This window comes from Moschus berezovskii, chromosome 2 (genome assembly GCF_049115385.1).
Source record: "Moschus berezovskii isolate FMDL1 chromosome 2, NW_MosBer_1.0, whole genome shotgun sequence".
NCBI lineage: Eukaryota > Metazoa > Chordata > Mammalia > Artiodactyla > Moschidae > Moschus > Moschus berezovskii.
In genome coordinates this window covers 138,611,553-138,672,500 of record NC_142461.1, presented here as the reverse complement: position 1 = coordinate 138,672,500, position 60,948 = coordinate 138,611,553, and the positions used below count along the sequence as shown (strand labels likewise).

Here is a 60,948-nt window from a genome sequence, read left to right as displayed (position 1 = left end):
ACATTAAAAAAGAGGGATGATCTCAAATCAATAACTTAACATCACACCTCAAAAAACTAGAAAAAGGAAGAACAAAAAACTAAACTCAAAGATAGTAGAGGGAAGGAAATAGTGAAAAAAAAATTAGTTCAGAGATAAACAAAATAGAAAATAGGAAAATGATGGAGAAATAAATAAAACCATAAGTCAGGTCTTTGAACAGAACAACAAAGGTGATAAAACTAGATTAAGAAGAAAAAAGAAGAATCAGATAAAAAACAAAAAATTCAAATATGTAAGAGTGAGACAATTAATAGAATTTTACAGAAATAGAAAGGATCATTAGAGAGTACCATGGACAATTGTATGCCAAAAATTGAATAACTTAGATGAAATGGACAAACTCCTAGAAAAACAATCTACCAAGACTGAATTATGAAGAAATAGAAAATCTGAAAGGACCTATTATTAGCAAGGAGATTGAAATGGTCATCAAAAACTTCTCAACAAAGAATATATTTTACCACAATTGAAAAAGAAAGTCACCAAAAACTCTCAGCAAAGAAAGCCCTGGACCAGATAACCTCACTGGCAGAATTCTACCAAATATTTAAAGAAGAATAAACACCAATCCTTCTCAAACTCTTTTAAAAATTGAAGAGGAGGGGACACGTCTAAACTCATTCTGAAGCCAGTGTAACAGAAAAGAGCAAAATCTGACTCCAAGATAGATCTGTTTCTTTTATTCTAACCTTTGCTTTTTTTTTTTTTTTTTGCTTCTGTTATAATCACTGAAAGGATGCTGTCTATAGCTCTAAGTGTGCACAATGGCCTGCCTGGGAAACCTGTCCTTTAGCCTGAATGTTAAATAACATACCTTTGTTCAGCTGCAAGAGAGAGATTCTACCCCTGCCTACCTGTGAACGGCTACAGAAGAGAGTTAACACATCCCCTCCCTGATGTTGGCCGAGCCAAGAGATATTTTCTAAGACTAATGGCCTTTTTTTTGGGCTCCAAAATCACTGCGTATGGTGACTGCTGCCTTGAAATTAAAAGACACTTGCTCCTTGGAAGAAAAGCTATGACCAACCTGGACAGTGTATTAAAAAGCAGAGACATTACTTTGCCAACAAAGACTCATATAGTCAAAGATGGTTTTTCAGTAGTCATGTATGGATGTGAGAGCTGGACCATAAAGAAGGCTGAGCACCAAAGAATTGATGCTTTTGAACTGTGGTGTTGGAGAAGAATCTTGAGAATCCCTTGGACTGCAAGGAGATCCAACCAGTCAATCCTAAAGGAAATCAATTCTGTATATTCATTGGAAGGACTTACACTGAAGTTGAAGCTCCAGTACTTTCGCCATCTGATGAGAACAGCCAACTCATTGGAAAAGACCCTGATGCTGGGAAAGATTGAAGGCAGGAGGAGAAGGGGATGACAGAGGATGAGACGGCTGGATGGCATTACTGACTCAATGGACATGAATTTGAGCAAGGTCTGGGAGGTGGTAAAGGACAGGGACCCTGGCATGCTGCAGTCCATGGGGTTGCAAAGAGTCAGACACGACTGAGTGACTGAACAGCAACAAATGGCCTTCTTACTTTACTTCTTCACCTCTCACTTTCTGTTCTGTAAAAGAAACCAGCATCCAGACTCTGAGAAGATGGTACTCTAGGACACTGAGAGTCACAGTCATGTCCAACTCTTTATGACCCCATAAGTGGAGTGGGTAGAATTTCCCTTTTTCAGGGGATCTTCCAACCCAGGGATCAAACCCAGATCTTCTGAACTGCAGGCATATTCCTTACCAGCTGAGCCACAAGGGAAGCCCAACAATATCGGAGTGGGTGGCCTATCCCTTCTCCAGGGGATTTTCCTGACCCAGGAATCGAACCAGGATCTCCTGCACTGCTGGAAGATTCTTTACCAGTTGAGCTATCAGGGAAGCCCTAGCTCACTGTCTTCTCAGACACCTGGCTTTCCAAATAAAGTTGGATTCCTTGCCTCAGCATCTCATCTTCCAATTACTGGCCTGTTGTATGAGCAGACAGAGCCTGGATTCAGTAATACCAGCAATTTCTTTTATACTATCACTGGACAAAGAAACTGTAAGAAAAGAGAACTACTGACCAGTATTCTTTATGTCTACTGATGCAAAAACCCTCCACAAAATGTGTTGGAGGAATTCATTGAGATGATATCACTCACTGCTGGGTGACCTATGAGCTGGACTCAGGTAATGAGGCGCCTCACCCGCTCCTATTCACTGGCCTCCCCCATCCTAGAAGCTGTCCCAAGGACACAAATTTCTAATAATAAAGTGTTGTTGAGGCCATCTGGATGGCATATTTCTGATGGAACTCAGTTAAGACTTCTATGTAAGTTTTTAAGATTCTGGTGGGTGAATATGGAGGTCTACTTGTGGCCATCCACGACAAGAATTGTATGCAAGTTCCCTTGCTTATTAAAGCTGCCGCCTACCAATTTAGAGTGTCTGCTCTTTCTTTAGTCTTTCCCTAGCTTCTGTATATGGGGCCCCATTTTAGATTTCACCCAAGAAACTCCTGAGGGTGTGAACCAACTACTGGTGAGCCAGCCAGCTGACCGAAGAAATAAGCTGTCAACTGAAAAATGCATGCGACTTACAAGTTGAGATTTAGGCTGATTTGGTGGGTATCATGTGGACTTCAAGTCCAGGAGACAGCATTTCAGGTGACCCTGAGAGAACTGTTTCTGAGGAGGCGGGGAGAGGAGCCAGGCTATGTAGAAGTTTGCAGCACGGGGCAGGTAATCTGAATCTTCAGAGATTACTATTAAGGAAAACCAGATCTCTCAAATTAAGGGATTTTGTACTCTTCTATGTTTGGGCAGGGCAGAAATAGAGCTGCAGAAGTAGAGAGCAAACATGTGGACACGGGGGGAGGGTGGGATGAACTGTAAGCTGAGGTTCCCAGTGGGAACCTGTTCCATAGCATAGGGAGCTCGGTTTGGTACTCTGTGGTGACCTAGAGAGTGGGGAGGGGATGGGGATGATGGGATGGAGGACCAAGAGGGAGGAGACACACTGGTATGTATACATATAGAGATTCACTTTGTTGTACTGCAGAAACTAACACAACATCGTAAAGCAACTATACTATACCTTCCCCAAAAGGTAAGTCCATTTTTATTTCCACTCAAATTTTTTTTTCTTTTTTTGGCCACACCACAGGGCATGAGTGATGAACCCTTGTCACCTGCAGTGGAAGGACTGAGTCTTAACCACTGGACTGCCAGGGAATCCCTAGACTCAGTCTTTTACTGAGCCTCTGCCCCTGGGCTGTGACCCTCACAAGTGCTTCTGAGCTTTTTTCCTCATTTAATGTGACACAGGATGGCTAGAGTGGGCTGAAGTTGGTTATTTCCCTTCCTCCAGGTTGGGCAGGCTCTGGTAAAAGTTTTCCTGAGGATACGATTTTGTTAAGGAGAACTGGGTGCTCTCATACATTTCAAAGTGGTTTCTATCCTCCTCCTCTTGCCAGAAGCACCTGGGGATTTTTCTCCAGTCTTGATCCTGAGCAGCTGGTAGGGCTGCTGGGGGTAAAACCCACAAGAGGGTGAGGACAAACAAGATTTTAAGTTTTCCTACCAGTTGCTGACTGTAGCAGCAACTTTTGAGCCTGGGTAGGTATGATTCTGTATTCAGTCTTCTCTACAGTTTTCAAGGCAGCAGTTTTCCCTGTGACCTCAATTTTCTCTTCAGTCTTGTCTGACTCTGTGCGACCCCATGGACTGCAGCCTACCAGGCTCCTCTGCCCATGGGATTTTCCAGGCAAGGGTACTGGAGTGGGTTGCCATTGCCTTCTCTGCATGATCTGAGAAGAGCTGCTAAACCATAGTTTATTCAGCTTTTTCCTTATTGTGAGGTCAGAAATGACATCCAAGCTCTTTTCATGCCACATCAGAGACCACTGTATCCTATTTTAACTTCTACACTGAAAAAATTAATATGGTTACAGAGATAATTTCTCCCCCACCCACCCAAAAATGTGACTGAATAAATAAGTATGGTAGTACACTCCTGGAGACAGGACCTCAGGCTGCACAAAACTTCTCCAGATTAACTGATTGAATCAAAGTAAAGGGATGGAACTGAAGAAGGCACTTACTGACTCATGTTTGTGGATTTGACTCTCCTCTCGATGGAAAGTGTGCACAGTTTGGGGGTGGATAGTGGGGTGGTGGAGTGGGGGCATGGCTGACAAACCTGGATTGCTCCCCTGAAAAACCAGTGAAAGGTTGTTGCTGAGCCATGAAATTCAAAGGCCTCTTGATGAAAGTGAAAGAGGAGAGTGAAAAGTTTGGCTTAAAGCTCAACATTCAGAAAACGAAGATCATGGCATCTGGTCCCATCACTTCATGGGAAATAGATGGGGAAACAGTGGAAACAGTGTCAGACTTTATTTTTTGGGCTCCAAAATCACTGCAGATGCTGATTGCAGCCAGGAAATTAAAAGACGCTTACTCTTTGGAAGGAAAGTTATGACCAACCTAGACATCATATTAAAAAGCAGAGACATTACTTTGCCAACCAAGGTCCATCTAGTCAAGGCTATGGTTTTTCCCGTGGTCATGTATGGATGTGAGAGTTGGACTGTGAAGAAAGCTGAGCACCGAAGAATTGATGCTTTTGAACTGTGGTGCTGGAGAAGACTCTTGAGAGTCCCTTGGACTGCAAGGAGGTCCAACCAGTCCATTCTAAAGGAGATCAGTCCTGGGTGTTCATTGGAAGGACTGATGCTAAAGCTGAAACTCCAATACTTTGGCCACCTCATGCGATGAGTTGACTCAATGGAAAAGAGTCTGATGCTGGGAGGGATTGGGGGTGGGAGGAAATAGGGACGACAGAGAATGAGATGGCTGGATGGCATCACTGACTCGATGGACATGAGTTTGAGTGAACTCCGGGAGTTGGTGATGGACAGGGAGGCCTGGCGTGCTGTGATTCATGGGGTTGCAAAGAGTCAGACACGACTGAGTGACTGAACTGAACTGAACTGAACTGTATTGAGCCATGAAAGACACAGGCAACTTGCCTCTGGAGGAGAGAAATTCAATGAGAGGCCAGAGATGAGGCGTGATTGCTCAGAGCTTTTGTGTAATAAAGTTTTATTAACGTATAAAAGAGATAGGGAAAGTTTCTGACACAGACATCAGAAGGCGGCAGAAAGAGTGCCCCCTGCTAGTCTTTAGCTGGATGTTCTATAGCTACCAGCAGGCTGCTAATTAGAGAAAGGAAATGTCTCAAAAGTTAGAAACTGGCACCAGGCCCCTCACCCACAACATGCATTCTGAGATAATAGTGGCAGAAGGTGAGTCATCCCAGGCCATAAAACAACTGACATGAATCTTGAAGAAAGGCAGATTTCCAAGTAAATATATAGTTTCATTAACATAGATTTAATTCATTGATTCCTAAAATGTTGATGTTCACTCTTGCCATCTCCTGTTTGACCACTTCCAATTCATGGACCTAACATTGCAGGTTCCTATGCAATATTGTTCTTTACAGCATTGGAGTTTACTTCTATCACCAGTCATATCCACAACTGGGTGTTGTTTTTGCTTTGGCTCCATCTCTTCATTCTTTCTGGAGTTATTTCTCCACTGATCTCCAGTAGCATATTGGACACCTACCAGCCTGGGAAGTTCATTTTCTCAGTGTCCTATCTTTTCACCTTTTCATACTGTTCATGGGGTTCTCAAGGCAAGAATACTCAAGTGGTTTGCCGTTCCCTACTCCAATGGATAACATTTTGTCAGAACTCTCCACCATGACCTATCTGTCTTGGGTGGCTCTACACGGCATGGCTTATGGTTTCATTGTTAGAAAAGACTGTGGTCCATGCGATCAGTTTGGCTAGTTTTCTGTGATTGTGGTTTTCATTCTGTTGGCCCTCTGATGGATAAGAATCTTATGGAAGCTTCCTGATGGGAGAGACTGACTGAGGGGGAAACTGGGTTTGTTCTGATGGGCAGGGCCATGCTCAATAAATCTTTAATCCAATTTTCTGTTGATGGGTGGGGCTATGTTGTTTGATCTGAGGCCAAACTATGGTGGAGGTAATGAATATAATAGCAACTTCCTTCCAAACGTCCCACACATACACTGCTGAGATGAGTGCCCCTGCCCCGGGGGCAGGCCACTGCTGACCCAAACCTCTGTAGGAGAAGCTCAGACACAGATCTGGCTCAGTTTCTGTGAAGTCTCTGGGTCTTGGTGCACACAAGGTTTGTTTGAGCCTCTGAGTGTCAAACAAACTAAGATGGACTGGAATGGGTGAATTTACCTCAGATGACCATTATATCTACTACTGTGGGCAAGAATCCCTTAGGAGAAATGGAATAGCCATCATAGTCAACAAAAGGGTCTGAAATGCAGTACATGGATGCAATCTCAAAAACAGCAGAATGATCTCTGTTTATTTCCAGGGCAAACCATTCAATATCACAGTAATCTAAGTCTATGCCCCGACCAGTAATGCTGAAGAAGCTGAAGTTGAGTGGTTCTATGAAGACATACACCCAAAAGAGATATCCTTTTCATTATAGGGGACTGGAATGCAAAAGTAGGAAGTCAAGAGATACCTGGAGTAACAGGCAAATTTGGCCTTGGAGTACAAAATGAAGCAGGGCAAAGGCTAACAGAGCTTTTCCAAGTCAACACACTGGTCATAGCAAACACCCTCTTCCAACAACACAAAAGAAGACTCTACACATGGACATCACAAGATGGTCAATACTGAAATCAGATTGATTATACTCTTTGCAGCCAAAGTTGGAGAATCTCTATACAGTCAGCAAAACAAGACCAGGAACTGACTGTGACTCAGATCATGAACTCTTTATTGCAAAATTCAGACTTAAATTGAAGAAAGTAGGGAAAACCACTAGACCATTCAGGTATGATCTAAAGCAAATCCCTTATGATCATACAGTGAAAGTGAAGTTGCTCAGTCGTGTCCATGTCCAACTCTTTGCGACCCCATGGACTGTAGCCTACCAGGCTCCTCTGTCCATGGAATATTCCAGGCAAGAGTACTGGAGTGGGTTGCCATTTCCTTCGCCAGGGGATCTTCCTGACCCAGAGATCGAACCCAGGACCCCCGCATTGTGGGCAGATGCTTTACCATCTGAGCCATCCATAACTAGGACGATTAGACAGTGGATGATTATACAAATAAATTCAAGGGATTAGAACCGATAGAGTGCATGAAGAACTATGGATGGAGGTTTGGGACATTGTACAGGAGGCAGTGATCAAGACGATCCTCAAGAAAAAGAGATGCAAAAAGGCAAAATGGTTGTCTGAGGCAGCCTCACAAATAGCTGAGAAAAGAAGAGAAGCAAAAGGGAAAGGAGAAAAGGAAAGTATACCCATTTGAATGCAGAGTTCCAAAGAATAGCACGGAGAGATATGAAAGCCTTCTTCAGTAATCAATGCAAACAGAGGAAAACAAAGGGAAAAACTAGAGATCTTGTCAAGAAAATTAGAGATGCCAAGGGAACATTTCATACAAAGATGGGCACAATTAAGGACAGAAATGGTATAGACTTAACAGAAGCAGAAGATATTAAGAAGAGCTGGCAAGAATACACAGAAGAATTATACAACAAAGATCTTAATGACCCAGATAACCATGATGGTGTGATTACTCACCTATGGCCAGACATCCTGGATTGTGAAGTCAAGTGGGCCTTAGGAAGCATTACCACGAACAAACCTAGTGGAGGTGATGGAATTCTAGCTGAGCTGTTTCAAATACCAAAAGATGATGCTGTGAAAGTGCTGCACTCAATATGCCCGCAAATTTGGAAAACTCAACAGTGGTCACAGCACTGGAAAAGGTCAGTTTTCATTCCAATCCCAAAGAAAGGCAATGCCAAAGAATATTCAAACTACTGCACAATTGTACTCATCTCACACGCTAGTAAAGTCATGGTCAAAATTCTCCAAGTCAGGCTTCAGCAATACGTGAACTGTGAACTTCCAGATGTTCAAGCTGGATTTAGAAAAGGAAGAGGAACCAGAGATCAAATTGGCAACATCCACTGGGTCATCAAAAAAGCATGAGAGTTCCAGAAAAACGTCTACTTCTGCTTTATTGACTACACCAAAGCCTTTGACTGTGTGGATCACAACAAACTATGGAAAATTCTTAAAGAGTTGGGAATACCAAACCACCTGACCTGCCTCCTGAGAAAACTGTATGCAGGTCAAGAAGCAACAGTTAGAACTGGACTTGGAACAACAGACTGGTTCCAAATAGGAAAAGGAGTACGTCACAGCTGTATATTGTCACTCTGCTTATTTAACTTATATGCAGAGTACATCATGTGAAACGCTGGGCTGGATGAAACACAAGCCGGAATCAAGTTTGCTAGGAGAAATATCAATAACTTCAGATATGCAGATGACACCACTCTTATGGCAGAAAGTGAAGAGGAACTAGAGAGACCCTTGATGAAAGTGAAAATGGAGAGTGAAAAAGTTGGCTTAAAACTCAACATTCAGAAAACTAAGATCATGGCATCTGGTCCCATCACTTCATGGCAAATAGATAGGGAAATAATGGAAACAGTGAGAGACTTTATTAGGGGGGCTCCAAAATCATTGGAGATGGTGACTGCAGCCATGAAATTAAAAGACACTTGCTCCTTGGAAGAAAAGTTATGACCAACCTAGATAGCGTATTAAAAAGCAGAGACATTATTTGCCAACTAGTCAAAGCTATGGTGTTTCCTTCCAGTAGTCAGGTATGGATGTGAGAGTTTGACTATAAAAAAAGCTCAACGCGGAAGAACTGATGCTTTTGAACTGTGGTGTTGGAGAAGACTCTTGAGAGTCCCTTGGACTGCAGGAGATCCAACCAATCCATCCTAAAGGAAATCAGTCCTGGGTGTTTGTTGGAAGGACCGATGCTGAAGCTGAAACACTTAATAGTTTTGCGACCTTGTTCGAAGAACTGACTCATTGGAAAAAACCCTGAGGCTGGGAAAGATTGAAGGCGGGAGGAGAAGGGGACGACAGAAGATGAGATGGTTGGATGGCATCACGGACTCATTGGACATGAATTTGAGTGAGCTCCGGGAGTTGGTGATGGACAGGGAAGCCTGGAGGGCTACAGCCATGGGGTTGCAAAGAGTCGGACTCGACTGAGCGATTGAACTGAACATAGATTAAAGAACAATGTATGAGTAAAAGATACTGGTTTGTTCAGCCCTTATCGGTTCTGAGTCTTAAGCTAACTACTTGAAGATAGTCTAGGGTAAGTATATACATAGTTCATTAACGTAGCTTAAGAAAAACATTTCCATAAGAAAAACACATTGGTTAGCTCAAGGTTTGAGAAAAGTTAAGTTCAGGTGGAACGAGGTTTCATTATGGCAACACTGAATTTTAAGAGCAGCCTGCTTTTAAATTTATATAGAAAATGGAAAAAAAATCTGATGTAGTTTGCTTCCTCCTGCTGCTTAAGAGAGAAAAAACGCCTGACACTTGCAGCCTATTTCCTCCCTTTGGAGAGTCCTAAAATCCCATGGACTTAGTAGCAGCAGCAGCAGCAGCCTTCCTGCCTGTTATCCTCTCACCAGGAACCCCAGCCACTGGATCACAGGAGGAACACAGAAGCCACAGGGCTAAGAACGTTAACTTTGTCAGGCCCGCACCCAGCCCATCGCCCTCCGCGGACAGGTCAGCAGCAGCTCACCCTTGGGCTTGCCGGCAGTCCCTTGGGCCAATCGGCAGCGGTGGGGCTCCACCTCTCCCTGCCGCACAGCCCTTCAGGGAGAAGCCGGAGAGCAGGGGCGCCCTGCGCAGCGGAGGTTTAATATTTAAAAATTAAATATGTAAATATTAATAATATTATTCATATCTGTAGCATATAAGGTATTTTATGTAACTCAGTGGTAGAGAACAACTAGCAAATAATGTGATGAAAATTGGCAATGATTAAAACATTTAAGAATGGGCCACGGAGTTTCCTGGGCCTCAATTTCGCTAGGATTAAATGGAAGGAAACAGTTAATTTGACTTAAAATGTACTAAAGGGAAAAAACTAAAACTTTGGCAAATAACTTTAAGTAAAAGCTTTCCTTTGTTCCCATACCGGGAGTCGAACCCGGGCCGCCTGGGTGAAAACCAGGAATCCTAACCGCTAGACCATATGGGAACCACTGAGTAAGTTTTCTTCTTATTCTTATATATATCAACCACGTCAGCCTGTCGTCAGCACAGCCACACACCTGCGCACTTTAGGCTTGGCGCGCGCTTGTAGCATTTCGGCGTGACTGCGGCTGCGCGAGCCCGGGTCTGCCTACGCAGTGTTAGTCGGCACATCCGGGCGTCTCACGAAGGGAGGGCCTCTTACTCCGGAAAGCGCCCCCTAGAACCCGAGCGAGGGTGGATGACCAGGCGCTGGTAACCCCCACGCACCCTGGGCGCCCCCGAAGCCCAGTTTCAAACAGTAAATGAAGGAGGGCTATTGCTTGACCTTCGGTGTCAACTGACGTCTAAAACAAAAGACTTCTCTCCCCGTGGCCACCCGCCTCCCCGCGCACCCGCCTCAGGACCAGGTTCCCAGAGAAAATCTTTTCCTAGAAAAGCAAAAACAGGGTGTTTATCCTTCGCTCATTTTGGCTTGAGAATCTCTGAAATGCAACCTTTCTGTTGGCGGAGGGATGCCCTTTTCTCCTCTAGTCTCATTGTTTCATTTTGAGTGCTTCAATTAAGCTTTTCACAAAGGTGGGGAGACCCCTCTCCAAAATTCCCCCAATCCAACCAGAAAATTTGCCCTACTGCGATTCAAGTATATATTTATTAAAGGCTCACGAATTAAAACACTGTGGTACCTGTGTCTTAACTTACATTAAGATCAAGAAAAAAATGGAAATGTCAAAATATGGTAGGGGTATACAACACTGGGCTTTATCGAAAGAAAACGGTGGCATTTCAAATCAGCGGTAAGGATGGTCCACTGTATGTGAACTCTGGTAGAAAAGAGGAAGCGGAGTGCAGGCCTCACCCCATACTTCACTTGAGTACAAAAGTTCTTGAGGAAAACACTGGAGAATTCCCTTATTATCCCATCAACTGCAATCCCAAAGCCAGAAATCATAAAACAGCTACCTGATAATTTCAACTGTTCTAAGAAACTTGATTTAAACACACAAGAGCTGAGAGAGTGTTCACCTTACTCAGTAAGCTATTCAACTGTTCTGTGCAGTTTAATGTAATGTGTTTTATAATAAAAAGTTAAAAAACACCACAAGTAAAGTTAAAACACAAAAACTGGGGGAAAAAAATACACCTCTTATTATGAACAAAAAACTAACATCCCCCATTGGCTCCTAGAAACTGCTAAAAATATCAACAAGCCCATAGAAAAATGAAGCCGGGACACAGAGTTTCTGGCCCCTCAACAAATTAAAAGACTCACTCTTGAAAGGCAAAAGCAGTTTTTTAAAAACCTGAATGGTCTCTTGTAAGAGTTCCCTTGGAAATCTAGGTCAGATCCTTTTTACTTTCTGGCTTAAAACCTGCTAAGCATTCCCCATCTACTCAGGTATGTGTGTTTTTCTATCAAAGCAGAATCATTCTGTCCTGATCTGTGTAGCTATGCATGTTTTTTTTCCCTCCATTAAAGTCAGTTTTAAGGATCTAGAGAAACTGAAGCACCTATTTCTTGTCCTTCCCTGCCACTCGCTGTATAGTATTTCATCCAGTAATGAAAAATCACACCTAATTGATGCGTGAAGTTGTTATTGTTCAATGATATGAACTAACCTAAGAGCTTTGTGACTGCTCCACATGGATGTGTCCTGGAACAATGTAAGTTTACAAGTGGTTTCACAGTAGTAACTTTGAACATTATGCAGTTTGCCTCTTCAGACTTCCCCACCTAACAAAGTTGGAAACATGCAGACCAGAGAAGTATTAAGGAGCAGGAGTTAGTTGGGGTGGTGGCCAATCTGTGAAGGAGGAAGGCCTGATAAGGGAGCCACATCGAAGAACAGCTGTTCCCACTGCCTTGCTTCTGTGGGGACAGGTCAGGGAGCCCTGGGTTCTAGCTGCTTGAGTTTCTCCTGGAGTTCCTGGAGCTGGCTTCGACCCCAGCTGATGCGGCTCTGAAGGCTGGCCATGTCTGCAGCCAGCTGCAGACCTAGAGGAGGAGAAAAGATTGTCACTATGGTATCTATGGTGCCCCTTGACTCTATGGTATCTATGGAGCCCCTTGGCTCTGGACACCCTCTGGCCTTCAAACTATTCCTAAAACATTCCAGGTACAGCTGGCATTGACTCCGTGAGAACCTCACTGGACTCATACTCTCAAGTCCTTCAGGCCATAGATAAAATGTCACCTCCTCCTCAGAGTTCCTTGACCGTCTTATAGCACCCACCAGGAACTAAAAATTCACAGATCATAACATAGTCTTGTGTCCTTGTATCATTCCTTCTTTTCTCCACTATCACAGGCCCTCACTACTCTTGCCCTCTCTCTTTCTACTTGTTTTCTCTGCCCCAAGAGTGGTCCACACTCGATCTACACCTAGGTTGCTTCCACTTGATACCTCTCCTGAATAGCTGCTGGGAAGTCCTCTGGGCCCTCCACACCACCAGTCCACTGGCCAGTCCTGTCTTCTGCCATACTGCCTGGTCACACTGATCACTCCCTCCAGGTCACATCTACCCTCCTGATGTTGCTTCTACCCCACTCCTTAGTCTTCTTGACGGGCCTCTTCCCTTCTTTTTCTCCTTACTTCCTGTTCACATTCCTGGGACCTTTGCTGACCTCATCCCATTTCAACTTTAATGCTGTGGCTGTGTCAGCAACTTGGGAATTTAAAACCAGTGTTATGCAGTGAGCTCTCAAATCTCTCTCTCTAGTCCAGGCCTCTTCCAAACGCCAGACCCATGTACCCAAGCATCCACTCAAGATCTCCACCACACCAGGAACATACCCCACACCACTCAGCTGCTGCTTTGTGGCCCTCCCACCTCACCTTTTCAGGCATTCTGACTACAGACTGGGTGCATCCTTCACTGCTCTCCTTCCCTTACTCGTGAATTGATATATCAGCCAATCCTATGGTTTCCACTCGAAAAAACATGCAGTCCCCCCTCTCCCCACTTATCCTGTCTTCCACTGTCCACACCACCTCCACTCTTGCTCACTGGCCTCCTCTCTGCCATACCAGATGCAACATCACCTCAGAGATCTGCTCTGGCTGGTCCCTGGCACCCAGAACACTGTTCCCCCAGATCACCAACAAAGGTCTTTCCTTCATCTCTTTAGAGGCCTTTCCAGGCTACCAAATATACAACAGCTCCCCTAGGCTATGCCATCCAGTGCACTCCCTCTACCTTATTTTTTCATAGCAAATTTCATTGTCTGGTATTTTATTTAGGGCCAACTTATTTGTTTGCATCGATGTTGTTTTTCTGCAGTCAATAAAGATCCCATGAAGGTGTTATACCTTTTGTTTCCTGCTGTATCCCCAGCACCTCCTATGAACCTGAACTCTGCGAACAGCCAATAAATGCTTTTTAAAAAAACTGTAGGTGTGCAGCAAGTCTGAAATGGAGAAAACCTGCAAAGCCTTTTGGAGACTAATTCCAAGCCTGGCATTAGCACTCCCTGGGGATAGAAGGTCCCTTTCAGGGTCACTCACCCTCCCGGAAGCTGGCTTGAGCTTGTCGCAGACTGTGAGGAACCAGGATTCCAAACCATTTCAAAGGGTTCTGGGGAGCTGGGGAGGAGTCTGGCTCTGGGGTCCTTGGGAGACCCTTGCGCCTGCGCAGAGCTGAAGAAAGAAAGGCTGGGGGTCTTGTTATTAATACCTGGCCGTCTTCTTAGTGACAATGTTAAACTCGACCTAAGCTCAAGATCCCAGAAAATACGAACTGTTGGAAAATCCGTTTTATGTTTCAGAAAACACCTTATTACAAAGAACCACCCTTCCCCTTGTGTCTGTCCATTCTTTTTTACTGACTGCCATAAAACCAGCAAAGGACCCCCCTTGTTTACCTGTGAAAAAGGTACACAGACTTTTGCCATTTTGCCTGAACCTGCTGAAAGGCCTGACACACCCTTCAACTCCCCATTGTCTCATGAATGATTAAGTGGGATTAGAAATTTGTCCCCCTGAAACGAGCTAGACACAGAAATAAACATCTTCTGTTCAGCTGAGACTTCCTCTGACTGCAAAACAATTCTAACGGTAAAGGACCTCCCCCATAACTTTCTATTCCCCCTATAAATCTAAGGCAAAAAACCCCGCTCTGCTGAGATATTCTGATCTTCAGAATTGGGGCGCGCTCTATCGCAACAGCCGAAATAAAATCATCTCCTCAGACGTCTCATGCATTTTGTCTTTTATCTGGGAAGGGACCCTACGGGAAGAAGAGGGGGAGCTCACCTGCCTCGCGAGACCCCACCTCTTCTGGAGTCTGGGCGCCGGCTCTCACCATCCAGAACTTCTGTCCCTCCTGAGCCTCGCTACAGAACGAGAAGGGAGATTGGACCTTTGGCGGCCCCGGCCCGGCCTCTGCCCGCCCACCCGCTGCAGCATGCAAGGCTCCTCACCTGGTGCAGACGCGGACCTGGGGCTCCATGTGGGAGGCATACTGCAGGGGCCCTACTGACTTGGCACCCATGGCATAGCGCGCTTTGGAGAGCGAGAGCCAGCCCTGGGATGAGAGAAGAGAGAGGTGAAACAAAGTAACTTCCGTGCGCGTGCCAGCCCGCCCTGCCGCCCTAAGCTCCCACCTCCTCCACCCGGGCGTTTAGCGCCTGCCGCTTCGCCTCCAGTTGCTCCAGGTCTCCGAGGAGCTGCAGGAGAAGAAGGTCCAGCTCTGCCCTCAGATCCGGAGAGGCCATCTGCTCGGCAGAGTCGAGAGCCGGTTCCTGACAGGTCGGCCAATCAGCGTCCGCCGTCTAGCAGGACAGCCAATAGGCGTGCGAGGCCCGCCTTCTCGGGGGGTTCCCAGTCGAGGGTGGGTTGGGGCTGGCTGCTTTGCGCTTTTCAGGATCAGCGCCCTCAGAGCTGCGACGCTGGAAGTGATGGCCTTCGTCAGGCAAGCATCCGAAGGGGACCGGCCACCCGGACAGTCGGCAAGAGCTGTGGGTATCTCTGAATCACTTCTGGAAGCGGCCGCGATTTAAACGTAGGGTTGTCGGAGTGGTGATGAAACGAGGCGTCCATTTTAAAGGAGGGGCGGCTTTAATTTCAGAATGGGCGGGTAGGCGATCATCTGGTCAATCGCTGTGCAGCTTTTACAGCTGCCGGAGCCTACAGTTATGATTATGTTAGGGGCTCCTCACCTTCAAATCGAACATTCGCCTCCGCGCGGCGAGGAGTGAAGCCTTCTTTAACTACGGGTCTAAGCCACGTGACAGCACCTTACCGCCCTATCCTGCCTATTGGTTGCTCTAGCGAGCACGCGCTTCAGTCTGGCCAATCGCGTTGCGACTCCCGCCCCTGTTCGCCATTTTAACTTCGGGCATCGTCGGAAGCAGAGGAGTCTACTGAGGTCTGTACCGACTTTTGGTTAAGGGCGGAAGCGAGGACGGCGGAAGCGAGGTCTGCGTTGCGCGAGCGGTATCCAAAGATTCTTCTCGACCCACGTGGAAGTTGCGCTCAGGATGGTAGGAGGGATGTTTTAAACTCCTGTTTTGGAGGTCGGGGGCTCGTGGAGGCTGGGGCTGTGGCCGGTGGGGTCGGGGCGTGTGTTTCTGGAGCCCGCTTTGCTTGGCGAAAACGGGTGGTCTGAACGGGCCCGCTGTCCCCCAGCTGCGCCGCGAGGCCCGGCTTCGCCGCGAGTACCTGTACCGCAAGGCCCGAGAGGAGGCTGAGCGAACGGCCCAGGAGAGGAAGGACAAGGTTCGGCGCGCGCTGGAAGGTGCGTGTGTCCCCCGCTCTCCGACCTTTTCTTGAGACCTTAGTTTTAAAACCCAACGGGAAACAGGCCCCGATGCTGTAAAACGCGTTTAATTAGCATTTACTAGTGTTAGTGCGGTGAGTAGCTTTCCACGTATTTACTAGTCATTTCCCGTAACTGTTTGATCTTCCACATGGTTTGCAAATGTTCCTTTCAAGATGGTATGAATTACTTTGTCATTTATGTTACAGTATCCAGATTTTACAGCTTATTAATTTTATTTACTGTGTCTTTGTTGTTTAGTCTCTAAGTTGCAGTGTCTAGGCCTTTCCAGATTTAAACATTTCATGTGGTCCTATACGTATTTCCCCTGCGTCGTTTCTGTTCTTGCTCCCTGTTTTCACTACGAGGTAATATCTGATTGTCTTTTACTGCTGTTACAAGTCCCTTGTATTTGAAAACTTAATTCGTGCAGAACTTAATTTTATTTGCGTTGTAAATTAGGAATTTAACTTTGCAATATTTTGCCCATTTTCCATTTGCCCTACTGTTAAAAGAGTCTGTCACGCATGCCTGATTGGAAGTGCTTTATTTATATGTATCTTGTTGGTTCTTGTGTTGGTGGAGCTCTGTTTCCTGATAGTACGTCACCCCAATATCTCTGTTTTAAATTCCCTTTGATTATCTTAGGTTTTAGACATGTAAAGTAGTATGTGTGTGTATATTTATGTCAAGCAAATGTAAAACAGAGCTTCTCAGCGCTAGTGGTGAAGGAATCTACCCTGCCGATGCAAGAGGTGTGGGTTCGAACCCAGAGTAGGAAACGGCAACCCACTCCAGTATCCGTGCCTGGAAAATTCCAGGGACAGAGGAACCTGGCGGACTGCAGCCCATGGAGCCCGAAGAGAGTCCGTTGTGACTGAGCTCCTGATGTAATGACCTGTCTGCTCATATTGAGAAGTGAAAATGATAAATATATTGAAGTTCAGAAATCTTTCACTCAACTTAGAGAACCGCAGTATTGAATATTGATTAAAAATAAGCTATTTCCTTCCTCTTCTTTTCTGCCTGTATCATGCTTGTTTGTAATATTAAATCATATTGATTGATTTTGGGTAGTATTAGGTTTTGTGTATTCTTTTGCCACCTTAGTTTTTGTTTGGCATCGTTACTAAGATCCATTGAGTGTAGGTGGGGCTCCTGAAGGTGAATATTCCACAGGGTCTTCATCCAATTCACTGTGGAGGGTGGACAGCTTATTTTTAGTTTGGGTCAGCCCTGCTGCTGTGAACACTGTCTTCAGTGTGCAAGAGTTTGTCCAGGGTATGTTAGAGAGAAGTGCTGGGTTCAAGGACATGCTCAAAAGTGGGCATGGCCACACAGCCCAGCCCTTCTGCCAAATCTAGCTTTAGTTCACAGAGGGAACTTCTGACCCAGAGCATCACAATTAATGATTTTAATGTCAGAAGGTTTGTGGGTTCCTGATTCACCTTCATATAGAATGAGTAATTTCCATTTATTTTTTTTTAACATTGTTAGTTTTTTTCTGACTACAAAGGGAATGCATACTTGTGGTTAGATATTTTAGAAACCTCTCAAGTCTTGACACTCAGGACCCATAGTAAATGAAATCACCTATAAACACTCTTAACAAGGTGGCATATAGCCAAAAATAAATCATTTCATTACCACCTCCACCTCTAATTACATATCAGCTCTCTGCTCAGAAAGGAGTAAAGGGGTGTTTTCCCATCAGTTTGTACAGTGTTGTAAAAACTGAAGGTTCTATGCGTGTCTCTCTCAACCTCTCTGTCTTCCCCCGCAGAGAACCGCCTGATTCCCACCGAGTTACGCAGGGAAGCTCTGGCCTTACAAGGGTCCCTGGAGTTTGACGATGCCGGCGGTGAAGGTGACCTTCCCTGACTCTATGGGCCAGCTTCTCGTCCTGCACTTGAGCCCACTAATTTCCGTGTCATTCTTGAGACACCTTGAAGAAAGGCTCTGAAGCTCTTGATCCTGAAACTGTCCTCCAGGCACCCTCATGGCTGTACACAGATGACACCTCAGGGGACCTCTCACTGAGTGCTCCCAATTCTGTTTACATGGCACAGTATTACCCCATTTTGTACTTTGTTTTGTCTGTTAACTGGCCCTCTCAGTAGGAGTGTAGGTTCTGCTGGGACAGAACAGTGTCATATTGTTCGTTTGTGTCCTCAGCTACCAGGACTTCATTGGTATCCAGATGTTTGATTCATTGCATTATTCAACAAATATGAAAGGAATAACAACATAAATATATGTTGTGAGGTAAAGGAGTCTGTTACTCTGCGCCTTACAGAATCTGGACTTGTGCTAACATGGTAGCTACTTGTTCCATGTGATTACCGGAGCTTAAATGAACTGAAATCAAATCAAATATAAAGATTCAGTTCCTGGATCACACTTGTGCTTGTCGCCAGTTTGGCCAGGGACCACCCTGTTGCCCGGAGCAGGTGCAGAGCGTTTCCATTCTTGAAGATATCATCAGACAGTGTTGTTTTAGGTGGATTTGGCCACCGCAAGGTAGCATTTCACTTCCCTCGGCAATATCGTGTTTCGTGCCTCATGCTCCTAACAGGTGTGACCAGCCACGTAGATGATGAGTATCGATGGGCAGGAGTTGAGGATCCCAAGATCATGATTACTACCTCCCGAGATCCCAGTTCCCGCCTTAAGATGTTTGCAAAGGTATGACGACAGGCATGAGTAGGAGGTGTTCAGACACTTGGAGCCCCATCCTAACCAGAGGGAGTTCACATGCAGGAGCTGAAGTTGGTGTTCCCTGGCGCCCAGCGCATGAACCGTGGCCGGCATGAGGTAGGAGCTCTGGTGCGAGCCTGCAAAGCCAATGGGGTCACTGACCTGTTGGTTGTCCACGAGCATCGAGGCACACCTGGTAAGGCTGGTGGGAGGGAGCTCGGTGCTGCGAGGGTGACTGGCTAAGAGCAGAGGGTCTCTGACAGCTTGTGTGGCCCTGCCAGTGGGGCTCATTGTCAGCCACCTGCCCTTTGGCCCAACTGCGTACTTCACACTGTGCAACGTAGTCATGAGGCATGACATCCCTGACCTGGGCACTGCATCAGAGGCCAAACCTCACCTCATCATGCATGGTTTCTCCTCCCGCCTGGGTAAGCGGGTGAGTCTGCGGCCCTGGGCTGGGGGCTGGGGGCTGGGGGCTGCCAGGCCAGGCATTTGAGGCTTTTCTTTCTGCTGCCCTAGGTCTCTGACATACTCCGCTACCTGTTCCCTGTGCCCAAAGATGACAGCCACCGGGTTATCACCTTCGCCAACCAGGACGACTACATCTCCTTTCGGTGGGTCTGTTGGCTGGGTTCAGGTGACGTCCTGATCTTTATGTCCCTGTACTGTTTGTTGTTTATCCTGCAGCTGCTCCCTGCCTCTCCTCAACCCTGCCCTGCCCCCTTTGCCTCAGGCACCATGTATACAAGAAGACCAACCACCGCAACGTGGAGTTGACTGAGGTTGGGCCGCGCTTTGAGCTGAAGTGTGAGTTTGGGGCTTTCTTCTGCATCTGGTGGTGGGCAGTGCCGGATATGTAGGTGACCATATCTCATCCCCCCAGTGTACATGATCCGCCTGGGCACGCTGGAACAGGAGGCCACTGCAGACGTAGAGTGGCGCTGGCACCCCTACACCAACACCGCACACAAGAGAGTCTTCCTGAGTGCGGAGTGAGCCCGCTCACCAGAGAAGATGTGGACTTGGCCCTGGGAGGTGGGAGAGGTCAGAAACCAATGGCCACAGCACGCTGCTTGCCTCTTGAGCGGTCAGGGCAGGTCTGTTGGGTTGGGTGTGAAAGGCGTGGGGGTCTCCTCAGGTGTGGACCTGGCAGCTCTGGTAGTGACATTGTGTGTAGGACCTCTTATCTAGGATGTCTGGTGTGTGAATTCACCACTTCTTGATGGGCACGGACTCAACTTGTTTCCTGTTTTAACAACTACAAACATTGCATCAGGAACACTGAACATAATGTTTGCATATTTATGCAAGTATATCAGATGAGTAAACTGCTGCAAGTGGAATTGTGTCTTGAAAATAATTATAGATGCTGCTGAATTGTCCTCCAAGAGGCTGTCTCTTCCAGTCACTTCAGTAGGTCTGAGTGTTTCCTGTGTCCTTGTCAGCTCTGGGGACTGTTAGACTTGGCCAAGCTCTAGGTGCAAAATTGTTCCTCAATTGAATGTATTTTTAAAATTATAACATGTTAGTGTTGGTTGCTCCGGAGAAGGCAATGGCAAGCCACTCCAGTACTCTTACCTAGAAAATCCCATGGACGGAGGAGCCTGGTAGGCTGCAGTCCATGGGGTCACTAAGAGTCAGGCACGACTGAGTGACTTCACTTTTCACTTTCACACATTGGAGAAGGAAATGGCAACCCACTCCAGTGTTCTTGCCTGGAGAATCCCAGGGATGGTTGAGCCTAGTGGGCTGCCATCTATGGGGTCGCACAGAGTCAGACATGACTGAAGCGACTTAGCAGCAGCAGCAGCAGTGTTGGTTGCTCAGTCGTGTCCGACTCTTTGTAACCCCGTGGACCGTACCCCACCTGGCTCCTCTCTCCATGGGATTCTCCAGGCAAGAATACTGGAGAGGATAGTCATGCCCTCCTCCAGGGGATCTTCCTGAGCCAAGGAATTGAACCTGGGTGTGCTGCATTGCAGGCGGATTCTTTAGCATCTAATCTCCCAGGGAAGCTCATAACAGATGTCATACATCTTCAAATATTCATTGGCTGTATGTGTGTTCTCTGTGATCTGTTAGCTTTTTATAGAAAGTTGTTTACCTCTACGTTGATAGATTGTTTTAAGTCTTTTAATTGTGGAGAATTCCAAAATAAGAGCAGAGAGGACTGTACAGTGAGTCCACGAAGCCCATCTCATTGATCAGTGTCCTGGTGGCTCAGCAGTAAAAAATCCGCCTGCCAATGCAGGAGACAAGGGGAGACGCGGGAGCCATGGGTTTGATCACTGAGCCAGGAACATCTCCTACAGAAGAAAATGGCAACCCACTCTCATATTCTTGCCTGGGAAATGTCTTGGACAGAGGAGCCTGGCTGGCTACAGTCCATGTGGTCGCAAAAGATTTAGCAACTAAACAACCCACTTTGTAGCTGCACTGTCTCCCTATATCTGCTCCACTTGTTTATTTGGAGGCAAATCCCAGATATTATATAATTTCATCCAAAAATATTTCCATATAGCTTTAAAAAATAAGCCTCAACAAAAATAATATAGCACTGTCACACTTAAAAAATGAATAGTTATTCCAGAATCTACTCTACATATCCAGTTAATGTTTAGTTTTCCCTGATATGGTATGTTCATTCGAACCAGGATGCAACTTAGGTGCATTTCATTGCAAATGGTTGACAGTTCTCTTGTCGTTTTTAAAACAGCGTTATTGAGATATAATGCACATCAGCACCATTCATTTATTTAGAGTGTACTGTTAAATATTTTTAAGTTATATTCACAGGGTTGTACAGTCATCACCACAATCTAATTTTAGGCCATTTTTGTCCTTTCTGAAAGAAACTCCTTACCCTTTAGCTGTCACTTCCCATTGCTGTCCAATCTTCTCCCAACTCTCAGCACCTTGTAACCACTAATGTACTTTTGGTCTCTATAGACTTGCCTGCTCTGGACATTCCATAGGAACTGTGATAGAGAAACATCTTGTATTCCATTACAAGTTACTCACTAAAGGGATGTTACCTCCAAGCTTAAATTATACAAAACGGCCCATCTCTGGGAACCTTGCTTCCAGGTCATGAGTGTTAGGCTGAAATACCTTTGTTTAGCTCCAGGAAACATCCTGACCAGGCCCAGCTGTTAATGGCTGCAGGGAGGAAGAAATTAACACATGGCCTCTGGAGGCGAGTGGGAACAAGAAGTGTTTGAGTTTCCTGCCTCCCCTGTTGGACAGGAGCCTGGATTCCGACTCGGGGGAGCTTCTGAATAAAGTCTCTACTCCTTGTCTCGGTGACCCACGTCGCGGACCTGCCTGCTGTGCCGCGAGGTCAGCATGAGCTACGCCCGGTGACGGAATGCACTCATAGTTTGCCGTTTTTTGCGACTGGCTTCTGTTGACTAAGGAATAGTCACAGCCTCAGGGTAAACAGTTATTTTGTATGGTGGGAACGTTTCGGAGTTCAAGCCCAGGAAACGGCGTCTCAGCTAGCCCTGAGGAACTGCTCTGAAGAGGCTGGACAGGGAGGCAGGCTGTATATAGAAGTTTGCAACAAAGAAGGCATGCAGTCCAAACATCAAAGATTGTTGTTCATTAATGAAAATCAGATGTCTCAAGGAATTTAGTGCTCTTCTGTGTATGGGAAGATGCAAGTTTCTGGGCTCACTGAATGCTTTCCTTTCATATGCTCTTTGCTATCTGGGACCAAATCCCGCAATCTTGCTTTCTGAGTGTTCACATCTTTAATTCCTCTTTCACCGTAAGGGGTGGCAGAAGACTGCTGGTTTTGCTCACATCCAGCAACGCCCCCACCCCAGGCTCCTTAGCAATCACTGTTGAGGGGTGGGGCAGCAGTATCTAGTGGATCACAGGCATTCTTGTCCCTTCTGGGAGCTCTCGTTCACATTTAAAGGCCTGAAGTCACTGACGGCGGTGACATTCTTGCCCACTGATATGGCAGGAAATATTTCACATTTCTCAGTATTGTTTTCAAAATTTATGTTGTAGTGTGTGTCACTAGTTCATTCCTCTTTGTTGCTAAGGAGTGTTCTGTTATATGTGTATGTCAGGCGAGAGTGGCAGTCAGGCAGAGAAAGGTACGTTATAGGGAGAGAGAAACCAGTGCTCTCCCTTTACAGCCAACCCTTCTTATACCCTATCGATGGGAAATTGTGCCTCGAAGGAAGGGGTCCTTAGTTCAGCTCGCAGCTGGGGTCTTGTGATCATGTATTTGGAGGGTTCTCACGGTCGGGTGGTCATGTTTCAGTTTTCAGTTCAGTCACTCACTCGTGTCTGACTCTGCGACCCCATGGACTGCAGCACGCCAGGCCTCCCTGTCCATCACCAACTCCCAGAGTTTACTCAAACTCACGTCCATTGAGTCCATGACGCCATCCAACCATCTCATCCTCTGTCGTCCCCTAAGCACCAGGGTCTTTTCAGAGAGTCACTTTGCATCAGGTGGGCAAAGTATTGGAGTTTCAGCTTCAGCATCAGTCCTTCCAATGAATATTCAGTGTTGATGTCCTTTACGATGGACTGGTTGGATCTCTTTGCAGTCCAAGGGACTCTTAAGAATCATCTCCGACACCACAGTTCAAAATCATCAATTCTTTGGTGCTCACCTTTCTTTATAGTCCAACTCTCACATCCATACCTGAATACTGGAAACACCATAGCTTTGACTAGATGGACCTTTGCTAGCAAAGTAATGTCTGCTTTTTAACGTGCTGTCTAGTTTGGTCATAACTTTTCTTCCAAGGAGCAAGCGTCTTATAATTTCATGGCTGCAGTCACCATCTGCAGTGATTTTGGAACCCCCAAAAATAAAGTCTGTCACTGTTTCCACTGGTTCTCCATCTATTTGGCATGAAGTGATTGGACCAGATGCCATGACCTTAGTTTTCTGAATGTTGAGCTTTAAGCCAACTTTTTCACTCTCCTCTTTCACTTTGATCAAGAGTCTTGTTAGTTCTTCTTCACTTCTGCCATAAGGGTGGTGTCATCTGCATATCTGAGGTTATTGATATTTCTCCTGGCAGTCTTGATTCCAGCTTGTGCTTCATCCAGCCCAGCATTTCTCATGATGTACTCTGCATGTAAGTTAAATAAGCAGGGTGACAATATACAGCCTTGACATACTCCTTTCCCGATTTGGAACCAGTCTATTGTTCCATGACCAGTTCTAACTGTTGCTTCCTGACCTGCATACAGATTTCTCAAGAGGCAGTTTAGGTGTCTGGTATTTCCATCTCTTTAAGGATTTTCCACAGTTTCTTGTGATCCACACAGTTAAAGGCTTGACATAGTCAATAAAGCAGAAATGTTTTTCTGGAACTCTCTTGCTCTTTTGATGATCCAGTGGATGTTGGCAATTTGATCGCTGGTTCCTCTTTTCTAAAACCAGCTTGAACATCTGGAAGTTCATGGTTCACATACTGGCTTGGAGAATTTTGAGCATTACTTTCCTAGCGTGTGAGATGAGTGCAGTTATGCGGTAGTTTGAGCATTCTTTGGCATTGCCTTTCTTTGGGATTGGAATGAAAACTGACCTTTTCCAGTCTTGTGGCCACTGCTGAGTTTTCCAAAATTGCGGGCATATTGAGTGCAGCACTTTCACAGCATCATCTTTTCAGATTTGAAATAGCTCAGCTGGAATTCCATCACCTCCACTAGCTTTGTTCATAGTGATGCTTCCTAAGGCCCACTTGACTTCACATTCCAGGATGTCTGGCTCTAGGTGAGTGATCACACCATCATGATTATATGGGTTGTGATGATCTTTTTTATATACTTCTTCTGTGTATTCTTTCCATCTCTGAACATATTTTGCTTCTGTTAGGTCTGTACCATTTCTGTCCTTTATTGTGCCCATCTTTGCATGAAATGTTCCCTTGGTATCTTTAATTTTCTTGAAGAGATCTCTAGTCTTTCCAGTTCTATTGTTTTCCTCTATTTCTTTGCACTGATCACTGCTGCTGCTGCTAAGTTGCTTCAGTCGTGTCCAACTCTTTGCAGCCCCGTAGACGGCAGCCCACCAGGCTCCCCTGACCCTGGGATTCTCCAGGCAAGAACACTGGAGTGGGCTGCCATTTCGTTCTCCAGTGCATGAAAGTGAAAAGTGAAAGTGAAGTTGCTCAGTTGTGTCCTACCCTTAGCGACGCTATGGACTGCAGCCTACCAGGCTCCTCCATCCATGGGATTTTCCAGGCAAGAGTACTGGAGTGGGGTGCCATTGCCTTCTCTGACACTGATCCCTGAGGAAGGCTTTTTTTATCTCTCCTTGCTGTTCTTTGAAACTCTGTTTTCAAATGGGTGTATCTCGCCTTTTCTCCTTTGCCTTTCGCTTCTTTTCATAGCTGTTTGTGAGGCCTCATCAGACATCCGTTTTTCTTTATTGCATTTCTGTTTCTTGGGATGGTTTTGATCCATGACTCCTGTATGATGTCCTAAACCTCCATAGTTCTTCAGGCACTCTATCAGATCTAATCCCTTGAATCTGTTTGTTACTTCCACTGTATAATCATAAGGGATTTGATTTAAATCATACTTGGGAATGGTCTAGTGGTTTTCCCTACTTTCTTCAATTTAAGTCTGAATTTGGCAATAAGGAGTTCATGATGTGAGCTACAGTCAGCTCCCAGTCTTGTTTTTGCTGACTGTTTAGAGCTTCTCCATCTTTGGCTGCAAAGAATATAATCAATCTGATTTTGGTATTGACCATCTGGTGATGTCCATGTGTAGAGTCTTCTCTTGTGTTGTTGGAAGAGGGTGTTTGCTATGACCAGTGCGGTCTCTTGACAAAACTCTATAACCTTTACCCTGCTTCATTCTGTCCTTCAAGGCCAAACTTGTCTGTTATTCTGAGTATCTCTTGACTTCCTACTTTTGCATTCCAGTCCCCTATAATGAAAAGGACATCTTTTTTGGGTGTTAGTTCTAGAAGATCTTGTGGGTCTTCATAGAACCGTTCAGCTTCTTCAGCATTACTTGTTCGGGCATAGACTTGAATTACTGTGAAATTGAATGGTTTGCCTTGGAAGTGAATAGAGATCATTCTGTCATTTTTTGAGACTGCATCCAAGTACTGCATTTTGGACTCTTGTTGACCGTGGTGGCTATTCCATTTCTTCTAAGGGATTCTTGCCCACAGTAGTAGATATAATGGTCATCTGAGTTCAGTTTACCCATTCCAGTCCATTTTATTTCGCTGATTCCTAAAATGTAGACATTCACTCTTGCCATCTCCTGTTTGACCACTTCCAATTTGCCTTGATTCATGGACCTAACATTCCAGATTCCTATGCAATATTCCTCTTTATAGCATCGAACCTTGCTTTCATTACTAATCCACAACTGGGTGTTGTTTTTGCTTTGGCTCCATCTGTTCATTCTTTCTGGAGTTATTTCTCCACTGATCTCCAGTATCCTATCTTTTTGCCTTTTCATGCTGTTCATGGGGTTCTCAAGGCAAGAATACTGAAGTGGTTTGCCATTTCCTTCAGTGAACCACGTTCTGTCAGACCTCTCCACCATGACCCTTCTGTCTTAGGTGGCCCTACACAGCATGGCTCATATTTTCATTGAGTTAGACAGGGCTGTGATTCATGTGATTAGATTGGTTAGTTTTGTGATTGTGGTTTTCAGTCTGAAGTGAAGTCGCTCAGTAGTGTCTGACTCTTTGTGACCCCATGGACTGTAGCCTACCAGGCTTCTCTGTCCATGGGATTCTCCAGGCAAGAATACTGGAGTGGGTTACCATTTCCTTTTCCAGGGGATTTTCCCAACCCAGGGATCGAACCAGGGTCTCCTGCATTGGAGGCAGACGCTCTAACCTCTGAGCCACAGGGAACCCAGGGATCGAACCCGGGTCTCCTGCATTGGAGGCAGACGGTCTAACCTCTGAGCCACAGGGAAGCCCATATTTCTTTGAACCCCTTTTTTTTCGGGGCGGCAAGAATACTAGAGTGGGTTGCAATTCCCTTCTCCAGGAGATCTTCCTGACCCAGGAATTGAACCTGGGTCTCCCGCACTGTAGGCAGATGCTTTACCTTCTGAGCCACTAGGGAAGTCGGTTTTTCAGTCTGTCTGCCTTCAAATGGAAAAGGATAAGAGGCTTATGCAAGCTTTCTCATGGGAGAGAGTAACTGAGGGGGAAACTGGGTCTTGTTCTGATGGGCGGGGCCATGCTCACTAAAACTTTAATCCAGTTTTCTGTCGATGGGTGGAGCTATGTTCCCTCCCTGTTATTTACCTGGGGCCAAACTATGGTGGAGATAATGATGACCTCCTTCAAAAGGCCCCAGGCATGTACTGCTACGCTCAGTGCCTCAAACCCTGCGGCAGGCCACCTCCGACCCACACCTCTGCCGGAGACTCCTGGATACTCAACGGGCAAGTCTGGGTCAGTCTCTTGTGGGGTCACTGCTTCTTGTTACTGGGTCCTGGTATGCACAAGGTTCTGTTTGTGTCCTCCAAGAATCTGTTTCCCAGGCCTTTGTAAGTTCTGGCAGCTCTGTGGTGGGGTTAATGGCGACCTCCTCCAAGAGGGCTTATGCCATACCCAAGTCAGCTGCACCCACAGCCCCTGCTCCTGTGGCAGTCCACTGCTGACCCGTACCTCCACAGGAGACAGTCAAACACAGACACACACCCCATATCCAAGATCAGAGAAGCCCCAGCAAGACAGTAGGCCCTGGAGCAGCGCCTGCGCGGCACTGGAGCAGCTGTGAGGAGATACCCCAAGTCCAAGGGCAGAGAAGCCCCAGCAAGATGGTAGGAGGGGCAAATTCATGTTTAGAATCAAACCCCGTACTCGCCAGAGATGCACAGCGCGCTCAAATCAACCTTGTGCACCAGGCCCAGAGACTCCACAGAGTCTGGCAGTCATGTAGTCTTGAGACACGGGCACCGGCAGGGAGAAACAGTCTGCCAGCAGGGCATTGTGGCCACCTTGACTTCATCTTGTTTGTCAGGTCACCACAATGGGCCACTTAACAATATGCCATGAGCCCCGTGTGGACCCTCACAGTGTACACCATATTTTCTTTATCCGTCAGTTTATGAAATTTGGTTTCTCACTTTGGGGCTGTTTTGAATAATGCTGCTGTGAGCACTTATGTTCTCGTAACTTTTTTCTTTATAATTTATTCAGTTAGGAAATTGATTTGTCTTGTATAGTTTCCAGAGTGTGGAATAAAAGCCCTCCCAAAGGCAGTTACCACCAGTCACTGGTGAAGGCAAACTGCCATTTATAACTGGAGTGAGTGGCATTTTTCTGTTTGCCAAATGGGCCAATAAGTAAGCCCACTCAACCAAAGGTTCTTAACAGAGTAGAGCAGTGGGAGAATTTTTTCAAATTTCTTCTTCCCTCTTGTGGCCTAGTTAAAAAAGGAAGTCAGAGAAGAACTTTTCAGTGGGGATTTCAGTAATCTCAGACTGTCTCCTCACAGGCTTTCTAGGTGAAGGTGATATCTCCTGCTGAAAACTTAGGATTTCCCCTTTGTAACAACAGCCTAGGCTGGGCTCTGCACAGTATTGTGAAAGCTTCCCTGAGCACCTTCCAGCACCCTATCCTCTTGGCTGTGTTGCTGGCCTCTGAGCTGGCAAGCAGGCGGCAGACTGGCATGTGGGTGCTGGAGTGCCCAGGGCCTGCAGGACAGTGTCAGTTGCTCCCACTGCTTGCCGCCTGGAGTGTGTGCAAGAGGGCCAGCAGCAGCAGTGAGCCCCACTGCAAGAACACAGCTTGCAGTTCTCTGGGAGAGTGGAGAGGGGTGAGCCGGGGCTGCTGGAGGAGGTCTTGGTGGTCTTTCCACCCCCTACACCCAGCGCCTGAGCTGAGTGGAGGGCATGCCAGGAGAATCTGGATGTTGAAGAGACATGGAGGCGTGGCCAGTGTCGGGATGGCGGTCCGCTTAACAAGAGGAGGACATAGAGTGGGGCGGGGAGGAGGGTGTGCAGGTGTGGGTGGATGTGCAGCCGGAAACCGTGAACCATGCTCGAAGCATGGCAGGAGGACTGAAGTCCCAGCCACTCTGTTCACAGGCCAGGTAGGCAGATAGATCCCCAAACAAGGAGACAGACACATAAAGCCCTGGTAAGACAGCTGCTGCTGCTGCTAAGTCACTCCAGTCGTGTCCGACTCTGTGTGACCCCATAGACGGAAGCCCACCAGGCTCCCCCGTCCCTGGGATTCTCCAGGCAAGAACACTGGAGTGGGTTGCCATTTCCTTCTCCAATGTGTGATAGTGAAGTCGCTCAGTCGTGTCCGACCCTCAGCAACCCCACAGACTGCAGCCTACCAGGCTCCTCCATCCATGGGATTTTCCAGGCAATAGTACTGGAGTGGCTTGCCATTGCCTTCTCCGTGGTAAGACAGACTTCCACATAAAATCCAAGGCAGAGACAGACTACACAGCAGGATAGCCAAACCGATGGACAGATTCTTAGGTGGGAAAATGACCAGCGAGGCATCCAGAGAGACCTGTGTTCAGACACACAGACACCTCTCCCCTCCCACCCTGCTTCCAGCCAACTGAAAGACAGAACCCCTCAAGAACAGACAAAGCACCACAACTGGGCAGAGAGACAGTCAGTGGAAAGACATCCTACTACCCATTCAACTATCCAGCCAGACCTTCAGCTTGACAGACTTAACTCTGCCAGTAAGACAGACCCCAGCCTATCAGAAAGGTGCTCAGGATAGACAGATGTCCCCTAAACCAGGGGGACAGACAGACACCCCATCCTGTTTGACAAACACACCCTCAGCCCCTAGTGGAACAGAGATCCCCCAGCTAGCCAGAATCCATTTGCTGCATTAGCTGCCCTGCCTTCCGGTCACCACTGTAGATACACAGGGCTCACTGACCCTCAGTGTTGCCTCTGGTCTCCAGGTCGCCAGTTTCCTGTGACTATTGACATCCAATGACATTCACTACTAGCAGGGTTCAGAAAGGCCTTTTGTGATCCGCAGTGGATGTTCCCCCTTTACTCTGGTGTCCACTGTCCCCACATGATTGCCATTAGTGTCCATGATTACTCGGGCTCAAGTGCCTCTGTGACTCATCCAGTGGACCTCCATATTTTCTCAAAGTTCACTGATGCTTCTTTATCTCACCACCCTGAGTCCAACAACTGAGTCCTGAGACCATCCATGATTTCTCAGTGATTACACTGAGATTCACTATCGAGCCCTGGTTGCTGCTGCTGCTAAGTCACTTCAGTCGTGTCCGACTCTGTGTGACCCCAGAGACAGAAGCCCACCAGGCTCCCCCTTCCCTGGGATTCTCCAGGCAAAACACTGGAGTGGGTTGCCCTGGTTAGGGGTCCTCAATGAAGTTCCCTGACTTTTTTGACCCCTCAATTACTTAGTAAACTAACTCCAAGTCCCAGTGGCTCCCTGGTTACTTTCAGTCTCTCACTGACCTCCCAGTAACTGCCCCTGACATGACAGTTTCCATGAACATCCAAGGAACTCTCACTGGCCTGCAATAAACTCACAACGTCCATCCTCGGTGGTCACTACTGACCTTTGAAGTTTCAAAGATGACAGTGAGTCCACAGTGACTCGATCCCTCAATAAGTGAAACATCCCTACTGACCTGCTTTTTGCCTTCTCAGTCACTTAAACCGGGATTGGCAACCTACAGCCTGCAGCCCACCAAAGAAAAAACTGTGACACATGAAAGTCCACCAATAAAGTTTGGAATATAGCCATGCACATCCCTTTACATATGGCCTATGGTTGCTTTCACCCTGCCTGTTGAAGCTGAGTGGCTGGAACAAGAACCAGAGACCCTAGTCCTTTAAGAAACAGTTTGCCTGTCTGCGACAACATTCTGATAACTCCCTAATGAATTAGGTTCACACTCCTTACCTCCAAAGTAAAGGAAGGGCTAGCCCATCTACACTGACCGGCCCTTGGCAGGGGCCCGTGGCTCCTCCCTACTCTCCAGCCTTCCCCTTGGTGGCCCTAGGGCAGCAGCTATCCTCAGGCCTTCTCCGCATTTTCTGAAGATGACAGTATGAGGATGAAAAAAATTCCTTAGAAGCGTTGAGAACATCTGGAGCCGAATCCCAAAACCTCAGTTGTGTTTCCTGGAAGTTTTATGGTTGAGATTCTCAAATTAGGATGATCCTGGCTCCCTCAGCTCCTCCCGGCCCGACCCAGAAAAAGAAGGAACCTCAAGAAATTCTGTCTTTCCCACAGCTCAGGTGCCCGGGTGTCGTTTCGCCCCGCGGCTACCTCTTCCAACCTCCCTTGGACTCCGCCCGAGCGCAGAGCGGGGTAAGGTCTCCACATAGGGTTTCCCGGTTAGGAATTTCAGCTCAATCCAGGCAGCCACCCTGGTTGGGATCCGGACACAGTCCAGTTCCCACAAGACCGTGCCCTGGAGGCTGGGCGAGGGCGTGCAGCTATTCGCCCTCCCAGGGCGTGGACCCCGCGCCCAAGCTAGAGGAGGTGTCCGTAGGACCACAGGGACTCAGCCAGCCCGCGCGGAGACAACAAAACGGAAACGCCGGCGCAGTTTTCTAGCCCCAAGCAGAGCCAGGGCAGCCTGGCGCCCTCAGTCCGGGAGCCTGTGGGCGGGGCTGGGGCGAGCTCTGAGTGTCATTGGCCGAGGGGCGCGCCCCGTCTGCCGCTGCGCGCTCCCATTGGCCGGCGAGATCCGAGGCGGGGCCTCGGCTGCTTTCAGCGGAGTCTGCCTCAGCCGAGAGCGCGGAGCGCAGCAGGTGGACTGCGCCTCACTCCCAGGCGGCGCCATGAGCCGCAGTTTGGATGCGGCGCGGAGCTTCGTGGAGCAGCTGGAGGCACTGGGCGGCAGGGATGGGGTGGTCTTCGCCGGCGAGTTCAGCGTGAGTGGGCGAGTGTGGACTGCCGAGCTCCTGCTCCTCGCCCTGGACAGTCCGGATCTCTGTTCTGTGCACCCTGCTGCACTTTGCTTCTCTCTCGGCGTCCAGGGTCGAGTTCTCACTTGGACATCTGTGTTTTTCTCTCCCCAGCGCCTCTCTGTCGCACTCTCTCCCTGCCTGTCTTCACCCTCTGCCTGCAGAGCCCCAGAGGGCGAAGTCCACGGCCGGCCCGGGCGGGGCCGCACACGCCCTCGGGTCCCTGCGCCCTCGCTGCGCTCCCGGGACCATCGGGTTGCTGAGCGGAGAAGGCGGGCGCTCACGCGATGCCCGGCCGCTGCAGGCGACCCGGTGGTCACTGTCACTACTGTGGTCCTGGGGAGGAAGGGGCTGGGAAAAGAGGAACCTAGAGGCCCCGCGTCGGTGAGGATATGGACGCCAGTTCTTACAGACGATGTGGCCTGAGGCGCTTTATCCGGTCTCTCTGGCCTCTGTTTCTCCTAGGGTGAAATGTGACGAAACTGACCTGAGGATTAAAATAGCCACTGTGGGTAAAGCGCGCTTAGCACATCTTGAGCGCTTACTTTATAGGCGCCTTTATCACTAGTTATAAATAATCCTAAACTTTACATTGGGGTAGTGCAAGCCATATGTAAGGAGTGCTAATGCAGCAGCGTCGTAGGTATCGCACTGTACAAATACTGAGATATTTTAAATATAATAACATAGAAACGTGTTAGAATCATACATGGTGACATCTCAAATTTAGAAATGTCTGATAAATACATGTAAGTAATAAATGACTATATAATCATTAAGTACAATAGAAATAGAGAACAGATTTATGAAATAATTGTATTAGTAAATATAAAATACATAGTGTATATGTATAAATATGGTCATAAACTATAGTTTACACATTGATTTCATAGAACAGTAGAATAAACATAAATATAAAATGAGCAGTTATTCAAGGTTCTAAGAAAGTATGTCTGTTCTACAAATATAAATATTATATATAAGAAATGTGTAATAAATACAGAATATATAATTTATTCAATATGAAAATGTGCATAATAAATGCAGACATATAATACCCAGGCAGTACATGTCCATCCAGGTCTGGGTCCAGTATGGGACAGTGAGCAGTGCTGAGGACCCCTATGCAGAAGCTAGGTGGTGAGCAGTGCCTGTCGCTGGAGGCCACCTTCCTGCAATCTCCTGCACTCACCGGAGTCTTCCAAGGCCTCTCTGGGCCTTGGTTTCCTCATCTACATAGTAGAAATATCCACAGTGGTATCCACTGCAGAAATGTGTCCATGAAGACTTAAATGACCTACCTGATGGGTGTAAGAACACTTAGAATGGTGGCTTGCACTCATGGTGGCTTGGTAGGTGTTATTTATTATTGTCATGATTATGAATACCTGATGATGATGGCAATACTATTCACTGACCATAATAATCTAACAGTATTAAAGCACCTAATAGTATCTACATAAGTAATGTTATACATTTAATTCATATACATTGTATATTATCCTCTTATGTATCATGTTTTGTTATATTAAGTACATAATATATTACAATTATTGTGCACCATAAGATGTAAATACACACTGAGGGTATGGGGACAGGTGAGGGTCTCAGTCCAACACTCAGTCACCCACTCCCTGGGTGTCACTTTCAGAAAGTCACTCACACATGTGGTGCCTCAGCTTTCTTACCTGCACAATGGGGAGTCAATAATACCCACTTCGGAGGGACTTGCAGATAGTTCAGTGCCCTTGCACAGGGCTTAGCGTAGAGAGGGCACGCTGAATGGCTACTGTTACTGAATCAATATAATTAGTAGGCTCTACACTATCTGGACGCTGGAGAAGGCAATGGCAAGCCACTCCAGTACTATTGCCTAGAAAATCCCATGGATGGAGGAGCCTGGTAGGCTGCAGTCCGTGGGGTCGCTAAGGGTCGGACACGACTGAGCGACTTCACTTTCACTTTTCACTTTCACACATTGGAGAAGGAAATGGCACCCCACTCCAGTGTTCTTGCCTGGAGAATCCCAGGGACGGGGGAGCCTGGTGGGCTGCCGTCTGTGGGGTCGCACAGAGTCGGACGCGGCTGGAGCGACTCAGCAGCAGCAGCAGCAGCAGCAGCGCACTTTCTGGCCGCAGCACCCACCTTTCATAGGCCACATGCCGCATGCCCCTGCGAGAACCTCAGTGTCCCAGGACTCTGATCTGGCTCCTCTCTCTCTCTCTTCCCACCCCCGGTCTTCTTGCGGCCCTCCCATCAGGACATCCTGGCCCGCTCAGCCGCCTGGAAGACGGAAAGCGTGTGCTCAACGGAGGCCGGCAGTCGACCCGAGAACGTGAGGAAGAACCGCTATAAGGATGTGCTGCCTTGTGAGTCGGGGGTGGGGGTGGGGCCTCCGGAGGAGTCGGTGCCCCCACCCCGTGGGATCCAGGTGCTAGCCAGGGTCCCTGTGTCCTACCGGGTTCCCAGAGCTCTCCCTCCCAGAGCCTTGCTGTGGCTGCATTTCCCCCCAGCATCCCACCAGTGCACCTCAATGGGATCCCCCAAGGTGTGCCATCCCCTGCTGGCTTTCATCTCGGAGGCCATCAGGACCCCTGTCACCCACAAAATCCATGTTTCTCACTTCTCCTGCTGGCAGACGATCAGACACGAGTGATCCTTTCGCTGCTCCAGGAAGAGGGACATGGCGACTACATCAATGGCAACTTCATCAGGGTCAGGCTGGGAGTCAGGAAAGGGGCAGAGGTGGTGGAGGTGACAGCGGAACCTCGATAGTGAACTTAGCCTTTACCAGGGCACAGACGGAAGCCAGGCCTACATCGCCACGCAAGGACCCCTGCCTCACACCTTGCTAGACTTCTGGCGCCTCATCTGGGAATTTAGGGTCAAGGTCAGCTTTGGGGGGAGGGGGAGGTGTGGCCAGTATTCTGGGTCCTCCCTTGGCCCTGATAACTGCACCCCCTAAACTGATTCTCCTCCCTTACCCCTATCTCTAGGTCATCCTGATGGCCTGTCAGGAGATGGAGAATGGACGGGTAGGTGTGCTCAGCCTATCGAGTGCATGTCCTTTGCAGGAGACAGGAGAAATCTCACTAGCTATCCCCTGATCCCATGACTCAAGGGACTGGTTCTTGGAGTGACCCCCACTGTAGCTCTGCCAAGCCCACTATTACTGGCTTTAATTTTATGATATTTTTCCTTTTATTCGTGGGGCTCATCCCTCCAATGTTGAGCTTCAAGCCAACTTTTTCACTCTCCTCTTTCACTTTCATCAAGAGGCTTTTTAGTTCCTCTTCACTTTCTGCCATAAGGGTGGAGTCATCTGCATATCTGAGGTTATTGATATTTCTCCCGGCAATCTTGATTCCAGCTTGTGCTTCTTCCAGCCCAGCGTTCCTCATGATGTACTCTGCATTTCAGTTAAATAACCAGGGTGACAATATACAGCCTTGACGTACTCCTTTTCCTATTTGGAACCAGTCTGTTGTTCCATGTCCAGTTCTAACTGTTGCTTCCTGACCTGCATACAGGTTTCTCAAGAGGCAGGTCAAGTGGTCTGGTATTCCCATCTCTTTCAGAATTTTCCACAGTTTATTGTGATCCACACAGTTAAAAGACCTGGCATAGTCAATAAAGCAGAAATAGATGTTTTTTATGTCTACTTGTCCTATTATTTGCTGAAAGAGGAGTGTTGAGATTTCTAACTGTAATTTTTCATTTATCTATTTTTTCTTTCAGTTCTGTCAGTTTTGGCTTAAGTTACTTTAAAACTATAATTGAGTGCTTATACAGTCAGGATTATGTCTCCTGATGAATCAAGCCTGTTTTCAATATGTAATGTCTCTTTTATGACCCTTTCTCTGAAGTGTACTTTGGTATTAATATAGCCATTTAAACTTCCTTATATTAGAGTGTGCGTGATTATCTTTCTTATTCATTTACTTTTTAAAATCTCCGTTCAATTTCATTTTATTTTTTGTCCATACCGCGAGGCTTGAGGGATCTTAGTTCTCCAACCAGGGATTGAACCCGTGCTCCCTGCAATGGAAGCATGGAGTCCTGACCCCTGGACCATCATGGAATTCCTCATTTTTATTTTTAAATTGTTTCTTATAGCTGTCATTTTGTGGATACTTACTTTTTAAATCCAATCTGACAATCTCTGCCTTTAATTGGCGTAGTATTTAATGTGTTGGGCTTCCCTGGTGGCTCAGACGGTTAAGAATCTGTCTGTAATGCAGGAGACCTGGGTTTGATCCCTGGGTGGGGAAGATTCCCTGGAAAAAGGGAATGGCTATATACTCTAGTATTCTTGCCTGGAGAATTCCATGGACAGAGGAGCCTGGGGGGCTACAGTCCATGGGGTTGCAAAGAGTTGGACATGACTGAGCGGCTAACAATGTGTTGCTCCCTGGTGGTTCAGCAGTAAAGAATATACCTGTGATGCAGGAGTTTGATCCCTGGGTTGGGAAGATCCCTGGAGAAGTTAATGGTAATTCTCTCCAGTATTCTTGCCTGGAAAATCTCATGGACAGAGGAGCCTGATGGGTTATAGTCTATGGGGTCTCAAGAGTTGGACAAGACTTAGTGACTAAACCACCACCACCTTTAATGTGTCAGTGATGTGTATAAATCTATGATTTTGCTATTTGTTTTCTATTTGTTCCATCTGTTTTTGTTCCTTTCTTCTTTTCTGTCTTTTTTACTGAGGATTTTTATGACTCCATTTCATAGTCATTATTACCTTATTAGTTTTACCTCTGTATTATGTGCTTGTGTGTTTAGTGAAATATGTACTTATCACTGTTCCGTTCCGTTCAGTTCCGTCGCTCAGTCGTGTCCGACTCTATGCGACCACGTGGACTGTAGCCTACCAGGCTTCTCCGTCCATGGGATTCTCCAGGCAAGAATACTGGAGTGGGTTACCGTTTCCTTCTCCAGGGGATCTGTACTTATCACAGTCTGTGTTCAAATACTATTATTATACCATTTCAGGTAAAATGTGAGAACTTTACAACAGCATATTTCAATTTTCTCTTTCTATGCTTCAGGCTATTGTTGCCACAGGTTTAGTTCTAAATTTAAAATATACTACACAACATACTGCTATTATTTTCATATAGATTAAAAAAATTTATTGAGATATAATTCATCCATCTAAAGTGTGCAATTCAGTTGTTTTTAGTATATTCCTGAGTTATACAACCATCACCACAATAAACTTTAGACTATTTTCATCACCCCATAAAGAAACCCTATATCCATTAGCAGTCATACTCCATTTCCTGCCAAACTCCATCCTAAGCAACTACTAATCTATCTGCTCTATTAGATTTGCCCACTCTGGACTTTCATATAACTGCAGTCATGACACATCTTTGAGTGGCTTCAAACACTAAGGTAGTGTCTTTAAGGTTCATACCTAGTGTAGCATGTGTTGACCGAGCCACCAGGGAAGCCCATGTCAATACTTCAGTCCTTCCTGTTGCTGGATCACATTCCGGTTTATATTTCCACGGCTCAGTCGGTAAAGGATTCGCTTGCAAAGTGGGAGACCTGACTTTGGTCCCTGGGTTGGGAAGCTCCCCTGGAGGAGGGCATGGCAACCCACTCCAGTATTCTTGCCTGGAGAATCTGCATGGACAGAAGAGTCTGCCAGGCTGCAGTCCATGGGGCTGCAAAGAGTTGGACATGACTGAGCGACTAAGCACACACAGCACAATCACTTTATGAAATCTGAGCTATTTCCACTTTTTGGTGATTATGAAAGTGGCTGCTATAAATGTTCATGTGCAAGCTTCTGTACAGAAGTATGTTTGCATTTCTCGTCATTACATACCTAGAAGTGGAATTGTTGGGTCATATGGTAAGCTTTATTTTTTAACATTTTGAGGACCTGCCAAACTGTTTTCCAGTTTACATTTCAACCAGTAATGTATGAGTCTTCCAATTTCTCTACATTCTTACCAAAATTTGTTATTTTTGTCTTTTTCATTATAGCCATCCTGTTGAATATGAAGTGGTATTCACTGTGTCTTTCTTTTTTCAGTTGTGGTAAAACATAACATAAATTTTGCCATTTTAATTATTTCAAATGCACAATTTAGAAACATTAAGTACATTCACAATGTTTCAAACCATTATCAATATCCAATTCCAGAACTTGTTCATCATCCAAAACAGAAACTATCCATTTAATAATTACTTCCCCTTTACTCTTCCTGTGACTTCCCTGGTGGCTCAGATGGCAGAGCATCTGCCTACAATGTGGGAGAACCGGGTTCAATCCCTGGGTTGGGAAGATCCTCTGGAGAAGGAAATGGCAACCCACTCCAGTACTCTTGCCTAGAAAATCCCATGGACGGAGGAGCCTGGTGGGCTACCGTCCATGGGGTTGCAAAGAGTCGGACACACTGAGCGACTGAACTAAAACTAAACTACTCTTCCTGTAGCTCTTGGTAGCCTTTATTTTACTTTCTGACTTTATTAATTTACCTATTCTAGGTACCTCATATCAGTGGAATCATATAATACCTGTCCTTTTGTGTCTGACTTATTTCATTTATCATGTTTTCAAGGTTCATCCATGTTGCAGAGAGAATCAAAATTTCATTCACTTTAAGGCTGAATAACATTTTGTTTTATATTTATATCGCATTTTGTTTGTCCATTCATTTGTTGATAGACATTGGGGTTGTTTCTACCTTTCGATTATTGTGATAATGCTGCTATAAATATTAATATATAAGTATATATTAATTATATACTTATAATATATATACTTGTTTTCAATTTTTTTGGATAGTAGAATTAACTACTGGATCATGTGGCAATGCTGTCTTTAATGTTTTTGCTTTGTTTTCCACCGTGGCTGCACCACTTTATATTCTCACCAAATGCACAAGGGTTCCATTTTTTTCCATACACTCACCAAGATATATGTTACTTTTTGTTTTTTAGCCATCCAGTACTCTTGCCTAGAAAATCCCATGGATGGAGGAGCCTGGTAGGCTGCAGTCCATGCGGTCGCTACGAGTCAGACATGACTGAGCGACTTCATTTTCCCTTTTCACTTTCACACATTGGAGAAGGAAATGGCAACCCACTCCAGTGTTCTTGCCTGGAGAATCCCAGGGACGGGGGAGCCTGATGGGCTGCTGTCTATGGGGTCACACAGAGTTGGACACGACTGAAGTGACTTAGCAGCAGCAGCAGCAATGGGTGGGAAGTGGTGTCTCATGGTTTTGGTCTGCATTTGCCTAATGATGTGGATTTACCAAGTATCTTTTCATGTGCTTATTTTTCCATTTGTATGTCTTCTTTGGACAAGTATTTGTTTAGGTCCTTTACCATTGTTTAATTGGACTGTCTTTTTATTATTGGAGAATTCTTCTGAATACAAGTCCCTTATCAGTATATGATTTACAAATATTTGTCTCATTGTGTGGGTGTCTTTTCATTTTCTTTAGTGTCCTTTGAAGCACAAACATTTTATAAGTTTGAAGACTTCCAATCTATTGTTTTGATGTACTTTTGGTGCTGTTTATAACACGTCATTGTCTAACCAGAGGTCAAAAAGATTTACTCCTATGTTTTCTTCTAGGTGTTTTATGCTTAGGTCTCTGATTCATTTTCGAGTTAATTTTTGTATATGCTGTAATATAAGGGATCCAAATTCATTGTTTATAGATATCCAGTTGTTCCAGTACTACTTGTTAAGACTGCCCTCTCCACTGGATGGCCTTGGTCCTTTGTTGAAAATCAACTGACTGATCATACACGTAAAGGTTTATTTCTGGACTGTCAATTCTATTCCATTGATTGTAGTACTATGCCAATATTACATGTTGTAGGTCTGTAGTTAAGTGTTGAAATCAAGAAGTGTAGGTCTTCCAAATTTGTTCTATTTTCAAGATTGTTTTGTCTATTCTTGGTCACTTGCTGTGCAGAAAAGAGTTAACATGGCAAGCCTAAGTGCTTATGCTCAGAAAGGCCTTCCTGCAAGGTTGGCTCTTAACTGGAAATCCAATTTCCAATAAGAGTGGCCCCCTTTGCCTAAAGTATTTATATAAGCAATGTGTCTAGGTGACAGTAGGTTTATATGACAGCTGCTTTCCTTCTGGAGTCTGAGGTTTTGGCCCATGCTAGTCAGAGGTGCCTACATACCCCATAGAGTCCCCCAGTAAAAACCTTGGGCACTGAATTCCTAAGGAGCTTCCCTGTGGACGTTTCACATGTGTGGGCACAACTCATAGCTGGAGGAGTTAAGCACATCCTAAGTGACTCTACTGGGTGAAGACCCTTGGAAGCTGGCACCTTGTTTTCTGCAGCCTTCACCCTGTGCGCCTTTTCCCTTTGCCAGTTTATTCTGTATCCTTTCATTGTGATAAATTGTAGCCATGAGTACAACTCTGTACAGAGTCCTGTGAATCCTCCTATTGAATCATCAAACCTGAGGGCAGCCTTGGGTATCCACAACACATTTATTGCTGTTAACATATTAATTTTAAGATCAGCTTGCCAATATCATAAAAAAGCCTAGGATTTCGATAAGGATTGCACTGAATCTATCAATTCAGGGTAGATATTGCAAACAACAGTTTTCTTTACATGAAAATACAGTTGATTTTTCTGTATTGAGTTTGTATTCTGAACCTTGCTGAACTCACTTTTTAGCTCTAATATACTCTGTGTGTGTGTATTCTTCAGGGTTTTTAATATATGATTTCTATAGGGTTTTCCCAGTGGCTAGAATCTGCCTGCAATGTCGGAGACCCAGGTTCGATTCCTGGGTCAGAAAGATCCCCTGGAGAAGGGAATGGCTACCTGCTCCAGTATTCTTGTCTGGAAAAATCAGAGGAGTCTGGCGGGCTACGTTCCATGGGGTCACAGAGTCGGACACGACTGAGAGATTAACACTTTATCTAATATCACTTTTATATATAACATCATGCTGTCTGCAAGTTGAGATAGTTTTGTCTCTTCCAATCTGGGTAACTTCCCTTTCTTTCTTCTTCCTTCCCATCTTTTTTCTTTCCTGTCCTTTTCTTTCTTCCTCCATCCCACCTCCTCTCCTTTCTTTGCCTCATTTTTTTTTTCCTGATTGCACTGGTTACAACTTCTAGTTCGAAATTGTTCAGAAGTAGAAAATGCAAACATCTTTGTCTTGTTCCTGATTTTAAGCACAAACTATTCAGTCTTTCAACATTAAGTGTTAAGTTACCTGTAGGTTTTTTTTAAAATTAAAAAGCAAAACCAACTTGTTGTTGGTTTTGCTTTTTAATTTAAAATGAGGAATTTCTTTTCTATGTCTAGTGCCTTTCATGTTTTTATTATGAAAGGTACTGGATTTTGTTTATTTTTCTGCATCTCTTGAGATGATCATATGTTTCTGTTTTATTTTCTGTTATTATGGTATATGACATTGATTGACTTTCATATCTTGAGCCAGTCTTGTGTACTGTGTATAATCTTTTGTTAATGATTCTTCTGTCTATATTCTTGAGATGTTGAATAGTTTTCTTGTGATATCTGTCTGGTTTTGATACCAGAGTAATACTGGTCTCATAAAATATTCCTTCTTCAAATTTTTAGAAAAATTTGTGAAGGATTGCTATTCCTTCTTTTTTGGTAAAATTCACTAGATTATCTTTTAAAGATGTTAAAAATGAGAAATACCTTTTGTATTTAGCTACATATTTACCTTTTTCTTTATTCTTCATCCCTTTGTGTAGGTCATTATCCCACCTGATATCATGTTTCTTTTGTATAAAAAGCTTACTTTTTTTTTTTGTTAAAGAAGAAATCAGAATTTTATTTATTTATTTTGGCCTCACCATGCAGCATGTGGGATATTAGTTCCCAACCAGGGATCAAACCCATGCCCCCTGCAGTGGAAATGCAGAGTCTTAACCACTGAACCACTAGGGAAGTTCCTGAAAAGCTTACTTAAATATTTCTCATAGTGCAGTTTTGCTTATGATAAAGTCTTTCGGCTTTTGTCTGAATTTTTAATTTTAGCATTTTTAGGGCATAACACCATTGACCTCTGGCTTGCAAGCTTCTGACAAAATTCTGCTGTCATTCTTATTTCTCAAATTTAATATCTTTTTGTGTATGATGGTTTTAAGATTTTTTTTTTATTATGATTTTTCAGCAATTTGACCATGATCTAACTTGGTGTTAATAATCCTTGGATTATTCTCCTTATGGTTCATTGACCTTTCTGGGTCTGCGGGTTCATAGTTTCATGAAATTTAGAAAAATTTCCAGCTATTATTTCTTCAAAAATAGTTTCCATTCTCCCGTCTCCTCTCCTTCTGAACTCCAGGTACACATACATTAGGCCACTTGATATAGTTCCACAGATATCTGATTCTGTTAGTTTTTTTCCTCCACTTTTTCTCTTTTTTACTTTTAATAGTTTCTATTGCTATGCCTTTGTATTCACTTATCTTCTGGTATCTAATCTGCTATTAAAAAAATTATTTATTTGGCTATTCCAGATCTTACCTGCGGTACTCAGGATCTTCAGGTTGTGGTGTGTGGGTCTAGTTCCCTGATCCAGGCCCCCTGTGTTGGGAGATAGAGATTTAGTCACTGGACCACCAGGGAAGCCCCTAATCTGTGATTAGACAGTGAATTTTTATCATATTCTTTTCCATATGGTTTATCACAGGATACTGAATATAGTTCCCTGTGCTTTATAGTAAGACCTTGTTTATCCATTCTATATATAATAGTTTGCATTTGCTAATCCCACACCACTCCCGATTGTTCCCTCCACACCCCCTTTCCCCCAGTTTTTAGAAGTCTGTTCTCTGTGTTCATGAGTCTGTTTCTCTTTTGTAGATAAGTTCATTTGTGTCAGATTTTAGATTTCACATGTAAGTGATATCATATGGTATTTGTCTTTTCTTTCTGACTTACTTTCCTTAGTATGATAATCTCTAGGTCCATTCATGTTGCTGAAAATGGCATTATTTCATTCTTTTTTTATGGATGAGTATATTGTGTGTGTATATATATATACATATATATGTATATCTCCTTTATCCATTCATCTGCCAATTGACATTTAGGTTGTTTCCATATCTTGGCTATTGTGAGTACTGCTACTATGAACACAGTGTGCATGTATCTTCTCAGATTATAGTTTAGTCCAAATATATGCTGAGGGGTAGGATTTCTGGATCATATAGCAACTCTTTTTAGTTTTTAAAGAACCTGCATACTGTTTTCCATAGTGGCTGCACCAATTTACATTCCCAACAGCAATGTATGGGGGTTCTCTTTTCTCCACACCCTCATCAGCATTTGTTATTTGTAGACTTTTTACTGATGGCCATTCTGACTAGTGTGAGGTGGTACCTCATTGTAATTTTAATTTGCATTTCTCTAATAATTACCAGTGTTGAACATCTTTTCATGTACCTTAGATAGTGAATTTTTTATTTCATATATTTTATTTTTCCTCTCTAGAAGCTCCACTTAGGTCTTTTTATATCTTTTTTTCCATCACATTCCTGTTTCTCCTTTTCATCTTTGAACGTATTTATAAAGCCGTCTTAAAGTCTTTGTGTGCTTTTTCCTCATCTGTATTGGGTCTTTTCCTATTGACTGACTTATCTCCTGGGTGTAGGTCATATTTTTTGCTGCTTTGTATGTCTAGTGAATTTTTATTGGATGCTTAATATTTTAAATTTTACACTTGCTAAGTTGCTTGGATCATGTCTGACTCTTTATGACCCTATGGACTATAGCCTGCCAGGCTCCTCTGTCCATGGAGATTCTCCAGGCAATGCTGGAGTGGGTTGCCATTCCGTCCTCCAGGGCATCTTCCCAGAGATCAAACCCGCATCTCTTATGTATCCTGCATTGCCAGGTGGGTTATTTACAATTAGTGCCACATGGGAAGCCCAAATTTTACACAAGTATTGATAAATTTTAATCTTGTTTTTTTCCTTTAAAAAGAAACTTTTTAAAAAAAGTGTTGGAACTTTTTTTGGAAGGCAGTTATTTTTGGGTATTTGATCATTTTAAGGTTTATTTTTAAGCTTTTTAAGGGTACGTCTAAAGAAGCCTTTATTCTAGAACTAAGTTCATTCTACTTACTAATGTGTGGTGTCTTGTTCCTTACTGAATGCCCTTTTTAATCAGGTCTCTACTCTGGCTGGAGGAAATGTAAATTATTTCTGTTCCATTGTGAGCTCTAGGAAATGTTCATGTTATAGTTCCATAGCTATTATGCTTTCATGGGAAGTTATTCTTTCCTAGCTTCATGGGGTTTCGTATCAATGTGCCCACATTATTATCAGCTAAAGACTCAAGGGGACCCCATGCAGACTTCTGGTATTCTTTGCTTTTGTTTGCATAGCACTTTTCTTTCAAGAACTCTGTCTTGGCCTCCCTGAGCCAAGATTTCTGGTTTCTCGGCTAGTGGGATCATCAGACCCTTCCTGGTCTGCAGCCTGGTTACTGCTTCTAGGCAGTAAGCTTGAGAACTCATAGGGTTTCACTCATGTGTTTCCCTTTGTTCAGTGATCACAATCCTGCAAATGCATGTGGACCAGGGTCTGAAAATAGTGGCTCATACATTTTTTTCCAGGTTTTTAGTTGCTTACAGTAGGAGAATATTCTGGACTGTCTTCCTCCTGCACAGTCAGAAGCTTACATCTCCACTCAGTCTGTTTAATCTGATGAGATTCTGCTGCTCTCTGCTTCCACCAGCAAGCTGGGCTGTTCCAAGGGGCTGTACATATGTTAATATGAACTCTGAGGCAGACTCCCCCTCTTCAGTCCCTGCCCTTTTCCCCTTGTCTTTTGCAGAAAAAGTGTGAGCGTTATTGGGCCCTACAACAGGAACCACTGCAGATTGGGCCTTTCTGCATCACTCTGGTGAGTTGGGGCAGAGGTGGGAACAGCACTTTATGGAGTCCTGGATTTTGTCTTTCACAGAAGATTCTGAGTGGAAAGCTTCTGGGCTGGGCTTGAAAGGATGAACAGTTTCCCCACAGTCCCCCTCACACTGCAGGGAGCTCTCTGGTATTAGCCTGCAAATAGTCAGAACTCATTATACACTGATTTTACATTTTAACTACTATCATGGTTATCTCTGCAAATATAAATGTACCTGGTTAGGTTCTTAAAATTCTTATTTCCTTACCATTTCAAAAGAACTCAGAAAAATCTCTCATAGGTTATAAAAACAATTGGTAATAATAAATACAAGCAAACTTTTGTTTTAAAACAAAAGATATTTCTTTCTTTCACTGTAAATGAGCTTGTTGGAACTAGCTCATAGTTTCTCTTTCTCCCTTATGTAAAATGTTTCCTTCAAAGAAGTCATGGGGGATATTTGGACTAACTGAATTTTTAGAAATAGGTGGGTTTTTTTTTTTTTTTGGTGGGGGGAGGTAGGGGGGAAGACTGTGTTGCACGACTTGTAGGATCTCAGTTCCCTGACTAGGGACTGAACCAGGCCATGGCAGTAAAAGCCCAGAATCCTAACTGCTAGGCCACCAGGGAGCTCCTTTTTAAAAATTTTTAATCAGAAATGCTGTTTCCTGAAAATGTGTCTTTTGGCACCTGTGATCTCTTTTCTCCGCCCTCTTCCCACATGCCCCATATCCACAGACAAGGGAGATGTGGCTGAATCCAGACATCACACTCAGGATCCTGCAGGTCACCTTCCAGAAGGTACTGAAAGGGGAGGAGGAGACTTCCACATGGTGTCTCTGCTTTCTTATCTGTAAAATGGGCATTAACAATAGTACCCTTCTCTTTAGTTATTATCTGTTTCATTTAAATGGAAGATGTGGAGAATAGGGCTGACATGAAATAGTTGCTCAATATATGCTTTTCTTTTTTTATTCTTTGCCTCTCATTTTCCTTGTTTCAGGAATCCCGCTCAGTGTCCCAGCTGCAGTATATGTCCTGGCCAGACAGAGGAGTCCCCAGCAATCCTGACCATGTGCTCGCCATGGTTGAGGAAGCTCGGCACCTCCAGGGATCTGGTCCCAACCCTCTCTGTGTCCACTGCAGGTTTAATAAATGGGCTTTATGGGGATCTGGTGAGACAGAGGGGATGGTAGTTGGGGAGGGAGGCAGGGGAGAATAGTGCATGACTTGGAGTCAGTTTTGCAGTTTCTTGAATGCCTATTTTAAGAAACTTGAGGCCACACTTGCTAAAGTTGCAACTGAAATTGTCAGTATTTATTGAGCACAGACTGTCTGCTGGGGAATAAGTACACAGCTGATGCTAAACAAATATCAGCAATTAAAAAGTTTTTCCTTTCAAATTATAACCTGGGATACTGGGAACCAAAAAGTGCTGCAGGGTCCCCTCCATTAAATAAGCCCTTCACCCCCCACCCCAAATGTCCCCTTTAAAATGGGTTGCAGGAAGGCCCTGATTGAGCTCATTCTGATTCTTACTTGTCAGTGCTGGCTGCGGGCGAACAGGTGTCCTGTGCACTGTGGATTACGTGAGACAGTTGCTTCTGACCCAGGTATGAAGAGGGCATGCGCGTGATGCGTGCGTCCTGTGCCCACGAGGTCCTTCTCATGTGCCCGTCTCTCTGCCCTAGATGATCCCACCTAATTTCAGCCTCTTCAGTGTGGTCCTCGAGATTCGGAAGCAGCGGCCTATGGCCATACAGACAGAGGTGTGAGCAGGGTCTCCCCATTCCAAGGACACATGCCTCCTGCTCTTGTCTTCCCTTCTCAATGACCTGTCTTCCCCCTACCCACCACCCCAGGAGCAGTACAGGTTCCTGTACCACACGGTGGCTCAGATGTTTCTCTCAGCACTACAGAATGCCAGCGCTCATTACCAGAGCCTCAAGGAGGTACCAAGGCCCCCTTCCGACCCTCAGACCAGGACTCAGAGGAGGTCCACGGCCACCACTCTAGGAGCATCTTGCCCTTGGGCTCCTTCCAGGAGCAGGGACTGACTCTGATATCTACCTTTGTCACCCTCCTTGCTTCCTTATCAGCGTGTCTCCTCTTAAGCTCCCCCACAGAGACCACAGTGATCTGCACTAGGAGCCTGGACAGTGTCCTCTGAAGCCTCATGCCCTTCCCCTCCTGTCTTTCCCCCAGAATTGTGTCCCACTCTACGATGACGCCCTCTCCCTCCGGACTTCCCAGACCCTGAATGCCATCGCCCGCCCATCCAGCGGAGTCCTCAGGTACCTAGCCCCATCCCCGGAGTCTTCCCTTTCCAGTTTCTTCTTTTTGGAGGCTAGCCCTTTCCTCACCCTCGAAACACTGGCGCCATCCTTGTCGTTCAGTTCACCAAATATTCACCAGCCCTTTCTTTGAACTGAGCTCTGGGAACCTTTCCGACGATGATTCCTTAATACCAGAGATGGCACTGCCTCTGCCCCTACCCCTACCTTCCGGTGTCAGTACTTTCCTCCTTCCCCCCAAGTCATTAACTCAGCAGATATTTCTTGATGCTGCCCAACTGTCAGGCCTCATATCTGGCGCGGCAGACTTCAGCCCTTGGTCTGAGACAGCGCTCCATTTTGAGACTTTCCCTTCCTTCCCTTTAGATGTCACTTCCTCATGCATTTCTTCAGTAAACAACTGCACAGAAATGACCACTCCTCAATAACACCTCGCCCCATTCACCCGCCAGCTGGACCCTTCCTTCATGCACCCAACCTGCTGGGCCCTAGGGACACAGAAACGAGACCCCCTTCCCCAGCGGCCAACCACCTCAGCGCTCCTTCACTGCGAGCCGCCTCGGGCGGGAAGGAAGCGGTGGTTTGCTCGCCCAGCGAGCGGCCCCCTCCCTCCCCCGCCTAGGCGCTGCAGTTTCACTTCCTCCCCGCCCTCCCCACCCGCAGGAGCATCTCGGTGCCCGGGCCTCCGGCCCTCTCCATGGCCGACACTTACGCGGTGGTACAGAAGCGTGCGGCCCCCGTGGGCACCGGGGCGGGCGCGGGCGCGCGGGCGCGCGGCACGGAGGACACGCCGCTCTACAGCCAGGTGACGCCGCGCGCCTGGCGGCCCCCGGCGCAGCCCGAGGACGCGCGCGGCGCGCAGCCGGGCCGCGGTGAGTCTCGGAGGCCGGGGGCGGGGCTGGGTTGGCTCGGCCCCAGCCCGTTCCTCCCGATCCTCTCCGGCTAGGTTCTGGAGAGCCTGGAGGCCGCGATGACCTCCCCTCCCCCCAGCTCGAGTCTGGCCGGGGCACGCCCTGGAGGGCTGAGGTTCGGGCTTCCCCGGCCGTGCCTCCAGGACTGTTGCCTGTCCTCAGGTCACGCCCGGAAGCGTCTCGGGCCACGCCGTGGTCTCTGGCCCGGCCGCAGCCTCTGACCCGCTCCCCAGGTCTGGGCAGAGGGCTCCGTCTTGGTTACGCCCCCGGCCACGCCCCTGCCCGCTGGGCCCGGACCCGCAGCCCCCAGCGCGCCTTCTGGGGCAGGGAGGATGCCGGAATTTGAAGGGCCATCTGAGTTGACCTGTTCGGGGTGGTTTTCTGCCCGCAGTTCCTGTTGACGAAGGCCTGGCTGGGCCTGGCGCCTATGAGGACGTGGCGGATGGAGCTCAGACCGGTGGGCTAGGTAAGTCAGATAACCTGGGTTGCTGGGGCCATTTGCAGTTGCGACGGGGGTGGGGCGGGGATGGTGGCAGGGGACGCACATCCTCAGAGCCCTGTGGATGTGGCTGTCGCAAACCAGGAGGGTCTGGGCCTGAGAATGATTTTCCACCGGTTGCCTTCCTATCCACACCCCAGCTTCTCTTATGAGCCTTATGGTGCCCTTCCTCTTCCAGGCTTTAACCTGCGCATTGGGAGGCCTAAAGGACCCCGAGATCCGCCTGCTGAATGGACCCGGGTGTGAGCGCTGCTCCCCTGCCTGTCTGTTGCTCCACATGGGTGCCTGGACTGCTGAGGGTCATGCTCTGCTTTAGGAAGTGTTGGGAATGGGGGTGCTGGGCTGAATCAAAATAAACGTTTCTCAGCGTGGAAGATTGGGGCTCTGCCTTAGTGATTATAGCATTCAAGGCACTGAAACCACGCTCAAGTCCCTGTGTCCTTATCTTTTGAAGTAAAATGCTGACTCAAGAGTTAATGATTTGGAAATGTGAAGATGTAGAAACAAAGAATAGTTGTTGAGCTAGAAAACTGGTAACAATTTAGACTATAATTCTACCACATGGTAGAATCACTGAACTCCCAGTTTCCTGAAAGGGATAAAGACCTGACACACACTCCTAAGTTGTTTTTATAGGAAGCAGACCCCCACAAAATAAAAACTGCTGACAACAAGAACATAGACCCTCGACTGGTTGAAAGCAGAGGTTGAAGATGCTGAAACTACACCTTGATACCAACCAATCCAAGGACTGTCCATGAGCTTGGTCCATGATCACCCCCTGCTCCTTGAACACTATAAAACTCTTCACTACCCCCTCTAGGGTGGGTCACAAGGTATTCATGGCATTAGCCCACTGTGGCCCCCTTTGCCTGGCAAAACAATAAAAGCTACTCTTTTCTACTTCACCCAAAACTGTCTCTGCATTTCTGTTTGGCAACAGTAAACAGAGCCCGAGTTTCAGCAACACCATGAGACTTGGGGAGGTAGTTGGGTGATGATGGCTGGTGAGGTTACACTGCACATACGCAAGAATAAACTCAACCCTAAGTGTCTGGTAGGGCCCCCCATTGTGAAGGGGATGATGGATAGATAGACTTCTGGAGACCACTTGAAAGATTGGCTCATTTCAGTATCTGAGACTCCCTCACTCAGACATTCAGCTTACAACACAAAGAGATGGATGGACCCTCACCCCCCACTACCATTCAGACAGCTGGAACAACAGCCAAGCAGACTGATTTCAGACAGACAGGTAAGGAGAGCCCCAGATGGGTAAGCAGACAGATAGAATTCCAACCTGGACATTCCCCTAGACAGAGCTTCAGAGGGACAGTCCATTCCCTGGGTAGACCTCCAGTCAAGGAGAGTGACACACCAGCAGCCTAACAGACCACCCCATGCAAAAGACATCACCGACAGACAGAGCCTCTCCTCCGGCTAGGTTGCTAGACAGACACCAGACAGACAGACCCTTGGCTGAACAGACTCCCAGACAGCCATAAACAGATCCCCAGCTGAATAGACACAGATGTCCTCTGAGTTAGACAGACCTTCAGCTACACAGACTTACCATGTGGGCAGACAGACTGACAGGCCTAGTCACATGGACTCCCAGGTAGCCAAATGTACTCCAGTCAGGCAGATCCCAGCCACACAGACCTTTGACTGCACAGATACTTCACCTAGCCAGGCAGACTTCCAACTAGGCAGACAAGTGAACAGACTTTACCAACTCACCAACTATACAGAATCCATATTTTGGCAGACAAATTGATGTATCTCCTGCTGGAAAGATAGCCAGGTGAACTCCCAGGTGGTCAGCTGGTCAGATAAGCAGATAGAAAAAGCAATATGAGTCAGATGGACCCCTCCCCACTACATAGACCATCTGCCAGTGGGAAATGCACTGCAAATCCTTCAGGTAGATGGACTCCCGCCTAGCCAGATGGGCTCCTAGCCCTCAGATACATAGGATCCCATTGGTTGGTTGGACCACTAGTTGGTCAGTTAAGATTCTCAGCCACAGTGAGACACCATCCTCAACCAGAGAAATAGATGGATCCCAAAGCAACTGGTCGGCTATATCCCAAGTTAGATGAAGAGACTTCAAAACCAGATGAACAGGTAGACTCGCATCTGGACAGATGAAAGGACGCCAACAAGTCAGACCCCTAGCTGTTCACAGAGGCTGCTAGGCACAAAAGCCCCAGCCCTTGAGCTGGACAGCAGATGCACACAGATCACCAGCTTGGCAGACAAATCTGCAGTCAGCAAGGCAGCCCATTAGCCTCACAGTCAGATGTACTGACCTCAGACTGATAGACTGGTGAACCTCCAAGTAGACTCAGCTGGAAAAATAAACCCAGACAGACCGACTGTCAGCTTGAAAAGATCCTTAGACAAACCCATAGCACAGACATGCAGACCTCCAGCCAGAAAGACAGCAGACATTCATTGAGCCACACAAAGCTCTAGTTGGACAGACAGATGGGTTATCCAGCCAGATATATAAAACCGTCAAATCAGACAGAACACAAGGTAGACAAAAAGATGAGTAAATTTACACTTGATGCTCCAAAGCGCTGATCCTGCTCTGTGAGCCTCCCTCCTGACATGATCTTCCTTCTGGCCGTGTCTGTCCAACAATGTTAGGTTTATCCAGGTGGATGACCAGCTATTCCTCCCATACGCAGTACGTCCCCAAGCTGTTAGAAAGCTACCCTGTGTCTGTGATGAGCACGGACCACCACCTTCCACCTGTCTCAACAGGCCACATCCCTTATACAGTAACTATGAGAATTCAGTGAACGATAATATAAAGAGCCTAGCCTCTGCTCAAGAAGTGTTCAACCATAATCAACTCCAGGCCCCTGCATTCACTGCAGGCACTGAGACAATCATTTGTCCTTTGAGTGTTGGTGGAAGGAGTGTGAAATTTGCCTTCCTTGACCACAACGGTGCTTGTTGAGAGTGACCTAGCTTTCAGGTGTGTACAGTCTATGCACAAGAAGCAGTTCAGCCAGCAGAAACTATGAACTGCAGAGAAACTAGGGAGTCCCTAGCTTAATGGGCAACAGGTGAAGGAGGTCCTGGAGCTGCTAATAGCAAAGAAGGCTGAAGGTGTTGTTTAGAGTGTAAACCAACCTCAAAGCCAGAAACATTGTCATTGTGCTCTGGAGACCAGAAGGGGAAAAAAGTAGTGTCTCAGGGGAGAGGGGGCCGATGGCAGAAGCAGAGGTGTCTGTCCATCATTTGATTGTTTCTTTAAGCTGGGCTATATCATAATGATGAAGAGCTTGGAGTCAGTCACTTCATAGTGTGATCTTGAGCAAGCTTAATTTCTCAATGCTTAAGTTTTCCAGTCTATAAAATGGAGACTGTAAAATTATATTTATCATATTGCTGCTACATGTATAACTGTGTGTCTCACCCTTCCTCACTGTGTGCACTGTTCATTGAACCCATGGTAGGCAAGGCACGGACTAAGAGGCTGGAAGACAATGCGAGGGGTTCTAGGAACTGCAATACGTTTATTCCCCCCGACTGGCACAGCAACTGTAGCAGCAGACATGCTGTATTCTCTCTGCTCGTGGTTGACCCAGTGGACACAGCCATAATGCATCTTCACCACCATAATGCAGCCAGAAGGACTTTTTCAGGTGGAGCTTACCTATGCTTTCAGAACAAAGCAGCCTGTGGCCAAGAGAGTACCCGACATGTACCTCACAGTGATGTGCAAACACAGTGCTGGTAGTGATTTTAGCTGGTCTATAACTGTTATTTACAAAATAATGGGGTGAGAGAGCCTGGCCATGCCATCTTGGCTACTTTGCTCCTACACTGTGAATCTGGATTTTTACAATAGACACAGGAATATTTCTTAAACAAAGCTCTACCTGAGTCATGGGAATTCCCTGGTGGTCCCGTGGTTAGAATTCCACTGCCGGGGGCACTGGTTTGATCCTGGTCAGGGAACTATGATCCTCAAAACCAAAACCAAAAACATGTACCTAAAACAAAAATAAATGAAAGTAAATTTAATTATATATTTTCCTGCTTAAAATCTAGTGGCTCTAGTCTTCAATAACTGTTGCATTTTAAATCAGTGGGCAGAAAAATCACTTATTCAATATAGGTTATTATTATAATTAAGTAGCTGTGGGGATAGAGCAAATTAGCCAAGATGGCAGATCAGGCTCTCTCCCGTCACAGCCTCCCTCTCCTTTAATAATGATTATGGAACAGCTGAGACCATTCAGAGCACTGTGCGTATGCCTGAGAAGGTCCCTGGCCACGGGCTACTTTTGTTCTTTAAGCATATTTAAGTCCTACCTGGAAAGCCCTGGGAGTTTCCCTGGTGGCTCAGATGGTAAAGCGTCTGCCCGCAATGCGGGAAACCCAGGTTCGATCCCTGGGTTGAGAAGATCTCCTGGAGAAGGAAACTTTCGGCAGCCTACTCCAGTACTCCTGCCTGGAGAATCCCACGGACGGAGGAGCCTGGTAAGCTACTGTTCACGGGGTTTCAAAGAGTCGGACACGACTGAACGACTTCACTTTCATTTTCTTTGGAAAGCCCTGGAGATTGTGTGTTGTGTTGTGTCTGCTGCTACTGAAATGGAATCTGAGTTCTTGTTCATGAAGCCGAAGTGTGGACTGGAGGAACACATAAACACTCATGGTAGCAAGCGAATGCGGTTTATTAGAGAGGAGGAAAGCATAAAGTTCTCAGCGAAGACACTAAGGCGGGTGAAGAGTCCCCCAAAAGTGGGGATTACAGCAGTTTTGTATCTTTACCAGTATTAATCTCTTCTTTTTTTGGTTAGCTCCTGCTCTTAAATCATGTTATTTCTAACCAATCAGTTTAAAGGTTAAGATGCTTAACTTAATATCTTTTCATTGGAGAAGGAAATGCAACCCACTCCAGTATTCTTGCCTGAAGAATCCCAGGGATGGCGGAGCCTGGTGGGCTGCCATCTGTGGGGTCGCACAGAGTCGGACACGACTGAAGTGACTTAGCAGCAGCAACATCTTTATGGCTTCTCTCCTCACCCTTTTTCATGCCTCGTGGCCATTTTACAATGGATCAGATGTATGGGTTTAAGATTACTGATCACCAGTTGTTTTTCCCTCAGGCATATGGAATAGAAGCTTATTACTGCCCTTCCCTGGATCTGAGTGCTGATGATTTATCAGACTAAAGACACATTCCAGGAATTCTAGACAAAGGATATAGTTTTATGCTAATGGAGCGAGATGTTCACTGAAAGCAAGATGGAGGTCTCAGTGTTCTATACTGACTGCCTCGCAATTTCTACTTCACTAGGGCTGTTGTCCAGCCCAGAGAGAATAAACTTGTCTGGAGTTCTGCAGCTCTTTGAGTTTTCTTCCAGCTTCCCCACTTGTGCTTGTCAACCCTGGGTTCAGTGAGCAGTTAGATACAGCAAGACAATTGGAGCAGTGAGCAGGGTGCAGTGAGCCATTTAGGAAAATCAAGATTGAGCCATATGCTTCATGGCAAGATAAATTCCAAATGCATCAAAGGTTTAAATGTAAAATATTAATCCATAAAAATTTTAGAATAAATAATGGGAAGATTTCTTTATAATTTTGGACTGCAGACTCCTTGCTAGCTACGGAAATGTAAATCAGAAGCCCAGAAATACTGATACATTTTAATGCAGATTTCAACCTCACAAAAATTACCATAAGCCTAGTCAGAAAATTAATGACAAACTTGAAAAAAATTACAAATGAGATCAAACAAAAGGCTGAATTTCTGAGATGTAAAAAGTTTCTATGAATCAATAAATAAAGCCCCCAAACTAAAAAATGTGAAGAGATGCCCTATTTCATGTGTAATAAAACCCATGAAAATTAGAATTATACTGAGATCACTGTCTTCACTTATGATAGCAAAGATCAAAAAGTTTAATGAAGTATGTTGACCAAGATGTGAGAAAACAGATGTTCTCATACAAGACCAGAAAGTGTATAAATTCATACAGCCTCTACAGAGGGCACTGTAACAATAGCTATTAAAATTTTAAATGCAAGTGCAATTTGGGCTTCCCTGGTGGCTCAGAGGTTAAAGCGTCTGCCTCCAATGCGGGAGACCTGGGTCCGATCCCTGGGTCGGGAAGATCCCCTGGAGAAGGAAATGGTAACCCACTCCAGTATTCTTGCCTAGAGAATCCCATGGACGGAGAAGCCTGGTAGGCTACAGTCGACGGGGTCGCAAAGAGTCGGACACGACTGAGCGACGGAACGGAAGGGAAGTGCAATTTGAACCAGAAATTTCATTTCTAGGCATTTTTCTTAAGTAGGTAGTCACAGAATTCCATAATGACTGTTACACCATGTTATTCATTGTAGTAATAGAAGACTGGAAACATTTGTTCTCCCTGGGATCGCGGTTAAATAAACGCTGTGATGGAATTTTATGCAGCTATTTAAAAAAGGGAGTGAAAGCACCTCTATGCCCTGGTGTGTTGGAATCTCCAAATCACACTGTAAAATGGAAAAAAAAAGAGTATGTGATTTAATTTATACTAAAAAAAGGAAAAGTGTTTTTATATGAACATATATAGATATGTCTTTATGGCTACAGTTACCATCTGTCCAAGAAAATAAAGTCTGTCACTGTTTCCATTTTTTCCCCCATCTATTTGCCTTGAAGTGATGGGACCAGATGCCATGATGTTAGTGTTTTGTATGTTGCATTTCAAGGCAGCTTTTTCACTCTCCTCTTTCACCTTTATCAAGATGCTCTTTAGTTCCTCTTTGCTTTCTGCCATTATGGTATCATCTGCAAGTCTGAGGTTGTTCGTATTTCCCCTGGCAATCTCGATTCCAGCTTGATCCAGCACAGGATTTTGCATGATGTATCCTGCATTTAAGTTAAATAAGCAGGGTGACATTACACACCCTTGATGTACTCATTTCCCAATTTTGAACCATTGTTTATTCCTATTACGGTTGGTGCAAACATAATTGTGGTTTCGGACTGTGAATTTTAAATTATTATAACTAGGCTCAAACACATCTTTATTAGTCAAAATAGGAACCATTACAATCAACATATTTTTGCCAATGAGAAATAAGTTAGTTTATTCCTGTAGTGTAAAAATCCATGTTTCAAGATTCAGTGAATTCTTGGAAAGCATTTTCTGCCTTCTGCTGGTTGTTGAAATGTTTTCCCTGCAAAAAGTTGTTGAGATGCTTGAAGAAGTGGTAGTTGGTTGATGAGAGGTCAGGTGAATATGGTGGATAAGGCAAAACGTTGTGGTCTAATTCATTCAACTTTTGAAGCGTTGGTTGTATTATGTGCTGTTGGACATTGTCATGGAGAAGAATTGGACCCATTCTGTTGACCAGTGGTGGATGCAGGTGTTGGAGTTTTTGGTGCGTCTCACCGATTTGCTGAGCTTACCTCTCAGATGTAATGGTTTCGACAGGCAGGATTAAGAAAGCTATAGTGGATCAGACCAGTAGCAGACCACCAAACAGTGACCATGACCTTTTTTTGGTGCAAGTTTGGCTTTGGGAAGTGCTTTGGAGCTTCTTCTCGGTCCAACCACTCACTGAGCTGGTGGTCACCGGTTGTTGTATGCAATCCACTTTTCGTAGAATGTCACAATCCAATCGAGACGTGGTTCATTGTTCAAAACGATGCTTTTTTTTCACCCACTTATTGAGCTTTTTCACCTTTCCAATTTGCTTCAAATGCTGAACAACCGTAGAATGGTGGACACTGAGTTCTTTAGCAACTTCTTGTGTGATTGTAAGGGGATCAGCTTTGATGATTTCTCTCAATTGGCCAGCTACTTCCAATAGCTGGCCATTATGCTCCTCACCTTCAAAGGTCTCACTTCCTTTGCAAAACTTCTTGAACCTCTACTGCACTGTGCATTCGTTAGCAGTTCCTAGGCCAAGTGTGTTGTTGATGTTGAGAGTTATCTCTGCTTCTTTGTGACCCATGTTGAACTTGAATAAGAAAATCACTTGAATTTGCTTTTTGTCTAATATCATTCTCATAGTCCAAAATATATATAAAAGAAACAGCAAATAGTAAGTCATTAGCAAGAAAACATAGTGAGAAATGTGCATTAAAATGATGTATAACATAGCAACATTTACATAAGAATTATAAGAATGTATTCCAATGTCAAATTGCAAATTTCAACAACTGAAAAACCAAAATTACTTCTGCACCAAGGTAATAGCTTCCCAATTTTTAGTAAAATATGATGCTTTGTCTCAAATGTGCCTTAAGTCTTCCCATGTTAGTATTTGCCTTAGCTTGAGACACAGCCTTCCTCTTATTGAGAAGGTACTCAGCATTGAGAGAGCTATCCTCTGTGGGCCTCTTCCTTTCCTGAATATCTTTGCTGGGTGTTGGTGGAATATTGCTCCTCCTTCCCAAAATGTCTAATTCCTAGTTCTGGGAACCTGTGAAGTGGACATTTTTGGAAAAAGGATCTTTGCTAGTATAATTAAGTTAAGCATCCTGAGATCATCCTGGATTTAGGATTGGCTGATGTTCTTGTAAAAGAAAGGACAGAGAGAAGGTCATTGAAGATGAAGGCAGAGATTGAACTGATACCTCTACAAGCTGAGCAACACCAAAGAAAACCACTAGAAGCTGGCAGAGAGAACTGGAGTGGATTTTCCCATAGAGGCTCCAGAAGAAACCAGCCTTTCTAACACCTCCGTTTAAAACCTTTGGATCCCAGACCTGTTGATTTAAACCACCAGTTTATGATTATTTGTTATGAGAGCCACCAGAAGCTCAAATACTGGGTGTGCCAAGAATGTGAGACTGGACCATTCTTTCTGCAGGCCATCCTCAGAGCTGTGTTTGCAGCAGGAAATTTTCAGAGAGGCGATGGCTCCCTCTGGAATGTTCCCTGCACTCAGTGTTCCTCAGCTGTGATTCAGCCCTTTGTGTGATGGCCCCTGTCTCTCACACATCCCTCTCCAGTGGGCTGTCATGGCAGGAGATGCAGCAATGATGGCTGCCCCGTGGTCGCTGACTCAGTGATCTCGTGCCTTCTGCCAGCACCAGTGAAACAGGGGCAAGTTGTGGTCCGTGTTTAGGTAGGGTGGTATCAGGTGGCAGCGCCTCCACTCTCCCCTCAGTGATTCCTCTCTCCTTTCTGAGTTCAACGACTTCTGACTTTCCTCCTCCTCTATGTATAGTATCTGTTTCTTGTTTTATATTGTGATGGCTCTGAGAAAATATAAGGTCCTATCTGTGGCCACATGTGTTATTTAAAAAATTTTTAAAAAAAAATTTATTTATTTATTTTAATTGGAGGCTAATTACTTTACAATATTGTGGTGGTTTTTGCCATACATTGACATGAAACAGCCATGGGTGTACATGTGTTTTCCCATCCCGAACCCCCCTCCCACCTCCCTACCCATCCCATCCCTCAGGGTCATCCCAGTGCACTGGCCCTGAGCTCCCTGTCTCATGTATCGAATCTGGACTGGCGAACTGTTTCACATATGGTAATACACATGTTTCAATGCTACTCTCAAATCATCCCACCCTCGCCTTCTCCCACAGAGTCCAAAAGTCTGTTCTCTACATCTGTGTCTCTTTTGCTGTCTTACGTACAGGGTCATCGTTACCACCTTTCTAAATTCCATATATATACATTAATATTGCTGCATATTGATATTGCTGTTTTTCTTTCTGACTTACTTCACTCTGGATAACAGGCTCCATCCTATACTATACTACATCCTATCCTACTCTGTATAATAGTTTCATCCACCTCTTTAGGACTGATTCAAATGCATTCTTTTTAATAGCTGAGTAGTATTCCATTGTGTATATGTACCACAGTTTTCTTATCCATTTGTCACATGTCTTATTTTTAACCCCAGTGGTGTAGAGGTGTTTTACACAGTGATAGAAATTTTGTTTTCATTTACTGTCTTTATTATCTTTTGGCCACATCACACAGCATGTGGGATTTCAGTTCCCTGACCAGGAATTGAACCCATGTCCCCTGCATTGCCAGCACAGTCGTAACCACTGGACTGCCCGCAAAGTCCCAGTTTCTTAACTCTTAATTCGATGCTCTTGTTGCTCACCTCCCTCTGCACCACTCCCCACCCCAATGTGGCAATGAAAGATGCTGCTGGGCATCAGGTGATGGATAGCTGACCTCATGCAGCCAGAAGAGGTGGAGAGTTTCCATTTCGGTCTCAGGCCCTCAGTGAGCTTTTCAACTCTTACATGGAAGGGAGTCTCTGAGATCTGGGGCTGCTAAGAATCTAATGGCTTTTGCAACTGGGCTTCCTGGCCCCATCCCACTTCTTTTTCCCACCTTCTACTCTCCTTCACACACAGAGCCAGTGCTCCCCGCAAAATGCACTGCCTTCCCCAAAGCTCCCTCCTCTCCTTAAGTTATAGCTTCCCTCGTCCCACAGGCCCAGCTCCTGTCTCACCTGCTCAGGAAAAGGATGGAACATTCTCTCACCTGCCCTACTCTTTGGCCTTTATTTCCCAGAACACCTGGTGTCAGCTCTTGTCGTGTCCCTCCCTGGCTGGCATGATTCTGGGACTGCAGGGTAGTTCTGTGGGTCAGGGATGCGTCTTGCTCTTCTTTGCTGCCTATATGTTTGGAGCATACCCTGTACTCAGCAGTGCTCAGTACATGTGGATTTCAGTTTAGCAAGTGGAATTGCTCAGTCATGTCCTGCAAAATGGTCTTTTCTTAAAATTTTAATTTAATTTTTTAACACCAAAAACATTTTGTATTGGGGTATTGGCAATTAACAATGTTGTGATAGTTTCAGGTGAACAGTGAAGGGACTCAGCCATGTATATACATGTATCCAATCTCCCCCAAATGCCCCTTCCATCCAGTCTGCCACATGACATTGAGCAGACTTCCATGTGCTATACAATAGATTTTTGTTGGTTATCCATTTTGAATACAGCAGTGTGTATACGACCTTCCCAAAGTCTCAACTCTCCCTTCCCCCCCAGCAACCATGAGTTTGTTTTCTAAGTCTGTGAGTCTCCTTCTGTTTTGTAAGTTCATTTGTATCATTTCTTTTTAGTTTCCACATAGAAGGCATCTCACATGCTACTTCTCTTTCTCTGACTTACTTCACTAAGTATGGCACTCTCTAGGTCCATCAATGCTGCTGCAAATGGCCTCATTTTATTCTTTTTTAATGACTGAGTAATATTCCACTGTATATATGTATTACATCTTTCTCAGTTGGTAAAGAATCTGCCTGCAATGTGGGAGACCTGGGTTTAATCCCTGGGTTGGGAAGATCCCCTGGAGAAGGAAAAGGCCACCCACTCCAGTATTCTGGCCTGGAGAATTCCATGGACTGTATAGTCCATGAGGTCACAAAGAGTCGAAAATGCCTGAGTGATTTTCACTTTCACCATGTCTTGGCTATTGTAATAAACAGTGCTGCAATGAACATGGGGGTGCATGTATCTCTTTCAGCCATGTTTTTCTCTGGATATATGCCCAGGAGTGGGATTGTAGGGTCATATGGTAGTTCTAGTTTTAGTTTTTTAAGGAACCTCTGTACTGTTCTCCATAGTGGCTGTACCAATTTACATTCCCACCAAGTGTGCAGGAGGGTCCCCTTTGCTACATGCCCTCTCCAGCATTTGTTGTTTGCGGATTTTTTTGATAATAGCCATTCTGATCGGTGTGAGGTGATATCTCACTGTAGTTTTGATTTGCATTTCTCTAATAACTAGACTGGTTCCAAATAGGAAAAGGAGTACGTCAAGGCTGTATATTGTCACCCTGCTTATTTAACTTATATGCAGGGTACATCATGAGGAACGCTGGGCTGGAAGAAGCACAAGCTGGAATCAAGATTGACGGGAGAAATATCAATAACTTCAGATATGCAGATGACACCACCCTTATGGCAGAGAAACTCTGCCCTTATGAAGAGGAACTCAAAAGCCTCTTGATGAAAGTGAAAGAGGAGAGTGAAAAGGTTGGCTTGAAGCTGAATATTCGGAAAACAAAGATCATGGCATCTGGTCCCATCACTTCATGGGAAATAGATGGGAAAACAGTGGAAACAGTGTCAGACTTTATTTTTTTGGGCTCCAAAATCACTGCGGATGCTGATTGCAGCCAGGAAATTAAAAGACGCTTACTCCTTGGAAGGAAAGTTATGACCAATGTAGATAGTATATTAAAAAGCAGAGACATTACTTTGCCAACAAAGGTCCTTCTCGTCAAGGCTATGGTTTTTCCAGTGGTCATGTATGGATGTGAGAGTTGGACTGTGAAGAAAGCTGAGTGCTGAAGAATTGATGCTTTTGAACTGTGGTGTTGGAGAAGACTCTTGAGAGTCCCTTGGGCTGCAAGGCGATCCAACCAGTCCATTCTAAAGGAGATCATTCCTGGGTGTTCATTGGAAGGACTGATGCTAAAGCTGAAACTCCAAACTTTGGCCACCTCATGGGATGAGTTGACTCACTGGAAAAGACTCTGATCCTGGGAAGGATTGGGGGCTGGAAGAGAAGGGGACGACAGAGAGTGAGATGGCTGGATGGCATCACCGACTCGATGGAGGTGAGTTTGAGTGAACTCCGGGAGTTGGTGATGGACAGGGAGGCCTGGCGTGCTGTGATTCATGGGGTTGCAGAGAGCTGGACACGACTGAGCGACTGAACTGAACTGAACTGAATAGCAATGTTGAGCATCTTTTCATGTGCCTATTGGCCATCTGCACGTCCTCTTTAGAGAAATGTCTATTCAGGTCTTCTGCACAGTTTTTAAGTGGGTTTTTTGTGTT

At 45.6% G+C, this 60,948-nt stretch overlaps 3 protein-coding genes, 1 long non-coding RNA gene and 1 other non-coding gene across 6 annotated transcripts; 2 read left to right on the top strand and 3 right to left on the bottom strand.

The window, feature by feature from the left end:
• Nucleotides 1-10,121: 10,121 nt before the first annotated feature.
• TRNAE-UUC (transfer RNA glutamic acid (anticodon UUC)) lies at nucleotides 10,122-10,193 on the bottom strand. The gene has a single exon. It is a non-coding gene; the product is annotated as a tRNA-Glu (tRNA).
• A 626-nt stretch (nucleotides 10,194-10,819) lies between these two features.
• On the bottom strand, nucleotides 10,820-15,447 carry VMA22 (vacuolar ATPase assembly factor VMA22). Its single transcript, XM_055397325.2, has 5 exons — nucleotides 14,790-15,447; nucleotides 14,607-14,710; nucleotides 14,440-14,519; nucleotides 13,693-13,839; nucleotides 10,820-12,182 (listed from the first exon to the last, which is right to left on the bottom strand). The coding sequence occupies exons 1-5, from the start codon at nucleotides 14,898-14,900 to the stop codon at nucleotides 12,070-12,072; spliced, it is 555 nt and encodes a 184-aa protein (XP_055253300.1). The 5' UTR covers nucleotides 14,901-15,447; the 3' UTR covers nucleotides 10,820-12,069.
• On the top strand, nucleotides 15,018-19,983 carry IMP4 (IMP U3 small nucleolar ribonucleoprotein 4). The gene is made up of 10 exons (XM_055397324.2): nucleotides 15,018-15,143; nucleotides 15,457-15,668; nucleotides 15,814-15,922; nucleotides 17,727-17,810; nucleotides 18,519-18,628; nucleotides 18,704-18,836; nucleotides 18,922-19,076; nucleotides 19,160-19,254; nucleotides 19,374-19,447; nucleotides 19,524-19,983. Exons 2-10 carry the CDS (start codon nucleotides 15,666-15,668, stop codon nucleotides 19,634-19,636), a joined length of 876 nt encoding a protein of 291 aa, XP_055253299.1. The 5' UTR covers nucleotides 15,018-15,143; nucleotides 15,457-15,665; the 3' UTR covers nucleotides 19,637-19,983.
• A 4,865-nt stretch (nucleotides 19,984-24,848) lies between these two features.
• On the top strand, nucleotides 24,849-49,056 carry PTPN18 (protein tyrosine phosphatase non-receptor type 18). Its single transcript, XM_055397323.2, has 15 exons — nucleotides 24,849-31,507; nucleotides 33,801-33,909; nucleotides 34,179-34,255; nucleotides 34,335-34,430; nucleotides 34,537-34,575; nucleotides 44,369-44,437; nucleotides 45,176-45,238; nucleotides 45,441-45,583; nucleotides 45,984-46,050; nucleotides 46,129-46,206; nucleotides 46,300-46,389; nucleotides 46,643-46,731; nucleotides 47,395-47,603; nucleotides 48,034-48,108; nucleotides 48,320-49,056. Exons 1-15 carry the CDS (start codon nucleotides 31,415-31,417, stop codon nucleotides 48,385-48,387), a joined length of 1,365 nt encoding a protein of 454 aa, XP_055253298.1. The 5' UTR covers nucleotides 24,849-31,414; the 3' UTR covers nucleotides 48,388-49,056.
• On the bottom strand, nucleotides 34,298-47,583 carry LOC129537669 (uncharacterized). Of its 2 annotated transcripts, XR_008682074.2 has the most exons (5): nucleotides 47,444-47,583; nucleotides 45,977-46,186; nucleotides 42,053-42,112; nucleotides 36,963-37,215; nucleotides 34,298-35,158 (listed from the first exon to the last, which is right to left on the bottom strand). It is a non-coding gene; the product is annotated as an uncharacterized LOC129537669 (long non-coding RNA). The 2 variants fall into 2 exon arrangements; XR_016036026.1 differs by lacking the exon at nucleotides 36,963-37,215.
• Nucleotides 49,057-60,948: the final 11,892 nt, after the last annotated feature.

Coding starts and splice junctions, on each gene's coding strand:
- VMA22 (XM_055397325.2), bottom strand. CDS start 14,900: ATGGCCTCTCCGGATCTGAGGGCAGAGCTGGACCTTCTTCTCCTGCAG. Junction 14,520..14,606: donor CAGGTCCGCGTCTGCACCAG/GTGAGGAGCCTT, acceptor CTCGTTCTGTAG/CGAGGCTCAGGAGGGACAGA. Junction 12,183..13,692: donor TCAAGCCAGCTTCCGGGAGG/GTGAGTGACCCT, acceptor CTCCTCCTCTAG/GTCTGCAGCTGGCTGCAGAC.
- IMP4 (XM_055397324.2), top strand. Junction 15,923..17,726: donor GGTTCGGCGCGCGCTGGAAG/GTGCGTGTGTCC, acceptor CTTCCCCCGCAG/AGAACCGCCTGATTCCCACC. Junction 19,448..19,523: donor GCCGCGCTTTGAGCTGAAGT/GTGAGTTTGGGG, acceptor TCATCCCCCCAG/TGTACATGATCCGCCTGGGC.
- PTPN18 (XM_055397323.2), top strand. CDS start 31,415: ATGAGCCGCAGTTTGGATGCGGCGCGGAGCTTCGTGGAGCAGCTGGAG. Junction 45,239..45,440: donor TGCAGGTCACCTTCCAGAAG/GTACTGAAAGGG, acceptor TCCTTGTTTCAG/GAATCCCGCTCAGTGTCCCA. Junction 46,732..47,394: donor CCATCCAGCGGAGTCCTCAG/GTACCTAGCCCC, acceptor CCCCACCCGCAG/GAGCATCTCGGTGCCCGGGC.